The sequence below is a fragment of the Lactuca serriola genome, chromosome 1 (genome assembly GCF_051521515.1).
Source record: "Lactuca serriola cultivar US96UC23 chromosome 1, Lser_US96UC23_V15, whole genome shotgun sequence".
Classification (NCBI taxonomy): Eukaryota; Viridiplantae; Streptophyta; class Magnoliopsida; order Asterales; family Asteraceae; genus Lactuca; species Lactuca serriola.
This window is the reverse complement of record NC_136408.1, coordinates 165,120,068-165,192,156: the sequence shown is the minus strand read 5'-3', so window position 1 is coordinate 165,192,156 and position 72,089 is coordinate 165,120,068. Positions and strand designations below refer to the sequence as shown.

Here is a 72,089-nt window from a genome sequence, read left to right as displayed (position 1 = left end):
GCTCCGATAGCAAAGGCACCGTATCAGTTGGTTCCTCCTAAGATGCAGGAGTTGTCTACGTAGCTGCAGGAGCTATTAGACAGGGGATTCATTAGACCAAGCAGTTCACCCTGGGGAACCCCGATTTTATTTGTGAAGAAGAAGGACGGGTCGCATCGGATGTGTATAGACTATTGGGAGTTGAACAAGGTAACGGTGAAGAAGCGTTACCCACTTCCGAGGATTGATGACCTCTTTGACCAGCTACAGGGAGCATCTTGGTTCTCCAAGATTGATCTGCATTCAGGATATCATCAGATGAGGGTCAGAGAGGAGGATGTACAGAAGACTGCGTTCCGGACACGCTATGGACACTATAAGTTCGTGGTGATGCCTTTCGGGCTCACCAATGCTCCTGTCGTGTTCATGGATCTCATGAACCGCGTGTGCAGACCGATGTTGGATCGGTCTGTGATAGTTTTCATCGATGACATCTTGGTTTATTCCAAGATGCAGGAGCAGCATGAGGAGCATCTGCGAGAGGTTTTGGATACCCTGATGAGGGAGAGCTTGTATGCCAAATTCTCCAAGTGTGAGTTCTGGTTGCGCGAGGTGCATTTTCTTGGGCACCTTGTAATCCAGAACAGCATTATGGCCGACCCGGCCAAGGTGGAGGCCGTGATGAGATGGGAGGTTCTGAAGTCTCCATCTGAGATTCGGAGTTTCCTGGGATTAGTCGGCTACTATCGGAGATTCATCCAGGATTTCTCGAAGATAGTCGTACCCTTGATGCGGCTGACAAAGAAAGTTGTAGTCTTTCGTTGGGGGCCTGAGCAGCAGGCAGCGTTTGAGACACTGAGACAGAGATTGTGCGAGGCGCCGATCTTAGCCCTGCCAGATGGTGTAGAGGATTTTGTTGTGTACTGCGACGCGTCTAGTTCGGGTTTGGGCGCGGTATTGATGCAGAGAGGGCATGTCATCGCCTACGCTTCGAGGCAGCTGAAGCCTCACAAGGCGAACTATCCGACACATGATTTGGAGTTGGGGGCTGTTGTGTTCGCCCTCAAGATTTGGCGTCACTACCTTTATGGGGTCCATTGTACCATTTACATGGACCACAAGAGCCTGAGGTATCTCATGGACCAGCCGAATCTGAACATGAGGCGGCGTCGGTGGTTGGACGTGGTGAAGGATTATGATTGTGAGATCCTTTACCACCCGGGGAAGGCCAATGTGGAGGCCGACGCGCTTAGCTGCAAGGCAGCGTCGATCAGGGATATCTGAATGCAGATGACCATGGTGACTCTGGTACTGGAGCAGATCCGAGAGGCCCAACAGGAGGCTATTAAGGAGGAACATCGGAAGAGTGAGCGTATTGTGGGTCAGGTTTCCTCCTTCGACTATGATAGCCGAGGATTATTGACCCTTCACCATAGGGTGTGGGTCCCCTATCATGGAGGCGTGCGTCATACATTGTTGGAGGAGGCACACAAGTCCAGGTTTTCTATCCATCCCAGGGCGACGAAGATGTATAGGGATCTTCGTCTCGACTATTGGTGGCCCGGCATGAAGCGGGATGTAGCATGGTACGTGGAGCGGTGCTTGACCTGCAGGAAGGTCAAGGCCGAGCATCAGAGACCACACGGCAAGATGCAGCCGTTAGATATTCCCATGTGGAAATGGGAAGACATTACCATGGATTTCATCACCAAACTTCCCAGGACCGCGCGGGGAGTAGATTCCATATGGGTCATTGTGGATCGATTGACCAAGAGTGCTCACTTCATACCGATCCAGGAGAGTATATCGGCTGATAAGCTGGCCGACATCTACATCTGGGAGGTGGTGGCTCGGCATGGAGTGCCAGTCTCCGTGATTTCTGACAGGGATGTACGGTTCACTTCCAGGTTCTGGAAGAAATTCCATGACGAGTTGGGTACTCGTATACACTTTAGCACTGCATTTCACCCGCAGACAGATGGTCAGAGCGAGCGGACCATCCAGACTCTGGAGGATATGTTGTGGGCGTGTGTGTTAGACTTCGGTGGTAGTTGGGATACTTAGCTCCCATTGGTTGAGTTCTCGTACAACAACAGCTACCACGCAAGCGTTGACCGTCCTCTCTTCAAGATGTTATACGGGAGGAAATGCAGGACCCCGATATATTGGGGTGAGGTTGGCCAGAGGGTCATGGGGAGCACCGAAGTGGTGCTCAAGACGACAGAGAGGATTCAACAGGTCCGGATCAGGTTTCAGACTGCTCAGAGTCGGCAGAAAAGTTATGCCGATAAGCGACGATCAGACCTAGGGGGTGTTTGGCTTAGCTTTTCAGGGGGCAAAAGTTCTATTTGGAAAAGTCACAAAAAGTCAGGTTTTCCTGACTTTTCCAAAAAGTTCATTTTTACTTGTATCCAAATCCAAAAGTAGCTTTTAAAATGCATTTGCCAAACATCTTTTGCTTTCTATCTTTTCCTAAAAGGTCTTTTGGCTTCTAAAAAGCTAAGCCAAACACCCCCTAGAGTTCCAGGTCGGGATATGGTTCTCCTGAAGGTGTCGCCATGGAAGGGCGTCATCCGATTCAGGAAACGGGGCAAGTTGGGCCCCTGGTACATTGGACCGTTCAGGGTTTTAGCCCGGGTGGGCAAGGTGGCATACAGGCTGGATCTGCCAGCCGAACTCAGTCAGATCTATAACACTTTCCACGTCTCCCAGCTGTGGAAGTGCCTGGTGGACGACTCAGCAATGGTGCCCTTAGAGGATATTCAGGTCGATGACAGCCTGAATTACATTGAGCGGCCTGTGGCGATCCTTGACCGGAAGTCGAAGGATCTGAGGAACAAGAGAGTCGAGCTGGTGAAGGTCCAATGGCAGCACCGGAAGGGCTCAGAATGGACTTGGGAGCCAGTGGATGAGATGATGGAGCATTACCCAGAACTTTTCCAGGAACGAGCAACAGACTTCAAGGACGAAGTCTAAAATAAGTGGGGGAGATTTGTAGCACCTGGTTCCTGGTATGTATTTTATTTAAGTATTTTGCATTTTTGGCCTGGGAATCGGCGAGTTGAAGGCCCAACTCATCGAGTAGAAGCGGATTTGATGCGGGATTTAAATGACGGACTCGTCGAGTTGGCTTCCAGACTCGACGAGTAGACTCTGACTAGACAAAACCCTAATCTAAGGGTTTGCACCCTATTTAAGCATCTCATCCAGCCACCCTTCGTCCCTATTGCTTCCAGAAACCCCCCATAGCAAACCCTAACCGTTGTGTAAAGAGCTAAGGCAATTGTGGTGCTTTTTGGTCATTTTTTATCACAATGAAGAAGGAAGGGCCTAGAGGGATCAATAGAAGACAAAGGGAGTTCAAGTTTGTGCATCATTTGCAGTTCCCAGAAGGTATAAAGTAAATACCTTGCTTGTTCATTTGCTAGATCCCTTTTTGGGGAGATTTAGGGATTTTATAAGCTATTTTTGGTAACCAGCCATGATTGCAAGCATGGTTGGAGGTTGAGAGTTCAGATCTAGGTCCATGAAGGAGTTACAAGGCAGGAAAGGGTTGCTTTTGCACCCACGGAAGCCCCCATGTAACTTAAGAGTTTCTTTTAGAGCCTTTTGGCTCAAAGTCCCATGCATGCACGTAAAGTTCGTAACTTTACGTGTTAGATCGAGTTTAGGGACCCAGATCTATCATTTGGACAAGAGTTGCACACCATAAGAAATAGACTTGGATAGTATCGACTCGACGAGTCATTCTTGGGACTCGACGAGTCCGAGGTTAGGCTTCCCTTTTTTGTTATGATTCAAAGAGACCCATTTGAGTGTCAGAAAGGTTTTAGAGGGTCCAGGGGAGTGACCCAAACGTATTGGGATAAGCCATAGTCCTGGAGTTCATAGGACTCGGCGAGTTGATGAGCCGACTCGGCGAGTGGATGAGCCGACTCGGCGAGTCCAAGGCAATCTCCCAACTCTTGAAGATGAACTCGACGAGTTGTTCATACAAATCAGCGAGTCGAGGACAGGACTTGTTCATAGGATGGAGATGAACTCGACGAGTTGTTCATACAACTCGGCGAGTCAGATGAAGGTTCATTCGGGGTTGTTTTAGAAGGAGAACTCGTCGAGTCGTTGCCAAACTCGATGAGTAAAGGCGTGAAGAAGGACAGATGAAAGGATAGGGACTCAACGAGTTGGCGGCCCAACTTGGCGAGTCGGGTCAACTGAAAGTTGACTTTGACTTTGACTTGGACTTGGTCAGGGGTAAAATAGTCATTTTACCCTAATAGTAGATATCAGATTCTGACTAAGTGTTTTGTGGGGATTATAGCCGGAGGATTTCCGGAGCAACAGCAGACAGAGATTTTCCTCACAAATTATCAGCAACTACTCGAACGAGGTGAGTTACCTTCCAGTAGCGGTGGGTCTACGGCCATAATGCCGGCCCACCAGTAGGATTTGTATGATAGATGATCGTCTTTGTGATATCATCTAGGTTTGCCACTACCTGATATGTTATATGTTGGCATGATATATTATATGTGATAGTAGTAGAGTTCGGTTGTTAGGACCGAAGGGTAGGTAAGGCACCCCAGATATGTCTGACAGTATGTGATGATATGCTTATATGCTGGCCCGATATGTTATATGTGATAGTGGTAGTAGGAGGGGAATAGTCTCCAAGTTCGGTTGTTAGGACCAAAGGGTAGTTCGGACACCCCAGATATGTCTGATAGTGTGTTTATGTTATGATATATGTGATAGTAGCAGTAGGGGTGGAATAGTCCCCGAGGGTCGGTAGTTAGGACCGACGGGTAGGTCAGCACCCCAGAATGGCTTGACACGGGTAGGTCGGCACCCCAGAATGGTCGTATAGGGTAGGTCGGGCACCCCAGAATTGCCTGGCAGTATGTACGATATATGATTGTATGGTGTGTGGTACGATGGGGGAACTCACTAAGCTTCGTGCTTACGGTTTACAATTTTGGTTTCAGGTACCTCTTCAACGAAGGGGAAGGAGCTGGCGCGGTAACAGCACATCATACACACACGCATTGATGTTCCGCACTTGAGATATTCTAGGATTGTACTCTGACATGTTGCTATTTTATGATTTGGGTTTTCAGACATGATATATTGATTTACGGAATGATATATTTTTACGTAGTTTTCTTATGAATGTTTTTATAATCAGTTAATTAAAATGAAATTTTTGGACTCGAAATTTGGGATGTTACATACAATGTTATAATCAATCAGCTACTTTATTTTTTCCCCCAAATAACAATGCCTTTCTAGAGAAGAATCCAAAATACAATCCAGTAATTAAAAAAATAAAAATATGTAGGATGCTATAATACACGATGCTTGGCATGGTACAACCTTTTTAAGTTGTACCCTTCTTCACATTTCCTTCAAACATATCAGATCAGAAGTAAGTCATGAATCCTTTACTTTGTTCTTTTCTATGTACGTGAATAATACACATTGCATCTGTATAGAGAGGTGTACAGGGCGGTACAAACCGGTTTGAGGTCCCCGACAAAAAAAAAAGAGCCATTTGACAGTAAATTTATTTTTAATAAAAGAAGAAGGCGCCTCTGAAATTTTTTCTATTAATTAAAAAAATATATTACAATAACTGATTCGTTTAAATTATAAAAGCTCAAGTTCGCCTTGATTCGTAGCCCCTCTCACGAGAAAGAGGCAAGGCGGAGGAACGATGGTCTCCCTACCTCCATCATTTTTGTTTGTGTTGAGTAGGTTTGGCCGCCATCGTCACCAATTTTTGCATGTCCAACTAAATCGTCTTCAACTTTAGAAACTCCAACTCCATCTTGTTCTTATCGTTCCCTCCATGTCTATTACTAGAATCACCACCACCTTAGCGACCCCTTTGCAACGATGACGTGTAGTGTTTTTTCAATTCTTGGTTTTGAGATTTAGGGTTTTCCTTTTAGTTTTGGATTGTAAAATCTCTAAAAAAAACCATTTTATTTTGTTTGATTGAGTTCTTGGATATTAAGTTATTTTTGGTTTTGGATATAAGTGACTGACAATGAGTTGGGATCCTATTTTCTAGTCTCAAATACTTGAAAATTTGTTTTTAGATCTACAATTAAACCCAATTTTTTAATCTCTACTCTCAATTGTGATTTTCTTTTTCTTTTTGAAACTTGGCTTTTGATCCACTTTTTGGAAAATCATGATGAGGCTATACGTCAGGAATAATGGTCTCCCTACCTCCATCATTTTTGTTTGTGTTGAGTAGGTTTGGCCGCCATCGTCATCAATTTTTGCATGTCCAACTAAATCGTCTTCAACTTTAGAAACTCCAACTCCATCTTGTTCTTATCTTTCCCTCCATGTCTCCAACTAGAATCACCACCACCTTAGCGACCCCTTTGCAACGATGACGTGTAGTGTTTTTTCAATTCTTGGTTTTGAGATTTAGGGTTTTCCTTTTAGTTTTGGATTGTAAAATCTCTAAAAAAAACATTTTATTTTGTTTGATTGAGTTCTTGGGTAGTATTTGTGTGACAAAAATATTAAGTTATTTTTGGTTTTGGATATAAGTGACTGACAATGAGTTGGGATCCTATTTTCTAGTCTCAAATACTTGAAAATTTGTTTTTAGATCTACAATTAAACCCAATTTTTAATCTCTACTCTCAATTGTGATTTTCTTTTTCTTTTTGAAACTTGGCTTTTGATCCACTTTTTGGAAAATCATGATGAGGCTAGACGTCGGAGGTGGTTTGAGCGTCGTTGGGGTTGGTTTGCGCGGTGGTAGTCGACGCCCAAGAAGAAGAACTGGTTTTATGATTAAAAGTCACAAAAACAAAAATAAGAAAATCAAAAAAGATAAATACATGGGTAAAAGTGTTTTTTTGCATGTATTTAACATCTAAAAGTTAATGGAATAGTATAAAGGATTAACGGTTTTTGAAACAATAAGAACCAACGATTTTCCTTGAATTGAGATTCCTAAAAACCACATTGAATAATTTTGAAATTCCGTCTAATAATATTAACAATAAAGGATTAACGGTTTTTGAAACAATAAGAAAATCAAAAAAGATAAAATACATAGGTAAAAGTGTTTTTTTTGCGTGACCGTTGATGCGTCATGACCGGCAATCATCGCTGTCCGGCAAAATCTATTAATTCCTCAGACTTCCGGTCATAAACCCTACATTTCATAGTTCTTTACCTACGACAACAATGGCTTCCCATTGCCTTCGTACTTGCTGCTCTTGTTCTAGTTTTTGTGACTGCCATTGTCACAGAGAACCACCACCCCACCACCACCGCCACCACCACCGCCGATGACATCAACAAGGATACCTGACACTTCAGTAGCAAGAGACGATGCATATTACTGTAGCATCATTCCCAGAGGATACAGATTCTACCCTACAGATAAGGGGTTTATCATTGATTATCTTTTGAGGAAAATTAACGATTAAGCGCTACTTATCAGGATTTTGGAAACAGATGTCTACTCTGGACATCCGTCATCTGTTACAGGTAATTTCACAGAGTTCTTGACTATTTTATTTAGTTAATATGGATTTTCGAACTCATTTTTGAAAACAGCGAACCATCCTCAAATTGTTGAGGGCGAATGGTTGTTTTTCTCTCCAAGAGACCACCGTCGCTCCCATTATCGGAGGTATAGGAAAAATGGGAATGGAGAATGGAAATTGAAACATAAGCTAACCCTATGTGATGAGGTTGGGGAAATCGGTGTCAAGAACTCATTCTATTATCGTGAAGGCCTACCACCTGCTCCAACGACCAATACCTCATGGCAGATGGCGAAGTATTTACTTAATGGAACCAGAACACAATCTCCAAATCGCTTTGTGCTTTCTATAATCTACAGAAATACCCAAAGAGGACCAAGTAACAATGCGGTGGTTGATTGTAGTGGAGGAGCATCTCAAACTTCTTCTCAATTGCGTATTGGTGAAACGGAAAATCTTGCACAACCTCCACCGTCGGGATCTCAAAGCGAAGGCAGCATGAACCTAAATCAAGTAGGTTTTCAACATCAAGGTGGCAATATCACGCCGGCTCCGGACTGGGAGGAGAAAATGAACGGCAATCGCTTGCAGATCGATGAAACTGAAAATCGTCAACATTTCAATCTGTTGGTACGTCACCTAAATCCGCCAGTTTTTCATATCAACGCCGGCTCTGGACTGGGAGGAGGAAACGACGGCATTGGTCGTGATTTGCAGAGGGGTGAAACTGAATATCATCAACAAATTCCGGCACAGCGTCCACCGTGGGTATTTGAGTCTGAAGGCGTCGGATATCAAGCAGGTTTTCATATCAACGCCGACTCTGGACTGGGAGGATGAAACGACGACATTGGCCGTGATTTGTAGAGGGGTGAAACCGAATATCGTCAACAAATTCCGGCACAGCATCCACTGTGGCTATCTGAGATTGAAGGCATTGGAAATCAAGCAGGTTTTCATATCAAAGTCGGCTCCGGACTGGGAAGAGGAAATGGCAGCAACCAGGACAACGATTATAATTTCCAGGCCGCATTCGACGATGAATGGTATCAGCAACACCTCCTATATGGGTTCGGTTTTCTTACCCCAGACTTCGAGATCGGAGGCCCAAGTGGTGCAAACAAGAGCCCATTTACAAACGGATGAAAAACTTGGCCCAAATTATAGAGAAATTCGTGGCCCAATTAGCACAAGGTTAATACTCTAAAATCTAATGGAGAAGTAATGTTGAACACGACTCGAGGTGGCAAAAATTGACACGACACGAAACCCAACACGAACCCGACACGAAATAAACGGGTTTGGGTAAGATATTTCAACCCATTTAAATAAACGGGTTGACACGACACAACACGAAAATTAAACGGGTAAGGTTAGGGTTGAGAATTTCAACTCGAAAATGACCCGTTTATTTATATGCAAATTTTTTAATTATTTAAATAAACTAGAAAGATACAAAACCAAAACCATAAGTAAACGAAAACCTTCGAATTGAGTCGTTTTGTAATGTTGAAATGACTAGGCTGTCTAGATCAAGACTTAATTTCAGTTTTTCCATTCTCTCCCAAACTACCCAGTCTCTTTCACCACTCTCACATCCTCGCGACCTTTTCATCCGCTTCCCCAACTCCCACCCTTTTAATTTTGTCATCTGAACTTGCTATGACTTCATCTATTCTACCTCCAAACTGTTAGTTTTTCCTCTCCGCCTACCCAACTCCTACTCTTTCAACCTGCTCAAGCTTTTAACCTCACATGATACGACATATTTCAAGGTATATCCCTAACCCGAAACCCGACACGAACTCGACACGAAAATAAACGGGTTGACACGACCCGACACGTTAATTAAATGGGTCGGGTTAGGGTCAAGCACTTTCAACCCGTTTAGTGTTTCGACACGACACGACACGATTGCCACCTCTACTCTGTATGTGGGAAACAACAACAACAATTTTATTAAGACACTTAAGAAGAAATTACACTTTGTGAGACTACTATTACTTTACTTTCTTTGAGGCTTTCTTGGATGGTTTGGAGCAAATGAGCTCCATACATATTTATAGGCTTCTTATGAAAGTTCTACATACTTGTATACACTTATTAGTTACTAGATAACTCTAGAACTATCTAACATACTCTATAAGCTTCCTTATGTTTCTAGAATGTTCTTCCATGTTCTGGAGAGGTCTAGGATGCTCCAGTGTCTTCTAGAATGATCCATAACTTTCCAGGGTCTTACATGTCGTTCTAGAGTATTCTAGACTCTTTCGGTTTATTCCGGAGTCTTCCATAATGTTCTAGAATCTTCTAGAGCATTCTAGAACAAGCTAAAGTCTTCTAGATAATATTTGTTCTATTGGGTTAGTGATGATCTTTAACAAGTAATTCTTTTGTTTTTTTTTGTGATGAAATTCGTGGCCCAATTAGCACAAGGGTAATACTCCAACCTCTAATGGAGAAGTAATTCTTTTGTTTTTTTTTCTGATGAAACGTTCACCATTTTTGCACCCATAGGGTAGGGATATGGTAATTGTAATTGACACGTTTGATTGGAATTTCAATACATTGTTCACATCTCTGTTGGAAGTCATTTTCATTTTTATCTACTAATATTTTGGGGGATTTCCTATCTGGATCTACGCATTAGTATTAACATTATTAACATCAATTTGTTGGTCCAATTTAATATTTTGTTTAGCAATTTCATAATCCAACTGTTCATAAATGTCAACCTATATATCAAAAGAAAATTATTTTTTATTAAAACGTATCATCAAATAACTTTTCTAGTATCACAATGCATCTATCCTTGCTGAGCCTTCCCGATCCTTTGGTGTCACCCTTGAAAACCAATGGACTTCTACATAGGGGTGTTGAACAGGTAATTTTTTCGGGTTTCGGGTAATTCGGGTTTTTCATGTTAGAAAAATTACCCGTTACCCTACCCAAACTAAATTCGGGTAATTCGGGTATCGGGTCGGGTTTGGGTAATTTCGGGTATGACCCGAAATATATGATTTTTTTTTGAATTTCACCTAAAAATAAATTTAATGAAATAAATACGTTGTGCTTTATTAGTCTTGTTTATATAAACAAACGAGACATAAACGAAGTTACTCAAGCTTTGAACATTGAGATTTTCTACTCAATAATACATGAGATATCAAGTAATTTTTTAACGACTTAATCTAATCTAATAAGATGTTAAAAAAACAAGTACCTAAAGATCTTAATTTAAAAGTTTAAAATGTTTAAGATAAATGTAGTCATAAGTTTTGTCATGTTCTAAAGTTTCGTCAAGATAATGAGTTTGTTAGTTGTAATAAAAACTATAATCAAGAAAACAGTTAAAATTTAAAGAACGTGATGATATATAAAAATTACTTTTAATATTGTTAGTGTCGTATTGTCATAATAAATATATTTATGTTTTACAATAATGATAGTTAGTTTAAGGATGATCAAATACCTGTTATATAGTACAAGCTCTACAAAAAAAAAAAAATTAAATAATTTGGGTAATTCGGGTATACCCGAAACCCAAAAAATATACCCTTTACCCGACCCGAAAAAATTTCGGGTAACCCGATTACCTGGAAAAATTTACCCGATTTACCCGACCCGTTTTACCCGATACCCGAAAAAATCGGACGGGTAATTCGGATATCGGGTATTTTCGACAGGGCTACTTCTACATGTGCATGCTATGATTATGATCATTTTTGATCCCTGAATTTGGCACCTTGTTTGCATGTTCCATAAAATATTAATTTTTTGTTTTTGGTGCAAGGGCAAAATGGTCATAAGCAAAATTAAAAGCCAAATAGTTGGATTTTAACAATTTAGGGACTAAAAAAGTTAAGAAACATAAAATTTGCTAACCAATCCTTTTCGGACCAAACCCAAAGAAAAATGCTAAGCTAAAGGACCACAAGTGTAATTTACTCCAACTAACAATCAAATCAATGGAAGTCCCTTGCTTTTAGTGTAATCCACTCTAACAATCAAACCAATAATTTGAAAGGTTGCCGATAAGAATCTTGGTATAGTAGTAGGATGATATTACAAGTCAAACTAAAAGTACATTTCTATAATCGGAAAGTAGTTAAAATGTAGGTTGCTATTAAAGATATATAACTTGAGTAGGTCAACGAAACCGAGCTCAAAATCAATAACCTGCAAACACAACGTCTACTCATCAGTCATCATACTTGCAAAAGAGAGCATAAGCGAGCACTACATGTATTATGCTTTAAAGGTTAAATGAAAGAAATAGCAACGTGTGAATTGTTATAAAAATATACACATACACATATTAATATACCATTTTAATTAAACTGATTTCCACTTATTGCATTAAAATGAAAATTTGAGATTTTTTCTATGTAAATTATTTCTTATAGAAATTCTTTAGAATTTTATCATTTTATATCAAACAAATTTCATAAAGACATCTTATATTAAATACATAGCAAGTGCATGCATACGATCTTATATTAATCGTCCTAATTGTCTTACATAATCAATGATGATTCCAAATGACTTATTGTATTGGCCCTTTTATCATGGCAGTTTCTAATTTTGCATTAGCATTTATATATATCAAATATTAATGAATCTATATCACTATTTGTAAGTTGCAACAAATAGATTATATGTTCTTATAGCTTTTTGACCTTTATACTTTAAATGGAAAATAGTTATCAAACAATCGGCCAATTTTCAGTAAAATGGTCATCGACTGTTATAGTGTTATGTAGCACAAAAAAAGACACTTCCCCCCATTAGACATCGTTTATTTGACTTGGCTGGATTTAGAAAACTCAAAAAAAAAAAAAACCAAAAAAAAAAATCTCTGTGGACCAAGTACAAAATTTCATTTTAATTGTAAAATTATACAAAACTTACATTTAAAGATAATTTATAATTTAGAAAAAAAAATTAATGAATTTGGTGCAAGGGCTAAATGGTCATAAGAAAAATTAAAAGCCGAATAGTTGGATTTTAAGAAATTAGGGACTAAAAAAGTTAAGAATCATAAAATTTGCCAACCGATTCCTTTTCAGACCAAACCCAAAGAAAAATTCTAAGCTAAAGGACCATAAGTGTAAAACTAACAATCAAATCAATGGAAGTACCTTGCCACTTCTTGCATCAACTGCTTTTAATGTGATTTACTCTAACTAATCATGTATGCAAATTGTATATGAAAAGGAAAGGTTTTGTATTATTATTTCTTAAATAACCCGAATAAAAACATTTTTCAGGCTTCTGCCAAATAGGAAGACAATAATTAATTATGTAATTATGTTGCAGGAAATAAGTATGTATTAGCTATTGGAAGCAAACAAGTATGAAACCAAATGAAATGAATTGAATTAAATACCAAAAGATTTGTTAAGATAAGCTTTATGTTATTTGCTAATAAATAATTAGTGACAGCAAGCATGCGGCTAGGATGCATCGGGCACACATTTGGAGAAAACAAAAACCAATTAAGTTTTGCATTTTATTTACTAAAATGTTAAGATTCATTAGCCCTTTTCCGCTTTCTCAGCTTCTATTACAAAATCAGAATAAATCAAATCACTTTTCAGGTAGAGAAAGAACCACTGTAATGGGAAGGAAGACGGAGCTTCCCGTAAAAATTATGTGGTTAACGGCGTAGTTCGGTGCCAGTTGGGGCTGTCGAACACTACAAGAAAGAGAATACACAAATGAACTACTCTTTGAAACAATTACAATGCATCCAACCCAATCGAGAGAGAAAGGAAATGCTTGCTCGAAGAGGAAATTTCTAGTGAGAGAAAAGAGTGGGGGGCATATAGGGGTGCCAAATCGGGTCATCGTGTCGTGTTTTTGTGTGACACGACACGACACGACAAATTTTTATGTAACACGAACACGACACTACACGATGTCGTGTTTTTTTTAACTAACACGAAAACGAATCAATTAAAAAACGACAAACACGACACGACACGACAATGATAACATACTAAAAAAATTAGTTTATTAAATTAATTTTTAATCATACATAACACGAAAAATACGACAAACACGAAAAACACAAAAAATAAATGCAAATCGTGTCAATTTCGTGTCGAATTTTAAACACGACACGACATCGTGTTTTTTACACTTAACACGAACACGAATTCGAATTTCAGTTTCGTCCCAATTTCGTTTCGTGTCGTGTATTTTTGTCGTGTCGTGTCAACAATTGTCACCCCTTACGTGGTATCTGTTATCTCTCGGGTGAAGCAGTGGAGATGAGTATCCAGTATCCACGGCTAGGGGTGTCGACCGGCTAAAATTTTCGGGTTTCGGACAGAACGAGTCGGGTAGAACGGGTATTTTCTTAAGAAAATAATACCCGATACTCGACGTATATTGTAATTCGGATTTTCGGGTTTCGGGTATTCGGGTTTGAGGTCGGGTCGGGTAATTATCGGGTATACCCGAAAATTTCTTAAATGACATTTATTGATAATTTTTTTTTTACATGTTGGTTGGTTTAATAAAGAATCGGATAGAAAAATACTTCATACAATTAACAAGTACATATATAATAATACAAATCATTATAATGTGTTATGTACTTTTTTAATTTCATTCCGTGCGATAGTGAGAAACTGAGAATTGTGATGACGGTTCAGGACTTCAGCTTCAACGTCGTATTCCCTTTGCAAGTTTGCGTCGAGTGTCGAGCCGTCGTTCATAAGAAGGAAACGAAGGGTTTTGTTTTATTTGAAGTGTGTGTATGTGACTGCATTGTATATTTTGTATTATTTAAAAATCGAATTCGGGTATTCGAGTATACCCGAAAATAAATATTCATACCTACAACCCGACCTATATTATTATCGGGTTAACCTATTACTCGAATGTTCATACCAGTTACCCGTTCTACCCGACCCATTCTACCTGAATTCGAAACGAGTTGGGTGGGTAGAACGGGTTTCAGATTTTTTCGACAGGCCTATCCACGGCTTCTTCAGCCAAATCAAGTTTTGGCCGAACAGGTTTATATTTACAAATTTTGGGCTAAACAACTCTATCCGCTTAAAACTTACACACCAACGCTAAAATAACATATAACTAAAAATAACATTTTTTATTAGTGGTATTGAACTTAGTCATTTCATATAATTTTTTCTAAACTTTATTTATATATGAATAAAATAAAACGCCATGATGATGTCATTACTAGTAGGAATGGAAATTTAGTGACATCATCAAAAAAATTTGTCGTAATGAAGTTTAGTCTCAGAATTTAACGAAATTCGCATATTTGATGTAAAATGATGCGATTTACAAAACTCACTGTTTCGCCGTGACACATAGTGTTTTTCGGCAATTCGGGACTGTTTATGGCTTAAAAATGACGTTTTTTATATATATAATTTTCCGGAAAAAAAATATTATTTATTCACAAATTAATATAACATTAATAAAAAAAAATATGGTTATATGATTTTTTTATTAACCATAAAAAGATTAGTTGTATGTGAATATATATATATATATATATATATATATATATATATATATATATATACACACACACACACACACTAGTAGGGTACACGTGCGATGCGGCGGCGCCAGATAGTCCTTTCGGCAAATAGTTTTCATGCGGCGATTAGTTTCCTTTTCGTGTCAAATAGTTCGTTTGGTCGGATAGCTCATTTCGACGAATAGTTTCTAGTCAGATACCTAGATACGGGGTGAAATAGCTTTCTATACTCTCTCATCTATTGCACTGGTTTTATTATATGATTATTTAGTAGGGATACAAAAAGTGAAAATGAAAAAAGTATCGAAAAAATAATCTGTTCATTTATCATTCTGGTTTTTATTGTGTGATTATTTTATAGGGAAGCACAAAGTATATCACTTGCTTAAAAGAGTACATTGATAACACAAATCTCCTTAATTTCGGTGGGTTGAATGCCAATTTGGCGGAGAAAAATAAAATGGATGATAAATCTTACTTTCAACAAATAAGTTGCTTAATAGAAAAAAAATATGTTTTTGTTTTGAGTCTACACTTGGTCTTTCATGTTTAATCAACCAAGAAAGATTATGAAATTAAGTAACAATAATAGTAATTCTTTTAAATTTTGAACGATTTCATTTTTATAAATATTTCTCGTATTTATCAATTACATGAACAAATTAATATTATAATTAAGCATTAGCATTCTTTATAACTTTACATGTATGTTTTGTAAGATCTTCTAATTTCATTTTCTATATCTTCAATTTTATCCAAAATTTATTTTTTATTTGATTTAAAAAATAAACAATATTCAAATATTATTCATATATTGAGCAAAATTTTAAAATATTGAAATAGTTATCATAAGTATTTTAAAATATTGAAATATTGAGTTAACATGTCTATAACTATATATTTAATATATTATAGCTTCATATTTAATATATTATAATTAATATATACTTCAAATCATTAAAAAATAATTAAATAATATATGGTAAGAATTTCATTATTTGTTTCAAATAAAATGTTATGAAACATACTGATAAATAATGTATACAACTATAACACTCTCAATTTAGAAAAAGAAAATATGGATAGTACTAATCATATTACCACTTCCTAAGATACTAAATACATACAAATGTCAAACTCCTTATGCATAGCTTGCAAATTTTCAAAGCAATATTCACTAAATTCGGTGTTTATAGACTAATCATAGTATAAGGTCCCGTTTGATAGTTGTTGACTAGGAAAAATATGTCTGGGTAAGAAATCCTGATTGAGTTAGAAATTATGTTGTTTGATTGTCAATCTAACTGCATATGCTTACTGGTGAAAATGACCATTTTACCCTTTCACCAATAATAAGCAAATGGATGAATTCATCAAGAACATAATCAGGAAAATCAATAAACATATAAACAACAAACATGAACTGAACAACAACCAAATCAATTGCAAATGCTTAACATTTATCAATCTCAACAACGAAAGTCAAAAGTTCAAGAAAAAAAACTTTCAACAATAATAGAACCTCATAAAACCTCACTTTTGCAACCATATTTCAATCATCAATAATTTTTCACCCTAGATTACAACTTTGTTCATGATTTCCAAAAAGGGCAATATTGTCGATATCTATCACCATTGAATTCCAGACAACTCCAGGGAAGCATTGTACATAGCAATGCATTTTGTAATGAAATCCTTGAATTCATTTTAATGTGAGTTTACCTAATCTATTACAAACTTCACAGCAACAGTTGCAACTATGATGTTGAACCTAATAATAGCAACAAATATTCAAACAGCCCCTAACAGGAAAAAACGTTCAATTCTCTATACCAAACAGCCCCTAACAGGAAAATTCTTTCAACAACAATGAAACATTCAACAAAAATTGAAACAACAACAATCTAAACAACAAAAATCGATACAAATATCCGAAATAATGGCAGAAATTGATGCGAAAATCGGGAATAATGGATGAAATCGATGCAGAAATCGGGAATAATAGATTAAATAGATGTAGAAATCGAGACAACAACAATCGTCCATGGTAGAAATCAAAACTATTATCAGATGAGGAGGGAGAAATCGATGTTTACCTGTTAAGAGGAGTAGGAACTTTGATCGGTGCTTGCTGGAGGATTCTTGTTGGTTGCGAGAGAAAGGAGACGTTGTGTTAGGACAAGGGTAACATGATGGAAACGTTTCTTGCTTTCCTCAGTCAGCTGGTATTGAATCCCTTTCCCGGTCCCGGTCATATGCTTATTTCTGAGTCAGATGGGTCAAGTTCTTATATCAAACAAATATTGCTGACCGAGTCAGCCCAATAGGTCTGATGGTCAGGTGAAAAACAAACAGGGCCTAAGAAAAGGAAAAACATCAAAAACATGTAATCACCATTTCTCGGTTGGACCACTCCCATTTTATTTTTTTATTAATATTGCTACTAGAGAACGTTCAAAAGAAAAACAACTTTTGCTGGAAAAAAAAAAAAAAAAAACTACCCACAGATTTCTTTTATGGTGTTTAGGGTTTACTAGTATACAAAACTTCTTCCATTTCATTTACACTTTTTTTCCACAAGGTAAAACCATCGGTGAATTCATCTTCCAACCCAACGATGACATCTTCATCAAACCTTAATTTACTTTCACTAACTCCATTTTTTGTATGTCATACATTTCCATAAGATGCCCGGTACTAGAGTAGAGAATGTTCGAACAGGAACAATTGTCAAGTACGTTGAGGGTTTCTCTGGGGATTGCACAACAGTAGCAGACAACGAAACAGTTGTGTGAGAAGTTAACTACGGTTTTAACCATTCGCATTATGTTGGTAGCTTTTATCCCTATTCTAATAAAAGAATAGTTTTATTCTCCTTTTGACATGTGTCACCATATTAAGCCTCATAATTAATGCAAATTTTATTTTTCTTTTGTCATGTGTCACCTTATTATGTCTCATAATTAACATTTGTCAACATATTGATTCTCCATTTTAAATTTCAAAATTTAAATTTCCCAATAAATTAACAACATTAGAATAAAAATTAAAATAAAATTAATACAAATTATAAAGTGATATAATTTTACATATTTATTTAAATCAATTATTATAATTTTATATAACTAAAAAACCTCTTAATTAATAATTTATTTAAAATAAGTTATTAATAATTTTAAATTTTAACTATTAAAGTTTAATTAATTTTATAACCATGGTTCCTACATATTATAAATTAGTTATGTTATAAATCGATTAGTATGAGTTAATAATAAAAAGAGTTTTTTTGTTATAAAAAATTGAGTTTCTTTGTTCAATGCGGATTTTTCTAGAAAATATAATACATATTCTTGGTGAAGGGTCCGCTTTTTTCTCCATGTCTAAATATCCAAAAAGAAAGGTACATGCATGATGCATCCCTCATTTCCATATATATTTTATTTCGAATCGAAATAGAATAACGTCCATCGATTTCAATCCTTGATTTGTGTTTGGTACAAAAATCAAATAATAAAGAGTTTCGATTTTAAATATCTTTACAGGAATCCAAAAACAAAATACAAAGTGACGTAATGTCTCATTTACAAAAATCAAATATCATTTGGTATTTTACGTATGTGCATACATCAGAAAGTTTGTTGCAAAATAAATTTACAATGATACATAATAAAGCACAAGATTGAACACTTAGCCGTAATTCCAAATTACAAATATCATATTTTTTTTTATTTTGATACTACATGCTAAACAGCTAAACTATGCTATTTATGACACAAAAAAAAATGGTGGAAACATTAGAAGCTGAATTTACATAAGATTTGCACAAAATGTGCAAAATCATAGATTTAGGATGGTATCCATTTTCTAAGACCCATCAAGATCTACTTGTTTGGTATGAGAGGCATTACAAACTTTTAGAGAGAGATGAAAAAAAATAATAAGATTATTTGTTTATGGGAATGACTTTATTTATATTTGTTAGAATGTATCGTGATTGGTTAATTTTTATTGACAAATATCACTAATCTTATTGAACGGTTTAGATTGTTATAAGATCAAATCAATGGATCTTTTGTTTTAGACAAAACTTCAAAAATGGTCCCTGTGGTTTTCAAAAATATCAAGTTTAGTCTTTAAGTTCAGAAAACCTCACAGATCATCCTTGTGGTTTCAAAACTTTTAACATTTGGTCCTTCCGGTTCACTTTGTTACCATTTAGCCGTTAAGTCAGGGGCATTTTTGTCATTTCATTACCCACGGACCATTTATGAGGTTTTCTATTACTTTTAAAAATAAATAAATAAATAAATAAAATATAATATGCAAGGGGTCCCATCCCAATAAATGATCATCTCTCTCTCTCTCTCTCTCTCTCTCTCCAATACATGATCAAGTGCTAGATCATGTTAAGCCCGATAATTACATCCCCATTATTCGCTAATAATCAACAACCCTTGAAAAATGAAAATAAACACAGAAGAAATCAAGTTCCTTTCTTTATTCACTTGTAGCTAGATGTCTGTATGATGATGTTCTTGTTGCTTTTTGGTGCTAGTTTCAATGGATCTGCAGAAATTATGAGAAGTGTATACTCCTCAGTGAATAATTCCAATCTCGCCTCCAATTTCCCACTGTAACATGTTGAATTTCATCTTTTCCAACTCTTGTAATTTCATTACATTCAAGAAGAAATCAATCATGACAGTTTCATAAGAAGGCAATCTCTCGTAACCAGGGAAGTAATTCATATCAATCACGAGATACCCATCTCCTTCACCATCTCTAATCATATCGAAATTAAACAGGTACAATCCAAGATCCTTTCTCAGGCCCTTCGCTTCCTCAACGAGCAATTCAAGCGCCGACATCTTTAACTCCTCACCAGAGTTATTATCACTCCTTCTGTCGTCACCAGCGATTACAACACTTGATATCCGAGAGAAACTTATAGTGCCTGGGAGAAGACGATTTGGAATCGATTTTCAAGGGTTGGATCGATGAGACTACTAATCCTGGAACTCGTCTTGTTGTTGCTGTCAAAAAGCTTAATCAAGAAAGGGGAGAAGAGAGTAGAAGTAAAAGGGGAAGCCGACAGTCACAAAACAGAGATGGGTTTGATTTGGAGAGAGAGAGAGAGAGAGAGAGAGAGACCTTGGATATTAGAGAGAGAGAGAGAGAGATGGGGTGGGACCCCTTGCATATTAAATTTTATTTATTTATTTTTATTTTTTTTAAGTAATAGAAAACCTCATAAATGGTCCATGTGTAATGAAATGACAAAAATGTCCCTGACTTAACGGCTAAATTGTAACGGAGTGAGCCGGAAGGACCAAATGTTAAAAGTTTTGAAACCACAAGGACGATCTGTAAGGTTTTTTGAACTTAGGGACTAAACTTGATATTTTCAAAAACCACAAGGACCATTTCTGAAGTTTTGTCTTTATTTTAAAAGGTTCCGATTTGACATACAAAGGAAGTGGGCGGGAGAATTGACAAATGAAATTGCATTGAACGAATCAATGTTTTAAAACCCGGGTTTTTAGTTGACCCGGTGTGAAGACCGGTTCACGGGTCAACCGGTTCAACCGCCGGGTCAACCCGGTTTATGGCATTTTTTTTATTTTCATATATTTTTGCTTTCCTCCATACTACATAGACATATAATACCAATAATTTGATGTCAACAAAGTTTAATCTAAACACAAAAAACAATCTTAACACAACAAACAACCACATAGAGTATTAATAATATGTTATAGATCAATCTTAACACAACAAACAACATAAAGTATAAATAACAAAAGAAAACATAGTTCTAGACAAATCCAAACACGTTACGACCAAACCAAATCATGGATCTTGAGAAATTGGAGTATTATAAGCATCGATCTCGCGGTCACTTAGTAACTGAAATTCACTATCAACTTCATGATCAACATGGTCACCTTGTGATTCAGAAGCCGGTTCATGCTCTTGCTCATCAAGCATATTTTCCAAATCATCATAATTAAGTTCTCCTTCCCGCTCTTCTTCAACCACCCAAAATCCCGTCTTATCAATATTTTCATAGTCAACAGGATCGTAAGACCTCATATCAACCTTCAATCTACAAAAACATTCAAAAAAATCTCAAATATAACTTGGTCATTTTATAGCATAGTATATCTTAGCAAGTTACCATACCTATTTTGTAAACGCAAGTTGTAATGAACAAACACAAGATCATTTAGCCTTTGATGTTCCAATCTATTCCTCCGTTTCGTGTGAATCCTTTCAAATACACTCCAGTTACGTTCGCAACCGGAAGAAGATGTCGTTTGACTTAATATTCTAATAGCAAACTTTTGCAAAACCGGAATATCTCCGCCAAATAACTTCCACCACTCATCTACAAATGATATAGTCAGCAAAAAAAATATATTATAAAATACAATATTTTATATATAATAATGACACATTAAGTTTAAATCATACATGGACGAGTAAGATTACGAGAAGCAACGACACTAGATCTACCAAAGTTACCTTCAGCATCACGAAACCTCCCTAAATTCAAGGTAATATTTAACACGTCATCACCTTTAAAAGTCTTCTCAACCATTTCAAGAACGCCTTGAAACACCTCATTCTTCTTACAAAGATTTGCATGATCATATTGGAAAACAGGATTCAACCAATAAGCCGCACAATAAATACTTTTTCTTAACATCCTATCCCAACGGCTATCAATTATGTTAGTGTAAGGCCTATATAATTCCTTCTTCTTCTTAAATAATTCCTTAATCCCTCTTCTTGCCCGACGCATTCCCTCGTAAACATAACCAATTGCAGGTTTTTCATCCGAATCACACAACCGCAAAAGCTTTAACAAAGGAGTCATTACTTTCACTGTAATCAAACAATTCTTCCAAAAGATTTCATTCAAGACAATCTGTTTACATTCAACCGCATTTCCCACTTTCAACATCTTCTTAAACTCATTAGATATGACCATTGCTTGTAAATCTTCTTTATGGTCATACAAACTTTGCAATGCTATGAACACGGTACCAAACCGAGTAGCACCTGGACGGATAATTTCTTTCCAACCGGGTCTTTTTCTTAACCAATTCAACGGCCACTTATGATTATAAACAAAAATAGTAACCCTCGATGCAAGATTGACCAAACTTTTCACATTATCCAATTCTGAAAGATCCTTTAATACAAGATTAAGACAATGCGCTGCACATGGAGACCAAGTAATAGAAGGATATCTTTCACATAACTTAGTACCAGCAAGCTTGTAATTAGCAGCATTATCAGTTACCATTTGAACCACATTTTTTTCTCCTACCATTTCAACAATCTCAGCAAACAAATTACACAAATTTGTAGCATTGCTCTCTATGTCAGATGCATCAACAGATTTAAGAAATGATATCCCTTTCGGACAATAAACCAAGAAATTAATCAAATGTCGTTGTGAAACATCCCTCCACCCATCACTCATAATTGTGCAACCTGTATCAACCCATTGACTTCTTAACGAATCAATTATCAATGAAACTGACTTTTTTGCATCTGTCAATAAGTTAACCCTCAGAGCATGATAATTAGGTGCTTTGTACCCATAACCAATACTTGCTATTTTATCTACCATAAGTTGAAAAAAAGGAGAGTTGCAAGCATTCATAGGTATACATGCATCATAAAACCACATAGCAATAGCTAAATCCACATCATGTATTTTTGCCTTACTTTGCATTGCAGATTTAATAGTGGGTTGGGAAGGATCATTTATACCTTTTGTAAAAAATGGATGCAAGTTTGAAGTAGATTTCCTTTTACCCTTTTTCACAGTTGACATTTCTATTTCCTCCATCTCTTCATCATCATCCAAGATAGTAACACTAGTGGTGCATTTTTCTTTTTCTTTTTGGGCAGTCTCTTTCAACTTTCCTTGCATTGTAAACCGCACTTCTGGACTAACTTTTGGACATGCTGCTACCTCACCTTTAATACCAGCAAGATGTTTCTTAACCCTGTTTATTCCACCACCACCTATAACTTTTTGACAAAAGTTACATATCCATGCCTTTTTCCCCTTCTCATCAACGACTTGAGTAACATGTTCCCATGCTATATCCGTCTTTGTTCGTACATTTGATTGAACCGAAGAATGGGATTGAGCTTGAGATTGTGCTTGCGATGGTTGTTCTTCCCTTGATTCCATATCTAACTGCATTGAAAAGTAATTTTATAATCAATAAACATATGTCAATTGGATCCTAATTTCATAATCTACATAATCAAAACCTTGAAACAATGACCAATTAACAATAAATGAAAAGTAAATAACCAAATTTGTCACAAAATCTTGAAACAATGATAATTAACAATATATGAACTGTAATTGATTTCACATGTAATTGATAATTAAGAATAAATAAACTAACAAAATCTATCACCTGCAATTGATAATTAACAATAAATGAATTGTAAGTTCACCTGATTTCAAAGTCAATTAGAGAAGAAAATAAAACAAATCTAGCAATTGATTTCTAGTTTCTACAGCTAATCAAAAAAAAAAAGTCACTGCATTGGGTTAGCAATTGATTAGCAATAGCTAATCAATTAGAGAAGGATTGAAACACCAGTCGATGTAGCAGCAAAAAAAAAAGAAAAAAGAACAGAAAGGAAATCGGAAGTCGATTTAGCAGCAAAAAGAAAAAAGAAAAGAAAGGAATCGGAAACTCACCTGGAGGCGGCTGGAGAAGATTGCAAGTCGCCGGGGAATGAAGTCGATCGAGAATGAAGTCGCCGGAGAATGGAGGCGACTTGCTGCGTCGCCGGAGAATGGAGGCGACTTGCTGCGTCGCCGGTGAATGGAGGCGACTTGCTATTTTGTTTGCGACGTGCTATTTTGTTTCCCAGAGAAGAACGAAAACGGAAGTCTATTTTGTGGCCTGGAGGCTGGAGCGATACAAGATAGTCAAATAATTAAGCAAGCCCTAATAAACCGGTCCAACCCGGTTTTTACCGGTTCACAATACCCGGTTCAACCGCGGGTCATGGTAAACCCGGCCGGTTCGATCCGGTCGGTATTTTTACAAAAACCCAGTCTCGGTTAACCCGTCTTCTATCCCGGGTCACGGTTCAACCGGCCGGGTCGACCCGGGTTTTAAAACATTGGAACGAATATCCAGATTAGTTAGTTGTACATCAAGTTTTGGTACTTATCTTTTAAGACTTTTTTTTTAAGACATGCATTACTTTATTGTACATGTAGCTTTATAATTTGAATTTAAGACAATAAATATGTATGTATTATAATATAGTACTGGTAGTGATGGATAATATTTTTTTTCGGCGAGTTGTTTTGTTTCGGCGATTACGTTTTTTCGTCAATGATGTTCTTTTGAGCTGTTAGTTTTATATCGGAGATTATGTTCTTTTCGGCGCATTATTTTGTTTCAGAGATTACGTTTTTTTCGTCGATTATGTTCTTTCGGAACGTTGTTTCGTTTCCATAGAAGAAATCGTATTTAAATAAATATCTAGATAATCTTTTATATTTAAAACAACATAAGTAGTACGTGATAAGAAAATAAAACAATAAGTTAATAGATTTAAAAAAAATCCTTAATGAATTTTTTTATTTACTTCATCCTTTAAAAAAACTTAATGTCAAGTGTGAATATTGACAAGGTTTGTTTTTTCAACAACTTACCACGTCAATGGTTGACACCAACTACCCCATGTTTGCTTGTATCGGCACAATGCAACGACAACAAATCATTTCTCAGTATTTTTTTTTTACTTTGTAACGAATTTTTGTTTTATTGGATCATTGTAATACTTAGGGTGAAAAAGTAAAAGCTTTGTAAATTTATTATTATTTTTTTTTTTTGTAAGCTTTGATTTAATGATAAATTGCTATTAAAGTTGACAAAAATAATAAAAAAAAAATTAAAAAAGGCAAATTTTTTACTTTCAACAACAAAAAAGCCTCAATGGACAAAATCGACTAATCGACAATGTTTTCCTAAACTTGAAGACGTTTTGTCAAGATCCTTTTTGTAATATTTAGCTTTTATCTTTTAATGTTTTATTTTAGAACTTTTTCGTTTAAATGTATATTATTTCTTTTAACTTATAAGATATGAGAATCTATAATTAAAAAATAAATATATTACAATATGTATCACTTCCCATAAATTAAAAAATAGATATATATTAGATGCATATCATATTACCATAAATATTTAAATTGGATTGTAAATTAAAATGGATTATAAGTCGATTTTTTCTATATAAATTATTTCTTATAGAAATTCTTTAGAATTTTATCATTTTATATCAAACAAATTTCATAAAGACATCTTATATTAAATACATAGCAAGTGCATGCATATGATATAATTTTGAATTTCTAAAATCGTCATAATTGTCTTACATAATCAATGATGATTCCAAATGACTTATTGTATTGGCCCTTTTTATCATGGCAGTTTCTAACTTTGCATTAGTATTTATACTAGATTATAGCCCGCGTTAAATGCGAGAAACGCATAAAAAAACATATAATCGTTTATAGATATTGTATAATGATTATAAAAAAATATATGGTTATTGGTGTTATTGAAATGTGTAGAAAATACATTGAAAAAGATAAATATATATAATCATTAAAAGATCTCTTTGTAGACATCATTTTTTGTTTTATTAGTTGAACAACTTTCCTCGTCTCATATAGTTATGATATTTATATATTTATAAGCATTTTAATTAGACGTTCCTTGCATAATAATGTTACCTAATTTAAACATATATTGACAACCAATATACCGTTTTTTCTATTGCATTAAATATTGACAACTATTTCATTTATTCAAATAAAGTGATGTAATATAATTTATAAAATGTTAAATGTTATATAGATTTAATTTTAGTATATCATCAATGTAGATTCTTTTCTAAATCATGATTGGTTTATTTTAAATTGATTGATTATAAATATAAATGCTAGCTTTTATTTTGTTCTTATTTATTTGGTGTTCGCAAAAACTTTACATTAGTTTTTGGCGCAACTTTGAATAATTTTAGTATATCATCAATGTAATTTGATATATCTTTCAATTATATGAAATATCAAATAATGACATTTCATTACTATTGCGATAATTTAGTTTATATATTGTATTTTCACTAATCTTAACGGTCTTATTTTTTCTAATAACCGTAACGCTTTTACTAAATGTACTTTTTACAAATCTCCTAATATCTTATAATTTTTATCTTAATTTTTCATAACTATGTTATTTTCAAGATTGACTGCTTTAATAGTGTTTTTTTTTTCAGTCTATTCAATTTTATATTTCATTGTACAACATCATCGTTTGTATGTATTCTGAAATTTCACTTTAAAAATGCTTAATGTTTACACCTTGATATTAATTTTTTTAATAAACTCATGTAATAATTATGAAATATATATCTCATTTTAATTAACATTCATTTCCTTTATTATATCAAATTCCTCATTAAACGGATATACTTTTGGAAAATAATAATTATAATAGGGCAACATTATCTAAGACGTAAATGTTTGATATACTTTTGGAGAAAAAAATCAGGATCATTAAAAAAAATTTATATAAAGAAAATACAAATTTAAATTTGTTGAAATTATGGATGAAATTACTGGCGAAAATTTATTTTGGAGGGAGTTGTATTTTGTAAGGTATAATAATATTACAAAATTTGAAATATCTATATTTGTTGTATAAATTAATAAATTTTATTGTAACTATACAAAGATAAAAAAAAAAAAAAAAGTAGGTTGATATGATATACAAAAACATAATAATTTCAATGATATTTTAAAATCATGCGAAAATTAACCGGATTCTTATGACATAAAAAACATAAAAATTAAAAAAAAATCATAATCATCTCTAATATATAAAAGTAACATTTTCGTAATTAATGTCAGTTCCCAAGATAATTAATTTTTGTTTTGTTAAAGGTACCTAATATCTTTTCATGTTTATTTGAAAAGTTTCAGAAAAGTAGTTAACTGATTTCATTTAATTTGTGACAAAGAAAATCGAAATATATAAATACATACATTTGATATAGGAACAAAAAATAATTTAAAAAACTATAAAAAGCGAAAGAAGGTACTGACCTTCTAGCGCACAAGAGCGAATGTTTATAGCAGAGAATGATGATGGAAGTTATAAGCAATATTAACGATGTTGTAGGAGAAGATTTAAAGAACGAAACGATTGAAAATAAATGTGAGTCGCGGATTCAATGATTAATCGTATATGTATGTGATAATTTGAATATGATTTTTCGGTATTAATAATTTCCTAATAAAAAAAGATTTTATATTAATGGTTTACTAATATAAACGGATTTATCTTAATGGTTGATATTAAGGCCTTGATTGAAATGATTTGTTAGTAATATGTTTTTAAAATTGACCATATTAAAATCTTCATAACTGAAAATTCAAGATGTAAAATATGGAAAGCTTTTATTGGAATTAAATATATTACATTTCAACGAATGTAAGTTATTGATTGATGATTAGAAAGCATTTATTGGAATTAAATACATTCCATATGGGGAAGATGATGTCAGCAATTTGATCTAAGGGTGGAAAAAATAAGATTGAAATACAATCAATGGTCCAGATTATTTAAGATGATGTCATAAGGTTTCTCTTTTAGTAATATTTAAGATATATCTATATCACTATTTGTAAGTTGTAACAAATAGATTATATATTCTTATAGCTTTTTGACCTTTATACTTTAAATGGAAAATAGTTACCAAACAATCGGCCAATTTTCAGTAAAATGATCATCGACTGATATAATGTTATGTAGCAAAAAAAAAAAGACACTTCCCCCCATTAGACATCGTTTATTGGACTTGGGTGGATTTCTATAATATATCTATATGCTCCTATCTTGCATATTATATTGTGTCTGCAGCAACAATAAAAAGGAAACAAATTTACTAAGAGAAAAACCACAGGAACATAAAGCATTTTTAATATATGAATGACCACATGAAAAGATATTACTACGAGTATTCAAGATAGCAAGCTTCAACTTTTTCCCTCCAAATGTAACATTTTTCAATTTAAAATCCATCCCTGCACAACAAGTGAGATAATGATGAGTGAAGAATCTCCTGCTCATAGGGCCGCGTGTTTGGCGAAACTAGCAGGTAGCTTTTGATTTTGGAGCGTTTTGTTTATGCTAAAAGCTAAACGTTCATGTCGCCGAACGAGGCTTTTTCTTTCCTATTAGCATTTTTTTAAAAGCTAAAAGTCAGAAGCTCTGAAAAGTTGTGTGCCGAACACGCTTATAATCTACCTTATACTCCTTAAAACTATCCTACAACCCAAAGAAGCTATTTACGGACCTAAAACCTACTGAATGAAATGGTTTGTTTCTCAATGAGCTACATTTTTTTGTATCCAATGGTCTTCTAAATTGGGCTGAATTTTGGTTGATATTGGACTCTTTTTGTTTGATACAATTTTCCTTTGTGCCGAATTTTGCTACTCATAGGAGCAGTACGTATTAGGATGACATTTTACCTTGAACCATTCAAGTAAAAAATTTACAGCCTTGAGATAAGTTACCAGGGAAATCTTCAAGTGTAGATTCCACTTGGAACCCTTCCTTGGCTCCTTTTTTTTTGAACAACTCTAAAAACGAAAGTCAAGATCGGTAATTACGAAAACATGCTCTCTTTGATAAAATAAGAGAAAATGATAAAATTAGCCAAAATCATTAATAATTTTACAAATTTAGCCAAAAAATAGAAATTACAATTTTGGCCACGTAAATCGCAGATGGGAATGGTCCATCTGCGATTTTGACATCCCATCTGCGAATGTACAAGTGGCTAAAGCACAGTTGTGCTTTAGCCACTTGTACATTCACAGATGGTTTTTTTTTTGCATATATATAGTGTTTTAGCAAGCTTAAATCGCAGATGAACACTGTCCATCTGCGATTTCCTCTGCATTTCATCTACGAATTTGTGTTTTTTTTTATTTTGACTATGAAATCAATTGGTTTGACTATGAAATAACCTTACTATATATAAAATTTTGTAGAAACTTATCAGTTTAGTTGTTTTTTTTAGGAAATTTATTTAAAATCTCTCTAAAAAATGATTGAATATATGGTTTGTCTTGTAACCGGTGGGAGATGGCAAGTTATTGAAACAAATCTGGAATACGTATGTCCACAGGGAGGTATTTTTGAATTCGTATTGATATTTTCTGAGTATATTAGTTATAGTGAATTTGTATCTTTGGTAAGAAGGAAAATTGGTTTGTTAGACAAATATAGAATTAGTCTTCGTTTCCATCATCCTGAATTGAAATATTATATAGCTATAGTTGGAGATATGGATGTTAGAATGTTGATAAATGTAATCAAATGTAGCGAAGGAAAGGCTGGTGAAAGTGCTTGTTGTGGTTGATGAAGGAGATTCGGTTAATGAGGCTGGTGATAGTGGAAATCAGCCGGTTGGTAATGTATGTAGTTATAAAGGGAGCAACGATCTGATAGGTACTTTCAATACTCCCAGTGTACCTCAATTTCATAGTGTTGCTGAAAATGTTAATGTTAGTTATTCACCTATTAACTATGTTGATCCTGAGAATTACAAATATGTTGGTGATGATGATGTTGGTACATATCTTAATGACGTGGGTGGTCGTTGTGTTGATGTTCCCGAACAAGAAGTTAAAGTTTTGAATAAGCATGTAGTAGATAAAAGTAAAAAGAAAAAAATTATGCGTCAAAAAGATGAAAAAAAACATGTTTACGGGGATTATGTTGATGTTGCTAATGTATGTTTAGACATAACCGACTTAAAAAGCAATTCAGATGGAGATGAGTTGGGTGATGAGGTCAAAGCTAAGTTTCCCGATAACCTTTTCTATGGTATGCCCCCTCTACCAGAATGTCCAGTTGATATTAATGAAGAAATCCCAACACAGATGGTAGACATCAATCTTCAAAATATTCAATGTGAGAGTATTTTTAAGATCAAAGAACTTTTAAAGCAGTGTATTGGTAAAAAATGTCTTCGAGAAGGCTTTTAGACGAGGACAAGTAGATCCACCAAATCAAGGTATGAGGTTGTATGTGTTTCGAAAAATTGTTCTTGGTTACTAAAAGCAAAAGCAATTAAAAATTCTGATGGACTTTTCCAAGTGAATAAATTTGTTGATGTACACACTTGTTCTTCAACAATTTTGCAACCTAATCATCGACAGGCAAACAAATATGTTTTGGGTGAATATCTAGCTGATGTTTTGGCTGAATATTATAGTAGAGTTTATCGGGGGAAAAGATATTGTTAATGATATGAATGCTCAATTGAATATCAATATCTCATACCATCAGGCATGGCATGCGAAGCAATATGCATTGTTGTCGTTAAGGGGTACGAAAGATGATTCTTTTACCAAACTTCCGGCTTATTTCCACAACTTGGCCAAACATAATCCGAGTACTGTGACACATATTAAAACATATGGTGATGATCGCTTTGAGTTTTTGTACGTCGCACTTGGTTGTTCGGCTAGTATTTTAATATTTTATTATTTTTTCCAGATATTTTTATTGTATTTTAATAGATATATATGGTTTGTCTTGTAACCGGTGGGAGATGGCAAGTTATTGAAACAAATCTGGAATACGTATGTCCACAGGGAGGTATTTTTGAATTCGTATTGATATTTTCTGAGTATATTAGTTATAGTGAATTTGTATCTTTGGTAAGAAGGAAAATTGGTTTGTTAGACAAATATAGAATTAGTCTTCGTTTCCATCATCCTGAATTGAAATATTATATAGCTATAGTTGGAGATATGGATGTTAGAATGTTGATAAATGTAATCAAATGTAGCGAAGGAAAGGCTGGTGAAAGTGCTTGTTGTGGTTGATGAAGGAGATTCGGTTAATGAGGCTGGTGATAGTGGAAATCAGCCGGTTGGTAATGTATGTAGTTATAAAGGGAGCAACGATCTGATAGGTACTTTCAATACTCCCAGTGTACCTCAATTTCATAGTGTTGCTGAAAATGTTAATGTTAGTTATTCACCTATTAACTATGTTGATCCTGAGAATTACAAATATGTTGGTGATGATGATGTTGGTACATATCTTAATGACGTGGGTGGTCGTTGTGTTGATGTTCCCGAACAAGAAGTTAAAGTTTTGAATAAGCATGTAGTAGATAAAAGTAAAAAGAAAAAAATTATGCGTCAAAAAGATGAAAAAAAACATGTTTACGGGGATTATGTTGATGTTGCTAATGTATGTTTAGACATAACCGACTTAAAAAGCAATTCAGATGGAGATGAGTTGGGTGATGAGGTCAAAGCTAAGTTTCCCGATAACCTTTTCTATGGTATGCCCCCTCTACCAGAATGTCCAGTTGATATTAATGAAGAAATCCCAACACAGATGGTAGACATCAATCTTCAAAATATTCAATGTGAGAGTATTTTTAAGATCAAAGAACTTTTAAAGCGGTGTATTGGTAAAAAATGTCTTCGAGAAGGCTTTTAGACGAGGACAAGTAGATCCACCAAATCAAGGTATGAGGTTGTATGTGTTTCGAAAAATTGTTCTTGGTTACTAAAAGCAAAAGCAATTAAAAATTCTGATGGACTTTTCCAAGTGAATAAATTTGTTGATGTACACACTTGTTCTTCAACAATTTTGCAACCTAATCATCGACAGGCAAACAAATATGTTTTGGGTGAATATCTAGCTGATGTTTTGGCTGAATATTATAGTAGAGTTTATCGGGGGAAAAGATATTGTTAATGATATGAATGCTCAATTGAATATCAATATCTCATACCATCAGGCATGGCATGCGAAGCAATATGCATTGTTGTCGTTAAGGGGTACGAAAGATGATTCTTTTACCAAACTTCCGGCTTATTTCCACAACTTGGCCAAACATAATCCGAGTACTGTGACACATATTAAAACATATGGTGATGATCGCTTTGAGTTTTTGTACGTCGCACTTGGTTGTTCGGCTAGTATTTTAATATTTTATTATTTTTTCCAGATATTTTTATTGTATTTTAATAGATATATATGGTTTGTCTTGTAACCGGTGGGAGATGGCAAGTTATTGAAACAAATCTGGAATACGTATGTCCACAGGGAGGTATTTTTGAATTCGTATTGATATTTTCTGAGTATATTAGTTATAGTGAATTTGTATCTTTGGTAAGAAGGAAAATTGGTTTGTTAGACAAATATAGAATTAGTCTTCGTTTCCATCATCCTGAATTGAAATATTATATAGCTATAGTTGGAGATATGGATGTTAGAATGTTGATAAATGTAATCAAATGTAGCGAAGGAAAGGCTGGTGAAAGTGCTTGTTGTGGTTGATGAAGGAGATTCGGTTAATGAGGCTGGTGATAGTGGAAATCAGCCGGTTGGTAATGTATGTAGTTATAAAGGGAGCAACGATCTGATAGGTACTTTCAATACTCCCAGTGTACCTCAATTTCATAGTGTTGCTGAAAATGTTAATGTTAGTTATTCACCTATTAACTATGTTGATCCTGAGAATTACAAATATGTTGGTGATGATGATGTTGGTACATATCTTAATGACGTGGGTGGTCGTTGTGTTGATGTTCCCGAACAAGAAGTTAAAGTTTTGAATAAGCATGTAGTAGATAAAAGTAAAAAGAAAAAAATTATGCGTCAAAAAGATGAAAAAAAACATGTTTACGGGGATTATGTTGATGTTGCTAATGTATGTTTAGACATAACCGACTTAAAAAGCAATTCAGATGGAGATGAGTTGGGTGATGAGGTCAAAGCTAAGTTTCCCGATAACCTTTTCTATGGTATGCCCCCTCTACCAGAATGTCCAGTTGATATTAATGAAGAAATCCCAACACAGATGGTAGACATCAATCTTCAAAATATTCAATGTGAGAGTATTTTTAAGATCAAAGAACTTTTAAAGCGGTGTATTGGTAAAAAATGTCTTCGAGAAGGCTTTTAGACGAGGACAAGTAGATCCACCAAATCAAGGTATGAGGTTGTATGTGTTTCGAAAAATTGTTCTTGGTTACTAAAAGCAAAAGCAATTAAAAATTCTGATGGACTTTTCCAAGTGAATAAATTTGTTGATGTACACACTTGTTCTTCAACAATTTTGCAACCTAATCATCGACAGGCAAACAAATATGTTTTGGGTGAATATCTAGCTGATGTTTTGGCTGAATATTATAGTAGAGTTTATCGGGGGAAAAGATATTGTTAATGATATGAATGCTCAATTGAATATCAATATCTCATACCATCAGGCATGGCATGCGAAGCAATATGCATTGTTGTCGTTAAGGGGTACGAAAGATGATTCTTTTACCAAACTTCCGGCTTATTTCCACAACTTGGCCAAACATAATCCGAGTACTGTGACACATATTAAAACATATGGTGATGATCGCTTTGAGTTTTTGTACGTCGCACTTGGTTGTTCGGCTAGTATTTTAATATTTTATTATTTTTTCCAGATATTTTTATTGTATTTTAATAGATATATATGGTTTGTCTTGTAACCGGTGGGAGATGGCAAGTTATTGAAACAAATCTGGAATACGTATGTCCACAGGGAGGTATTTTTGAATTCGTATTGATATTTTCTGAGTATATTAGTTATAGTGAATTTGTATCTTTGGTAAGAAGGAAAATTGGTTTGTTAGACAAATATAGAATTAGTCTTCGTTTCCATCATCCTGAATTGAAATATTATATAGCTATAGTTGGAGATATGGATGTTAGAATGTTGATAAATGTAATCAAATGTAGCGAAGGAAAGGCTGGTGAAAGTGCTTGTTGTGGTTGATGAAGGAGATTCGGTTAATGAGGCTGGTGATAGTGGAAATCAGCCGGTTGGTAATGTATGTAGTTATAAAGGGAGCAACGATCTGATAGGTACTTTCAATACTCCCAGTGTACCTCAATTTCATAGTGTTGCTGAAAATGTTAATGTTAGTTATTCACCTATTAACTATGTTGATCCTGAGAATTACAAATATGTTGGTGATGATGATGTTGGTACATATCTTAATGACGTGGGTGGTCGTTGTGTTGATGTTCCCGAACAAGAAGTTAAAGTTTTGAATAAGCATGTAGTAGATAAAAGTAAAAAGAAAAAAATTATGCGTCAAAAAGATGAAAAAAAACATGTTTACGGGGATTATGTTGATGTTGCTAATGTATGTTTAGACATAACCGACTTAAAAAGCAATTCAGATGGAGATGAGTTGGGTGATGAGGTCAAAGCTAAGTTTCCCGATAACCTTTTCTATGGTATGCCCCCTCTACCAGAATGTCCAGTTGATATTAATGAAGAAATCCCAACACAGATGGTAGACATCAATCTTCAAAATATTCAATGTGAGAGTATTTTTAAGATCAAAGAACTTTTAAAGCGGTGTATTGGTAAAAAATGTCTTCGAGAAGGCTTTTAGACGAGGACAAGTAGATCCACCAAATCAAGGTATGAGGTTGTATGTGTTTCGAAAAATTGTTCTTGGTTACTAAAAGCAAAAGCAATTAAAAATTCTGATGGACTTTTCCAAGTGAATAAATTTGTTGATGTACACACTTGTTCTTCAACAATTTTGCAACCTAATCATCGACAGGCAAACAAATATGTTTTGGGTGAATATCTAGCTGATGTTTTGGCTGAATATTATAGTAGAGTTTATCGGGGGAAAAGATATTGTTAATGATATGAATGCTCAATTGAATATCAATATCTCATACCATCAGGCATGGCATGCGAAGCAATATGCATTGTTGTCGTTAAGGGGTACGAAAGATGATTCTTTTACCAAACTTCCGGCTTATTTCCACAACTTGGCCAAACATAATCCGAGTACTGTGACACATATTAAAACATATGGTGATGATCGCTTTGAGTTTTTGTACGTCGCACTTGGTTGTTCGGCTAGTATTTTAATATTTTATTATTTTTTCCAGATATTTTTATTGTATTTTAATAGATATATATGGTTTGTCTTGTAACCGGTGGGAGATGGCAAGTTATTGAAACAAATCTGGAATACGTATGTCCACAGGGAGGTATTTTTGAATTCGTATTGATATTTTCTGAGTATATTAGTTATAGTGAATTTGTATCTTTGGTAAGAAGGAAAATTGGTTTGTTAGACAAATATAGAATTAGTCTTCGTTTCCATCATCCTGAATTGAAATATTATATAGCTATAGTTGGAGATATGGATGTTAGAATGTTGATAAATGTAATCAAATGTAGCGAAGGAAAGGCTGGTGAAAGTGCTTGTTGTGGTTGATGAAGGAGATTCGGTTAATGAGGCTGGTGATAGTGGAAATCAGCCGGTTGGTAATGTATGTAGTTATAAAGGGAGCAACGATCTGATAGGTACTTTCAATACTCCCAGTGTACCTCAATTTCATAGTGTTGCTGAAAATGTTAATGTTAGTTATTCACCTATTAACTATGTTGATCCTGAGAATTACAAATATGTTGGTGATGATGATGTTGGTACATATCTTAATGACGTGGGTGGTCGTTGTGTTGATGTTCCCGAACAAGAAGTTAAAGTTTTGAATAAGCATGTAGTAGATAAAAGTAAAAAGAAAAAAATTATGCGTCAAAAAGATGAAAAAAAACATGTTTACGGGGATTATGTTGATGTTGCTAATGTATGTTTAGACATAACCGACTTAAAAAGCAATTCAGATGGAGATGAGTTGGGTGATGAGGTCAAAGCTAAGTTTCCCGATAACCTTTTCTATGGTATGCCCCCTCTACCAGAATGTCCAGTTGATATTAATGAAGAAATCCCAACACAGATGGTAGACATCAATCTTCAAAATATTCAATGTGAGAGTATTTTTAAGATCAAAGAACTTTTAAAGCGGTGTATTGGTAAAAAATGTCTTCGAGAAGGCTTTTAGACGAGGACAAGTAGATCCACCAAATCAAGGTATGAGGTTGTATGTGTTTCGAAAAATTGTTCTTGGTTACTAAAAGCAAAAGCAATTAAAAATTCTGATGGACTTTTCCAAGTGAATAAATTTGTTGATGTACACACTTGTTCTTCAACAATTTTGCAACCTAATCATCGACAGGCAAACAAATATGTTTTGGGTGAATATCTAGCTGATGTTTTGGCTGAATATTATAGTAGAGTTTATCGGGGGAAAAGATATTGTTAATGATATGAATGCTCAATTGAATATCAATATCTCATACCATCAGGCATGGCATGCGAAGCAATATGCATTGTTGTCGTTAAGGGGTACGAAAGATGATTCTTTTACCAAACTTCCGGCTTATTTCCACAACTTGGCCAAACATAATCCGAGTACTGTGACACATATTAAAACATATGGTGATGATCGCTTTGAGTTTTTGTACGTCGCACTTGGTTGTTCGGCTAGTATTTTAATATTTTATTATTTTTTCCAGATATTTTTATTGTATTTTAATAGATATATATGGTTTGTCTTGTAACCGGTGGGAGATGGCAAGTTATTGAAACAAATCTGGAATACGTATGTCCACAGGGAGGTATTTTTGAATTCGTATTGATATTTTCTGAGTATATTAGTTATAGTGAATTTGTATCTTTGGTAAGAAGGAAAATTGGTTTGTTAGACAAATATAGAATTAGTCTTCGTTTCCATCATCCTGAATTGAAATATTATATAGCTATAGTTGGAGATATGGATGTTAGAATGTTGATAAATGTAATCAAATGTAGCGAAGGAAAGGCTGGTGAAAGTGCTTGTTGTGGTTGATGAAGGAGATTCGGTTAATGAGGCTGGTGATAGTGGAAATCAGCCGGTTGGTAATGTATGTAGTTATAAAGGGAGCAACGATCTGATAGGTACTTTCAATACTCCCAGTGTACCTCAATTTCATAGTGTTGCTGAAAATGTTAATGTTAGTTATTCACCTATTAACTATGTTGATCCTGAGAATTACAAATATGTTGGTGATGATGATGTTGGTACATATCTTAATGACGTGGGTGGTCGTTGTGTTGATGTTCCCGAACAAGAAGTTAAAGTTTTGAATAAGCATGTAGTAGATAAAAGTAAAAAGAAAAAAATTATGCGTCAAAAAGATGAAAAAAAACATGTTTACGGGGATTATGTTGATGTTGCTAATGTATGTTTAGACATAACCGACTTAAAAAGCAATTCAGATGGAGATGAGTTGGGTGATGAGGTCAAAGCTAAGTTTCCCGATAACCTTTTCTATGGTATGCCCCCTCTACCAGAATGTCCAGTTGATATTAATGAAGAAATCCCAACACAGATGGTAGACATCAATCTTCAAAATATTCAATGTGAGAGTATTTTTAAGATCAAAGAACTTTTAAAGCGGTGTATTGGTAAAAAATGTCTTCGAGAAGGCTTTTAGACGAGGACAAGTAGATCCACCAAATCAAGGTATGAGGTTGTATGTGTTTCGAAAAATTGTTCTTGGTTACTAAAAGCAAAAGCAATTAAAAATTCTGATGGACTTTTCCAAGTGAATAAATTTGTTGATGTACACACTTGTTCTTCAACAATTTTGCAACCTAATCATCGACAGGCAAACAAATATGTTTTGGGTGAATATCTAGCTGATGTTTTGGCTGAATATTATAGTAGAGTTTATCGGGGGAAAAGATATTGTTAATGATATGAATGCTCAATTGAATATCAATATCTCATACCATCAGGCATGGCATGCGAAGCAATATGCATTGTTGTCGTTAAGGGGTACGAAAGATGATTCTTTTACCAAACTTCCGGCTTATTTCCACAACTTGGCCAAACATAATCCGAGTACTGTGACACATATTAAAACATATGGTGATGATCGCTTTGAGTTTTTGTACGTCGCACTTGGTTGTTCGGCTAGTATTTTAATATTTTATTATTTTTTCCAGATATTTTTATTGTATTTTAATAGATATATATGGTTTGTCTTGTAACCGGTGGGAGATGGCAAGTTATTGAAACAAATCTGGAATACGTATGTCCACAGGGAGGTATTTTTGAATTCGTATTGATATTTTCTGAGTATATTAGTTATAGTGAATTTGTATCTTTGGTAAGAAGGAAAATTGGTTTGTTAGACAAATATAGAATTAGTCTTCGTTTCCATCATCCTGAATTGAAATATTATATAGCTATAGTTGGAGATATGGATGTTAGAATGTTGATAAATGTAATCAAATGTAGCGAAGGAAAGGCTGGTGAAAGTGCTTGTTGTGGTTGATGAAGGAGATTCGGTTAATGAGGCTGGTGATAGTGGAAATCAGCCGGTTGGTAATGTATGTAGTTATAAAGGGAGCAACGATCTGATAGGTACTTTCAATACTCCCAGTGTACCTCAATTTCATAGTGTTGCTGAAAATGTTAATGTTAGTTATTCACCTATTAACTATGTTGATCCTGAGAATTACAAATATGTTGGTGATGATGATGTTGGTACATATCTTAATGACGTGGGTGGTCGTTGTGTTGATGTTCCCGAACAAGAAGTTAAAGTTTTGAATAAGCATGTAGTAGATAAAAGTAAAAAGAAAAAAATTATGCGTCAAAAAGATGAAAAAAAACATGTTTACGGGGATTATGTTGATGTTGCTAATGTATGTTTAGACATAACCGACTTAAAAAGCAATTCAGATGGAGATGAGTTGGGTGATGAGGTCAAAGCTAAGTTTCCCGATAACCTTTTCTATGGTATGCCCCCTCTACCAGAATGTCCAGTTGATATTAATGAAGAAATCCCAACACAGATGGTAGACATCAATCTTCAAAATATTCAATGTGAGAGTATTTTTAAGATCAAAGAACTTTTAAAGCGGTGTATTGGTAAAAAATGTCTTCGAGAAGGCTTTTAGACGAGGACAAGTAGATCCACCAAATCAAGGTATGAGGTTGTATGTGTTTCGAAAAATTGTTCTTGGTTACTAAAAGCAAAAGCAATTAAAAATTCTGATGGACTTTTCCAAGTGAATAAATTTGTTGATGTACACACTTGTTCTTCAACAATTTTGCAACCTAATCATCGACAGGCAAACAAATATGTTTTGGGTGAATATCTAGCTGATGTTTTGGCTGAATATTATAGTAGAGTTTATCGGGGGAAAAGATATTGTTAATGATATGAATGCTCAATTGAATATCAATATCTCATACCATCAGGCATGGCATGCGAAGCAATATGCATTGTTGTCGTTAAGGGGTACGAAAGATGATTCTTTTACCAAACTTCCGGCTTATTTCCACAACTTGGCCAAACATAATCCGAGTACTGTGACACATATTAAAACATATGGTGATGATCGCTTTGAGTTTTTGTACGTCGCACTTGGTTGTTCGGCTAGTATTTTAATATTTTATTATTTTTTCCAGATATTTTTATTGTATTTTAATAGATATATATGGTTTGTCTTGTAACCGGTGGGAGATGGCAAGTTATTGAAACAAATCTGGAATACGTATGTCCACAGGGAGGTATTTTTGAATTCGTATTGATATTTTCTGAGTATATTAGTTATAGTGAATTTGTATCTTTGGTAAGAAGGAAAATTGGTTTGTTAGACAAATATAGAATTAGTCTTCGTTTCCATCATCCTGAATTGAAATATTATATAGCTATAGTTGGAGATATGGATGTTAGAATGTTGATAAATGTAATCAAATGTAGCGAAGGAAAGGCTGGTGAAAGTGCTTGTTGTGGTTGATGAAGGAGATTCGGTTAATGAGGCTGGTGATAGTGGAAATCAGCCGGTTGGTAATGTATGTAGTTATAAAGGGAGCAACGATCTGATAGGTACTTTCAATACTCCCAGTGTACCTCAATTTCATAGTGTTGCTGAAAATGTTAATGTTAGTTATTCACCTATTAACTATGTTGATCCTGAGAATTACAAATATGTTGGTGATGATGATGTTGGTACATATCTTAATGACGTGGGTGGTCGTTGTGTTGATGTTCCCGAACAAGAAGTTAAAGTTTTGAATAAGCATGTAGTAGATAAAAGTAAAAAGAAAAAAATTATGCGTCAAAAAGATGAAAAAAAACATGTTTACGGGGATTATGTTGATGTTGCTAATGTATGTTTAGACATAACCGACTTAAAAAGCAATTCAGATGGAGATGAGTTGGGTGATGAGGTCAAAGCTAAGTTTCCCGATAACCTTTTCTATGGTATGCCCCCTCTACCAGAATGTCCAGTTGATATTAATGAAGAAATCCCAACACAGATGGTAGACATCAATCTTCAAAATATTCAATGTGAGAGTATTTTTAAGATCAAAGAACTTTTAAAGCGGTGTATTGGTAAAAAATGTCTTCGAGAAGGCTTTTAGACGAGGACAAGTAGATCCACCAAATCAAGGTATGAGGTTGTATGTGTTTCGAAAAATTGTTCTTGGTTACTAAAAGCAAAAGCAATTAAAAATTCTGATGGACTTTTCCAAGTGAATAAATTTGTTGATGTACACACTTGTTCTTCAACAATTTTGCAACCTAATCATCGACAGGCAAACAAATATGTTTTGGGTGAATATCTAGCTGATGTTTTGGCTGAATATTATAGTAGAGTTTATCGGGGGAAAAGATATTGTTAATGATATGAATGCTCAATTGAATATCAATATCTCATACCATCAGGCATGGCATGCGAAGCAATATGCATTGTTGTCGTTAAGGGGTACGAAAGATGATTCTTTTACCAAACTTCCGGCTTATTTCCACAACTTGGCCAAACATAATCCGAGTACTGTGACACATATTAAAACATATGGTGATGATCGCTTTGAGTTTTTGTACGTCGCACTTGGTTGTTCGGCTAGTATTTTAATATTTTATTATTTTTTCCAGATATTTTTATTGTATTTTAATAGATATATATGGTTTGTCTTGTAACCGGTGGGAGATGGCAAGTTATTGAAACAAATCTGGAATACGTATGTCCACAGGGAGGTATTTTTGAATTCGTATTGATATTTTCTGAGTATATTAGTTATAGTGAATTTGTATCTTTGGTAAGAAGGAAAATTGGTTTGTTAGACAAATATAGAATTAGTCTTCGTTTCCATCATCCTGAATTGAAATATTATATAGCTATAGTTGGAGATATGGATGTTAGAATGTTGATAAATGTAATCAAATGTAGCGAAGGAAAGGCTGGTGAAAGTGCTTGTTGTGGTTGATGAAGGAGATTCGGTTAATGAGGCTGGTGATAGTGGAAATCAGCCGGTTGGTAATGTATGTAGTTATAAAGGGAGCAACGATCTGATAGGTACTTTCAATACTCCCAGTGTACCTCAATTTCATAGTGTTGCTGAAAATGTTAATGTTAGTTATTCACCTATTAACTATGTTGATCCTGAGAATTACAAATATGTTGGTGATGATGATGTTGGTACATATCTTAATGACGTGGGTGGTCGTTGTGTTGATGTTCCCGAACAAGAAGTTAAAGTTTTGAATAAGCATGTAGTAGATAAAAGTAAAAAGAAAAAAATTATGCGTCAAAAAGATGAAAAAAAACATGTTTACGGGGATTATGTTGATGTTGCTAATGTATGTTTAGACATAACCGACTTAAAAAGCAATTCAGATGGAGATGAGTTGGGTGATGAGGTCAAAGCTAAGTTTCCCGATAACCTTTTCTATGGTATGCCCCCTCTACCAGAATGTCCAGTTGATATTAATGAAGAAATCCCAACACAGATGGTAGACATCAATCTTCAAAATATTCAATGTGAGAGTATTTTTAAGATCAAAGAACTTTTAAAGCGGTGTATTGGTAAAAAATGTCTTCGAGAAGGCTTTTAGACGAGGACAAGTAGATCCACCAAATCAAGGTATGAGGTTGTATGTGTTTCGAAAAATTGTTCTTGGTTACTAAAAGCAAAAGCAATTAAAAATTCTGATGGACTTTTCCAAGTGAATAAATTTGTTGATGTACACACTTGTTCTTCAACAATTTTGCAACCTAATCATCGACAGGCAAACAAATATGTTTTGGGTGAATATCTAGCTGATGTTTTGGCTGAATATTATAGTAGAGTTTATCGGGGGAAAAGATATTGTTAATGATATGAATGCTCAATTGAATATCAATATCTCATACCATCAGGCATGGCATGCGAAGCAATATGCATTGTTGTCGTTAAGGGGTACGAAAGATGATTCTTTTACCAAACTTCCGGCTTATTTCCACAACTTGGCCAAACATAATCCGAGTACTGTGACACATATTAAAACATATGGTGATGATCGCTTTGAGTTTTTGTACGTCGCACTTGGTTGTTCGGCTAGTATTTTAATATTTTATTATTTTTTCCAGATATTTTTATTGTATTTTAATAGATATATATGGTTTGTCTTGTAACCGGTGGGAGATGGCAAGTTATTGAAACAAATCTGGAATACGTATGTCCACAGGGAGGTATTTTTGAATTCGTATTGATATTTTCTGAGTATATTAGTTATAGTGAATTTGTATCTTTGGTAAGAAGGAAAATTGGTTTGTTAGACAAATATAGAATTAGTCTTCGTTTCCATCATCCTGAATTGAAATATTATATAGCTATAGTTGGAGATATGGATGTTAGAATGTTGATAAATGTAATCAAATGTAGCGAAGGAAAGGCTGGTGAAAGTGCTTGTTGTGGTTGATGAAGGAGATTCGGTTAATGAGGCTGGTGATAGTGGAAATCAGCCGGTTGGTAATGTATGTAGTTATAAAGGGAGCAACGATCTGATAGGTACTTTCAATACTCCCAGTGTACCTCAATTTCATAGTGTTGCTGAAAATGTTAATGTTAGTTATTCACCTATTAACTATGTTGATCCTGAGAATTACAAATATGTTGGTGATGATGATGTTGGTACATATCTTAATGACGTGGGTGGTCGTTGTGTTGATGTTCCCGAACAAGAAGTTAAAGTTTTGAATAAGCATGTAGTAGATAAAAGTAAAAAGAAAAAAATTATGCGTCAAAAAGATGAAAAAAAACATGTTTACGGGGATTATGTTGATGTTGCTAATGTATGTTTAGACATAACCGACTTAAAAAGCAATTCAGATGGAGATGAGTTGGGTGATGAGGTCAAAGCTAAGTTTCCCGATAACCTTTTCTATGGTATGCCCCCTCTACCAGAATGTCCAGTTGATATTAATGAAGAAATCCCAACACAGATGGTAGACATCAATCTTCAAAATATTCAATGTGAGAGTATTTTTAAGATCAAAGAACTTTTAAAGCGGTGTATTGGTAAAAAATGTCTTCGAGAAGGCTTTTAGACGAGGACAAGTAGATCCACCAAATCAAGGTATGAGGTTGTATGTGTTTCGAAAAATTGTTCTTGGTTACTAAAAGCAAAAGCAATTAAAAATTCTGATGGACTTTTCCAAGTGAATAAATTTGTTGATGTACACACTTGTTCTTCAACAATTTTGCAACCTAATCATCGACAGGCAAACAAATATGTTTTGGGTGAATATCTAGCTGATGTTTTGGCTGAATATTATAGTAGAGTTTATCGGGGGAAAAGATATTGTTAATGATATGAATGCTCAATTGAATATCAATATCTCATACCATCAGGCATGGCATGCGAAGCAATATGCATTGTTGTCGTTAAGGGGTACGAAAGATGATTCTTTTACCAAACTTCCGGCTTATTTCCACAACTTGGCCAAACATAATCCGAGTACTGTGACACATATTAAAACATATGGTGATGATCGCTTTGAGTTTTTGTACGTCGCACTTGGTTGTTCGGCTAGTATTTTAATATTTTATTATTTTTTCCAGATATTTTTATTGTATTTTAATAGATATATATGGTTTGTCTTGTAACCGGTGGGAGATGGCAAGTTATTGAAACAAATCTGGAATACGTATGTCCACAGGGAGGTATTTTTGAATTCGTATTGATATTTTCTGAGTATATTAGTTATAGTGAATTTGTATCTTTGGTAAGAAGGAAAATTGGTTTGTTAGACAAATATAGAATTAGTCTTCGTTTCCATCATCCTGAATTGAAATATTATATAGCTATAGTTGGAGATATGGATGTTAGAATGTTGATAAATGTAATCAAATGTAGCGAAGGAAAGGCTGGTGAAAGTGCTTGTTGTGGTTGATGAAGGAGATTCGGTTAATGAGGCTGGTGATAGTGGAAATCAGCCGGTTGGTAATGTATGTAGTTATAAAGGGAGCAACGATCTGATAGGTACTTTCAATACTCCCAGTGTACCTCAATTTCATAGTGTTGCTGAAAATGTTAATGTTAGTTATTCACCTATTAACTATGTTGATCCTGAGAATTACAAATATGTTGGTGATGATGATGTTGGTACATATCTTAATGACGTGGGTGGTCGTTGTGTTGATGTTCCCGAACAAGAAGTTAAAGTTTTGAATAAGCATGTAGTAGATAAAAGTAAAAAGAAAAAAATTATGCGTCAAAAAGATGAAAAAAAACATGTTTACGGGGATTATGTTGATGTTGCTAATGTATGTTTAGACATAACCGACTTAAAAAGCAATTCAGATGGAGATGAGTTGGGTGATGAGGTCAAAGCTAAGTTTCCCGATAACCTTTTCTATGGTATGCCCCCTCTACCAGAATGTCCAGTTGATATTAATGAAGAAATCCCAACACAGATGGTAGACATCAATCTTCAAAATATTCAATGTGAGAGTATTTTTAAGATCAAAGAACTTTTAAAGCGGTGTATTGGTAAAAAATGTCTTCGAGAAGGCTTTTAGACGAGGACAAGTAGATCCACCAAATCAAGGTATGAGGTTGTATGTGTTTCGAAAAATTGTTCTTGGTTACTAAAAGCAAAAGCAATTAAAAATTCTGATGGACTTTTCCAAGTGAATAAATTTGTTGATGTACACACTTGTTCTTCAACAATTTTGCAACCTAATCATCGACAGGCAAACAAATATGTTTTGGGTGAATATCTAGCTGATGTTTTGGCTGAATATTATAGTAGAGTTTATCGGGGGAAAAGATATTGTTAATGATATGAATGCTCAATTGAATATCAATATCTCATACCATCAGGCATGGCATGCGAAGCAATATGCATTGTTGTCGTTAAGGGGTACGAAAGATGATTCTTTTACCAAACTTCCGGCTTATTTCCACAACTTGGCCAAACATAATCCGAGTACTGTGACACATATTAAAACATATGGTGATGATCGCTTTGAGTTTTTGTACGTCGCACTTGGTTGTTCGGCTAGTATTTTAATATTTTATTATTTTTTCCAGATATTTTTATTGTATTTTAATAGATATACAATGTATTGTAGGTACGCGCTTTTGTCAATTTCTGTAAACCAACCCTTGTAGTAGATGGAGCCCACCTAAAGGGCGAGTTCAAAGGAACCATGTTACTTGCAGTTACTAAGGACGGACAAAACCAAATATTACCGGTTGCATATGGTATCTGCAAAAATAAGTGTACAGATTCTTGGACATGGTTTTTTCAAAAACTACGTGATTGCATAGCAATATGCAGGAGCTTACAATTATATCTGATAGGTCTTCATCAATAGCAACATCCGTTGCCAACATTTTTCCTCACGCTCATCACGGAATATGTGGTGTCCATTTGTATTTCAACATAGTATCTATATTCGGGAAGAGTAACACAGTTAAAGGAATTTTTTGGGAGGCTTGTAGGGCATACACAATTGATGATTTTGACGCTGTCATGGAAGTTATGAGAATGACAAAACAACCAGTATGGGAGTACTTAAGAATTATAAATCCAGAAACTTGGTCTAGGGCACATTTTAGAGGGAATCGATACAATCTTATGTCGTCCAACAGTGCAGAGTCTATAAATGCATTATCTAGACACGCACGTAAGGTGCCGATACTTATGTTGATCGATTTTTTTCGTGCAACAATGCAACAGTGGTGGTTTCAAAAACGTAACTTTGCAAGTATTAAGTTAAATTTTAATTTTTAATATTAATGTTTTAATAAATCTTATTGATCTTAACTTCTTTATTTTGTATCTTTTTTAAGCGGAAGCAACAACAACACTTACCCCTTGGGCCGATGAAATTGTTAAAGAAAACAAAAAAACATTTAGTAAATGGGATGTTCGCATGATCTCAAATACGAAATGCGAGGTCAAAAAGGGGGCACAAAACGTGATAGTTGATTTCCAGCAAATGACATGTACATGTAGGCATTGGCAACTTGATGGAATACCTTGTAGTCATGTCATAAGATGTTTAACAATCAACAATTACCAAGACTGCTCGAGGTATGCATTAAATGCTTACTTTACCGAAGCACTGAGGAAAACATATGAGGAATCAATAAACCCTCTGCCAAAGCCATCCGAATGGGAGATCCCCGATGATTTGATGATTGTTAAGCCACCTATAATGGATAAACGTCAGCCATGCAGGCCAAGAAACACAGACCGCAATCCATCCTAAGGCGAGCGTCCAATTAGAAAAGAGTGTTCTACATGTGGTCAAGTAGGACACACGAGAAACAATTGTACTGGAGGGTGTCCGGTAGTGGAACACGTCGCACGACAATTTCTACTATAGAAATGACATTTAATATTGGTGGTTCAGCGAGTTGCTCACAAACCTATGAAGCTGATTTTTATATAAAACAACCTTGAAATGAAAAGTTGTTAACTTTTTATGTATTGTAATTTTTTTTATTAAATCTTACAAGACATTGTTATGCTTTCATATTTTAGTTTAGTTTGTATATTGTAACAATTAATTAAGCATTTATATTATAATATTTAGTTTGCGGATTATAATAAGAAATGTTATTTAAAAGAAACAACAAATTGAACTGAAGTCATGATAATGTTACAACATTTTTGTAACTAATTATTAAACCTAGGGAACTGCAATGGATACTTCTCTTTCTCATTTGTTATATAGTCATCCCTAATTCTAATTTTATCTTCCAAACGATCCTTTTGCTCCATTAGGTGTATGATCTGCTCGTCCTTCTCAGCAATCCATTTTTCGGTCGTTTTGATTGTCTTCTTAGTTTTTTTTATCCATTCTTCATGCTCTTTGATTTCTTTTTTTTAGGTCTATCCATTCCTGAGCTTGTTTTCATTCCCATGCAATTTCATTACCATGTTGAGTGAGAAGTCAGGATGACTCTTTTGTAACGTCCCAAAATTCAAGACTAAAAATTTCTTTTAATAAAACATTACTTTAAGCAAGGTCATCAATCCAAAACATAAACAGGGTATTAATTTCCAAAACACATGTTCGTTATCAAAGTAAATATTCCCAGGCTGTCTAATCTATGGTGTGTGCCATGTGATCACCCTGAGCTCTTCCCTCTGCTACCAGAAGTACCTGAAACCAAAATTAAAAATCGTAAGCACGAAGCTTAGTGAGTTCCCCACCCTACCATATACCATGAATAACCACATACTGCACATACTGGGCCATGCCCGCTATCCTGGGCTCACCCCCTACCTCGGGCCTCGCCCGCTACAACGGCCCCGCCTGGCTTCGAGCCTCACTCGGATACAGATCTGTTTCAATTAGGCCTTGCCTGTCACAGGGCCTCGCCCGCCAACAAATAATAACACATAAACATATCATAACACATAAGCTAAATACATATGAACTGATCCTGTCCTAAGGCCTCGCCTAGCCTGAGCCTCGCCCCTGCCCTGCTACTGATGAGTCATGGAACCCCGTCCATGCTCCTACTGATTGTGAGATACGGGCCAGCCCACACTCACTCTTTTCCTAACTCGAGCCTCGCCCCTGATCGGCTGCTAATGAGATGTGGAACACCATCCACACTCTATTGTTGGTGAGTTACGGGACCTCGCCCACACTCACCTCCCTACCAGGCACATACAAGCATCACACAGACAACAAGTATAAACTATCACATAACCCATTCCTTAGGCACCCGCCCGCTACCACTGGACCTCGTCCTGAATATCATACTAGCATATTGTGCCTAGGGCTAACCCTCGGGTCTTCTACTCATAACTACATTGGGCCGGCATTATGGCCTTAGACCCATTCACACAAAGGGAAACTCACCTGCACTGGCTGAACTTGCTGATGATCCCACTAGCCGCTGCCCGGCGACTCTCTGAACTCCTGCTCCACCCGCTCCCCGAGCTACCAATATCAATGCAACACTGAGTCTAATTGACCCCGACAGACAACCAAGTCAACTTTGGTCAAAGTCAAAGTCCTGGTCAAAGTCAACCTTCCAGGTTAACCCTACTCACCAAGTCACCCTACTAACTCGCCGAGTTCATATGCTCAAAGTCCTTCCATTCGCGACTCGACTCGCCGAGTCAGTCCATGACTCGCCGAGGCTACCGATTTCCGAGTCCTGACCTGTCCAACTCACCGAGTCTCCACTTGACTCACTGATTCGAGTCTCAACTTGAAGGGTTTGTGGGTTTTGCAACCTGACTCACCGAGTCCAAGAACAGACTCACCGAGTCCAAGACATCCTTCAACAGACTCGCCGAGTTGTTCTTCTAACTCGCCGAGTTCCTGCCCAACTTCATCCAACTCGACGAGCTGTTCATCCACTCGTTTAGTTCCTCCAAATCTACATGCTACTCGCTGAGTCCACTCCAAGGACTCGCCGAGTCCATTCAGATCTTCATACATGCAGAGGAATTTTGAGTCATGCATGGACTCCAAACTGTAGATCTACCCTTCCCAAGCCTATTCCTCACGTAAAGTTGCAAACTTTACGTGTAGAGAAGGAGATCTAGGCAAAATACACCATAAACTAGGGTTTAAGGCAAAGAGGCTTCATAATCAACTCAAGGGCAGATACTTCATCTCAAGACCATAATATGCTTAGATCCGAAGTAGCAACTTCAGATCTGGCTTCTAACTCAAATGGATACCATCATGGCTAAAAAGCCCCAAAACTCACACATAGATCTAGGTGCAAAAGAGTACAAGAACTAGTTTATTACCTCCAAACGTTCAGAAATATCTTCCCAATCCCAGATCTATAGCCCCTTCTTGCACCTCCAAGATCCTTCTTCCTTCTCCAAGCTTTAATGCACTCTTCAAGGCAACAAATGGCTCAATCAATGGATATGGCAGCTAGGTTTGGTGTCCTGGGTTAGAGAGGCAGTAAAGGAACCCTAGGGAAGAGAATGAGGCACTTAAATAGGCTCCAAGTCCTGAATTTAGGGTTTTCCTCGCACAGACCAGACTCGCCGAGTCGGTCACTTACTCCTTGACCCGGATCCCGCTCGAACTCGCCGAGTTCCTCCTTGGACTCGCCGAGTCGTCCCTTAAAATTAGGGTTTCTTTCCTTTCTTGGTCTTCCTGACTTGGGTGTTACAACTCTCCCCCACTTAAACTAAACTTAGTCCTCGAAGTTTGCTATGGCCCATCGCCTGCGATCTGCGCCCAATACCCCACCAATTATTCGAACACCAGCTGCCTACCTTCGCTGGTCTTCCACCCGGTCATTCCGACTAACATTAATCCTTGCGGATAATCATCTCGGGTCAACCCTGACCCTGAACATTCTGGAAAACGCCACTTACTCCACTGACAATCCTTCTGGTACTCATCGAGTACTGCAGTGAACCCATAGGGGTTCACCCCTTGTTTCCTTGCGCGATTCCCTTGCCTCCCCAAGGCAATGCTCCATAACCAACTATTTCCTCTGTCACTGTGAAGATCCTATCTTCACCAATCCATTACTCCCGCTACCTCCAGTACGGGTCATTATCGCTAGTATCCACTGGGCAATTCTTTCTACTATAATTTGGTGTCGAGCACCCCACGATCAACTAACTGAATTCCACCATACGCTGCATACCCGCACTGCTACTGACTGGAAATCCTGCTATTCCTCATCTGACTTCCGGATGAACTGAGACCACCCTGGTCCCTACCAACCTATCAATATCTGGATTACCGGCTCCCACCGATCGCTGTCCCAACACAACTACTAGTCGCTCCCAGCGACTTTCGAAGAAACTTCGACCACCTAATTACTGCTCAATCTATTCTGCCATACAGGCACTACAATTCCTGGGATCCCTGATCCCCTATCTTGACACTAGGGTCCCTACCAGGTCCCACCTGTGCTGCTAAAACTCACGGGCCTCGCCCACGGGTCTCACCCGCCTCTATCCCTCTAGTCCTACTTATCTAGCCAATCTCGCTCGGGCCTCGCCCACGGGTCTCACCCAACCATACTACTGAGCAACCCTACTCTCAGGTCTCACCTATACTGCTATTCTCATACGGGCCTTGCCCACGAGTCTCACCCAACTATATCCTGGAACGGCCTCTCCCAAGGTCTCACCTCTCTAGGTCTATACAGGCAAACTCTCTATCATTCTCATCCATTACCCATTCCTGATCCCTATCTGATTACTAGGAGATAAGGGCCTCGCCCCAACTCCGCCAACGAAGCTACTACGGAATGCTACGGCTTGCCCGCAGTCTTACATCACCTTCTATCACCATCTGCTAGTGAATGCTATGGCTGCACCGTAGTCTGACAACACTTCCCACCACTGACTGCTAAAGCGAAAGCACTCCATGCTATCAGTTCTCAAGATCTTCCTTCCGACTCACTCGAGCCCTACAGGCGATCCCCCATCCTGAATTTCCAACCACATACTAACCATCACCAGTACACGCACTGGCTGAGGGGGAGTTTCTCAAGCTCCCAACCCTGGACTTCTCAATCCATCAATACTGTACCACTTGAGAAATCGCTCCAAGTCATCGCGTCCAACGCGGCATCATCCCCCAGAGCATGACCAATCTCTTCCCACCAATCCTTCGCTCTGTCCTTCAGAAGACGGGAAGTGAGTCTGACCTTGTCCTCCTCAGGACATCGGCACGTACGGAACGCGTTGGCAACATCAGCCAACCATCTGCTGCTAGCGATGGGGTCCCTAGCCCCATGATAATCGGGTGCCCCGCAAGCCCTGAACTCTCGAAATGTCAAGGTACGCGCTCCCATCAAAGCCATCATCTCGGTACGGAAGGCTCCCAGCCTCTCATCCAAATTCTCCAATATACCCTCCTTGACCGTGCCAAAGATCACAGGAGTCTGATCTAGAATACTGCGCGTAACCTCGGCGGATATCAACTCCCTCATTCGCTCCTCGAGCTGCTCGGCCCCTAAACCCGAGCCTGATCCCTCTCCGGCACTTGATCTGCCCGCTGGTCTCTCTCGCAACGTCACCATGCTGAAAATATACCACAACCACTATCAGAATACTGATCACTGATGCGAGACCAAACACACCCTACCAGGTTCTCGATCTTGTCTCGGCCTTTCCCGAATCGAGTACGGATCCTCTGCTTTCAGTAGTACGGGCCCATACTACCTTCCACATCTATCCGTACTTTCCTTAGGAATTGCTTCGACTCCACCAGGTCCCTTATCCACTACTACTGCTCCCAGCACTATCTCATCCTAGGCTTACCCTAGGGAAACCTCTGACTCAAACCAAACCAGTCCTTAGCCGCTGAAGGCCTCCTTGTGATGCCAATTAGCCATCACCTGGATACCATCACATGTGACGAGGCTGAGATAATCCTTCAAGTAAAAGACTCGTCCTTACAACGGTTGGACTCATTCAAGAGTTGCGCAATAGGACCAAATCCAACACTCTGAGATTATTCAACCCTGATCACATGTGACGTGTCGTATCCACCTAATGGCTAACTCCCATCACTCAGAATCCCACAATGCACAAAGCAAGCAGCATTCAGACAGGGGAAAATCTAACCATAACATACTCAAGCAATCATATCCACATAGCAAGAATCTAAACTAGCATGCAACACAAACTCATAGACTCACACAAACTCATAAACTCAGGCATAACCTAAACAGTCTATCCTACTACTGTCTAATCAGCACTATCATGCAACTCAAAAGCACATATAACAGGCACATAAGGCATCATAAGGCATCATCCCTAGATCCTTAGTCCTAATCTAGCATAATGTTCTATTATCTGATAATCATAACATAAACTTGTATGGGTATTTTGGGGTACTTACTTGAGCTCGTTTGATTGCATGCACCACACCCCTTTTCTCTTTTCAAAGTTCTTTTCTTTCTGAATTCTTTTTGCTTTTCTAAAACTATTTTTCGTTCTCAAAATTCTTTTTACAAAACTGGCCTTTCATTTTTGAAAACTTTTTATCCGACCCCTTAGTTTGAGTTAAGGCACACCCGAGAGTATACCCGAATCCCTCAAACCAAGGCTCTGATACCAACTTGTAACGTCCCAAAATTCAAGACTAAAAATTTCTTTTAATAAAACATTACTTTAAGCAAGGTCATCAATCCAAAACATAAACAGGGTATTAATTTCCAAAACACGTGTTCGTTATCAGAGTAAACATTCCCAGGCTGTCTAATCTATGGTGTGTGTCATGCGATCACCCTCAGCTCTTCCCTCTGCTACCAGAAGTACATGAAACCAAAACTGAAAACCGTAAGCACGAAGCTTAGTGAGTTCCCCACCCTACCATATACCATGCATAACCACATACTGCACATACTGGGCCATGCCCGCTATCCTGGGCTCGCCCCCTACCTCGTGCCTCGCCCGCTACAATGGCCCCGCCGCTCCAGGCCCCGCTCGGATACAGATCTGTTTTAATTAAGACTCGCCTGTCACAGGGCCTCGCCTGCCAACAAATAATAACACATAAACATATCACAACACATAAGAACTGATCCTGTCCTAAGGCCTCGCCTAGCCTGGGCCTCGCCCCTGCCCTGCTACTGATGAGTCACGGAACCCCGTCCATGCTCCTACTGATTGTGAGATACAGGCCAACCCACACTCACTCTTTTCCTAACTCGGGCCTTGCCCCTGATCTGTTGCTAATGAGATGTGGAACACCATCCACACTCTGTTGTTGGTGAGTTACGGGACCTCGCCCGCACTCACCTCCCTACCAGGCACATACAAGCATCACACAGACAACAAGTGTAAACTATCACATAACCCATTCCTTGGGCAACCGCCCGCTACCACTGGACCTCGTCCTGAATATCATACTAGCATACTGTGCCTAGGGCTAACCCCCGGGTCTTCTACTCATAACTACATGGGCCGACATTGTGGCCTTAGACCCATTCACACAAAGGGAAACTCACCTGCACCGGCTGAACTTGCTGATGATCCCACCATCCGCTGCCCGGTGACTCTCTGAACTCCTTCTCCACTCGCTCCCCGAGCTACCAATATCAATGCAACACTGAGTCTAACTGACCCCCCACAGACAACCAAGTCAACTCTAGTCAAAGTCAAAGTCCTGGTCAAAGTCAACCTTCTAGGTCAACCCTACTCGCCGAGTCACCCTACTGACTCGTCGAGTTCATATGTTCAGAGTCCTTCCATTCGCGACTCGACTCGTCGAGTCTACCGATTTCCGAGTCCTGACCTGTCCAACTCACCGAGTCTCCACTCGACTCACTGATTCAAGTCTCAACTCGATGAATTTGGGGGTTTCGCGACCTGACTCGCCGAGTCCAAGAACAGACTCGCCGAGTCCAAGACATCCTTCAACAGACTCACCGAGTCGTCCCTTAAAATTAGGGTTTCTTTCCTTTCTCGGTCTTCCTGACTTTGGGTGTTACACCTTTGTCCTATTCTTGTTGTTCTTCAACCTTTTTCAATTCTTCAAAAATTTTATCAGACATATATGGGCCTGATGAAGACGGTGTAAAAAAGGGTCGACCGAATCACAGTAGTAACAATCTACTTCGTTGCATGAGCAAATTTCAAAAAAATTTGGCGAACTCATAATAAAGTCACAATTATAATAAAGTGGTGCTATAATTGGTATTTATACATACTACTCCATCTGCAAATCATATTCTAAATGCAACCATTTCGTAGTCAAAGTTGTAATTCATAGTCAAACTTTGAAATGACTACACATTAAAGACAAGTCTCTGTATTAACCTGCAAATCTGTAACACCCTGTTTATTTATTAAATGAATAAAAACAATTAATGAATGAATAGTAGCCCTAAAATAAATAATTATATATGCAGGGTGTTGGGTTCGAGGAGTTAATTGCCACATTTTTAGAAGTCTGGGGTTAAAAGTGTGAGTTCGGGACTCATTTTATAAATATTCATGAAGATAGGGGCTCCGTGGTAATTATTTGGATTTAATTTAAAAAAGATGAGGTAGAAGGGCTGATTATGTCATAATTAAGATATTGGGGGTTGCTTGGTAAACTTTGGACCTAATTTGTAAAGGGTTTTAGATGGTGGGGTTCAAATGGTAAATTATGTCCTAATATTGAAAGGAACTCAGATGGGAAGGACCTATCTTGTCATTATGGAAAACTCTTGAGGGAACTCGGGTATAAAGGTTTAAGCAAACCCTAACCCTAAAGACATGTGCAACCGTCACCCCCCCTTTCCACCCTTATACCTCCCGCTGCCTTCCAGCCACAGGAGCCAACCCAATTACGTTGGAGGGTGCTGTTGTGGATCGCCGTTGTTGTTCATCGGGATACTTTGACCGCCATTTCCATCTCTTCAGTTTCCAGCACCGCCAAACCCATCCACCGTTGTGTGGATGAGCCTGCTGCCACCGCTCCTTCGCCATTGACGTCGTTGGGGTTTTTCGACGCCGCCGCTTTCTAGCCGGTATCGAAGTCACAACCACCGTTTCCCTTTTTGTATTCCAACCGGACAAATTCCAAGCGACGCCAAAATGGTTGAAGACGACGTCGAGGCTAGGTGCTGCCCTTCTTGGACTTGATGTCGCCACCTTTCTCCTTCTCGGTTCCTTGGTGCAACGTCTCAACCACGACTGCCTTTGTGCTTCGGTTGCCGCCTGCCACCCGAAGTGGCTGAGGTAGGTGATTGCTTAGTGGTGAACTCGTGGGTGTAGGATGCCATCTCATATTCATTGTTTTCGCCGCCGGGAGCCACTAAGTGGGTGGTTGGTCTGTGAACTACTTTCCAAAAAGTGTGTTGTGTGTGTTTGTCAAGTCGGAAAGCCGAGAACCGCCACTGCCATCACCGTGAGGTGGTGGCTGCCGCCATGTGTCGCTTGTGTGTGTTCATTAGTGTGTGTTTATTTTGAGCTTAGCATTGTAATGTGTAAATTGCAAATTGGAATAATAAAGGAAATTGAAAACCACCACCTTAGGGAGGTGGCTGCCGCCTCCTGCCGCCATCGGCCGCCGTGTCGGGTGGCGGTGTGCTTTGTCTCGTGGTGTTGATTCGTTTGGGGTGCTTGAAAGCCTAATGGGCCCAAAGAAGCTCAAATGGGCCCAATGAAGCTTAATGGACTCTAATGGACCTAATAAAACCCTAATGGGCTTAATAATATTTTAGTGGGCTTAATAGGCCCAATAAAGCCCTAATTGATCTAAAAGCCCAACAAATTAATAAATGGGCTAGTATTTGGGTTGGAAATCCTAATTAGGGTTTGGAAAACCCTAATGCCATCAAAACCCTAATTTTGGGGAATTAATCGAGACACACGGTGTAACAACGCAAATTTTCAAACAAATTTTTCATTTTAAAAATAGAGTATTTCCATTCAAAACAAGGCATAAATAGTTTAAGTATTATGTCAAATATAAATAGTCTAAATCCCAAGATCATAAAGACATTCTTCAGTGTGTATCGATCACGCCGGCACCTTCCCACGGTCCTCGCTAGTACCTGAAACACATACAGAACAACTGTAAGCATAAATGCTTAATGAGTTCCCCAATATACAACTTACGCACATACGCCTCTCCAGGCCCTGACCTATCGGTCCATGTGTCTCAGGGGACTTCCGTCCCTGCTGGGTAAACCTTCCGGTCCTACCCACGCCGACCTTCCGGTCCATCACACAACGTATTGCCTTCCGGCCCATAACATATTGCCTTCCGGCCCATAATATATTGCCTTCCGGCCCATAATATATTGCCTTCCGGCCCATAATATAATCGCGTTCCGGCCCATAACATACATAACAAACAGAATACCACATATAGCATACATATCACATATCATATCTGACCTTCCGGTCACACAGTCAAACCCTTCCGGGTACAGTATAGTGAGAAGACTCACCTCGTGAATATCGAAAGCTAGCAAATCTCGAAATCACTCGTGCTCGATCCGCCGAGCTACAAACTCCCTATAATACCATATGCCCCTTATTAATACTCTTATCATTCAAGGCAACCGACCCTAAGAAATTACATGCAGGTCAACTCTGGTCAACGGTCAACGGTCAACTTGACCGGACTCGACGAGTGCAAAGGCGACTCGGCGAGTCTAGACGTCCTCCCCAACTTTCCCTGATGTTCTCTTTCTACTCGTCGAGTATCCCTCTTGGCTCGACGAGATCCTCGTGGAAGAATCGCGGGGCCACCCCGACTCCACTCGCCGAGTCTGAAGAACAGCTCGACGAGTCCTAGTTAATCTCCAAGCTACTCGCCGAGTCTGTTCATTGGACTCGGCGAGTCCATGACATGCAGTCGATCAAACTGCTTCCTGATATAAGTATGGTTCCGAAACACAAGCATGGGACCTTCTGGACCTCTAAAGGTCCTAATACAGGGTTATATTTGTTTGGGTAACAAGGTAATAATCCATCTAATCACCAAATGGGTTCCATAAACCCTAAATCCATGCACACATCAATATAACAGAAATGATCCGAAATATTACCTGAATAACGCACTCTCTGTGGCCCCAAACCTCAGAACTCGATTCCCTTGCAGTTCTTTTAGCCAAGACTCTTCTCCTCCTTGCACAACAATTTCTTCAAGTCACCAATGGCCTTCAATCTTGCTCTAGATGCCCACAGCCGCTTAGGGTTCTTCTCAGTCGACTAAAAGACGGACAATGACGGCATATAATGCGTTATATACGTCCCAAACCTGAACGGTTAGGGTTTTCGCTAAACAGCGTAGACTCGCCGAGTCCATATCCGGACTCGTCGAGTCCAGTCGCGAACCCGCGACCAAGTCTGCGATCCTACTCGGCGAGTCTAGGCTCCAACTCGCCGAGTCCCCCCTTAAATCACCCCAAAAACATAATTTAACAATACCTGAGATTCCGGGCTGTTACAACTCTCCCCCACTTGGATTAGACTTCACCCTCGAAGTCTCACTCTGAAAATAGTTCCGGATGTTGCTCCCGCATCTCACGTTCCGGCTCCCAAGTCATTTCCGACCCCTTACGGTGTTGCCACTGAACCAACACCAGAGGTACTTCCTTGTTCCTCAGAACCTTGATCTTCCGATCCCTGATGGCCACTGGTCTCTCGGCATAATTCAGGCTCGCATCCACCTGAATATCCTCCAATGGAACCACTGCCGACTCATCGGCTATGCACTTCCTCAATTGTGACACATGAAAAGTGTCGTGGATCTGTCCCAACTCCGCTGGCAACTCCAACCGATAGGCTACCCGGCCTACCCTTGCAATCACACGAAATGGCCCAATATACCGGGGCCCCAACTTGCCCCTCTTCCTGAATCGAATCACTCCTTTCCAAGGAGAGACCTTCAGGAGAACGAAGTCGCCGACCTGAAAGTCAAGCTCGGATCGGCGTCTGTCTGCATAACTCTTCTGTCGGCTCTGGGCAGTCAATAACCTCTGTCTAACTTGCTGAATCTGCTCTGTCGTCTGAAGCACAATCTCTGTGCTGCCCATCACTCTCTGTCCCACCTCTCCCCAGCAAATGGGGGTCCGACACCTCCTACCATACAACAGCTCAAAAGGTGGCATACCAATGCTCGAATGATGGCTGTTGTTGTAGGAAAACTCTGCTAAGGGTAAATATGCATCCCAGCTACCCCCGAAATCTAACACACACGCTCGAAGCATGTCCTCCAGCGTCTGAATCGTCCGCTCGCTCTGACCGTCTGTCTGGGGATGGTATGCGGTACTAAAATGCAATTTAGTACCCAGCTCCTCATGAAATTTCTTCCAGAACCTGGAAGTGAAACGCACATCACGGTCTGAAACAATCGAGATCGGTACCCCATGCCGAGATACCACCTCTCTCACATATATCTCCGCCAACTTCTCCGCTGAAGAACTCTCACTGATAGCTAGGAAGTGTGCACTCTTCGTCAACCTATCCACAATCACCCAAATTGCATCAACTCCCCTGGCAGTCCTCGGCAATTTGGTGATGAAATCCATAGTGATTTGTTCCCACTTCCACTCGGGGATCTCCAATGGCTGTAACTTGCCATGCGGTCTCTGGTGCTCGGCCTTAACCCTATGGCAGGTCAGGCACCTCTCAACGAACCATGCGACGTCCCTCTTCATACAGGGCCACCAATACTCCTTCCTCAAATCCAAATACATCTTCGTAGCACCGGGATGGATCGAGAATTTCGATCTATGAGCCTCTTCCATCAAAGTAATACGCGTACCGCCCACAAACGGTACCCAAATCCGACCCTGAAACGTCATAAGTCCTCGCCCATCCTTAACGAACTCTGAAATTAACCCCACAACCCGCTCTTTCTTCTGCATTTCTGGTCGCACAGCCTCGGCCTGTGCCCCACGAATAGCATCCAATACTGGAGTCATCACAGTCAGTCTCAAGCATACATCTCGCAATGGAGTGCTCTCCGCCTTGCGGCTCAACGCGTCGGCTACCACATTAGCCTTACCTGGGTGGTACAGGATCTCACAATCATAATCCTTGACCACATCCAACCACCTCCTCTGACGCATATTTAGGTTGGGCTGATCCATCAAATACTTCAAGCTCTTATGGTCCGTATATATCGTACATCGAACCCCATACAGGTAGTGACGCCAAATCTTGAGAGCGAATACTACTGCCCCCAACTCTAAATCATGCGTGGGATATCTCGCCTCATGAGGCTTCAGCTGCCTCGACGCATACGCTATCACATGACCCCTCTGCATCAACACTGCACCCAGTCCCGAAATCGATGCGTCGCAATATACTACAAAATCTTCCATCCCTTCCGGGAGGGCTAATACCGGGGCTTCGCACAACCTCTGGCAAAGTGTCTCAAAGGAGGTTTGCTGCTCGGGCCCCCAAGAGAATGCAACACCCTTCCGGGTCAATCTGGTGAGCGGCACTGCGATCTTGGAGAAATCCTTAATGAATCTCCGATAATACCCTGCCAACCCAAGGAAGCTCCTGATCTCAGAAGGTGACTTCGGCACCTCCCAACTCATCACCGCCTCAACCTTGGCCGGATCGACCAATATCCCTTTCTGATTAACAACATGTCCTAGAAATTGGACCTCCCGCAACCAGAAGTCACATTTGGAGAACTTTGCATAAAGCTTCTCCGACCTCAATACCTCGAGGACCTCCCTCAAATGCTCCTCATGCTGCTCTCTAGATCTAGAATACACCAGAATGTCGTCGATAAATACAATCACTGACCGATCCAACATCGGTCTGCATACCCTGTTCATGAGATCCATGAACACAGCCGGGGCATTGGTGAGCCCAAAAGGCATCACCACAAACTCATAATGCCCATATCGCGTCCTAAACGCTGTCTTCTGGACATCCTCATCCCGCACTCTCACCTGATGGTACCTTGACCTCAGATCGATCTTGGAAAACCAAGACGCTCCCTGCAACTGATCGAATAAATCATCGATCCTCGGTAACGGGTAACGGTTCTTGACCGTCAACTTGTTCAACTCCTGGTAATCAATGCACATCCGGTGTGAACCATCCTTCTTCTTGACGAACAGAATAGGTGCTCCCACGGCGAGCTGCTCGGCCGAATGAATCCCTTCCCCAGCAACTCCTGGAGCTGCGAGGACAACTCTTGCATCTCTGGAGGTGCAAGACGATAAGGCGCCTTAGCAATAGGCGCGGCCCCCGGAACCAGATCGATACCAAACTCTACTTGCCTCTCAGGAGGTACTCCCGGCAACTCCTCGGGGAAAACATCTGGAAACTCACGCACCACAGGGACCTCCTCAACTGACTTCGGTCTCTCGGAAACCTCCCGCGTATCCATCACATACGCCACAAAACCCTTACAGCCCTGCTGTAGACACTGCCTCGCCCTAGCGGCCGAACAAAAAGTTGATCCCGAACGGGTACCCTCGCCGTACACCGAAAGAACTCCCCCACTATGGTCTCATATAGTCACCAGCTGACGCTCACAGTCGATGACAGCGCCGAATCGGCTCAACCAGTCCATGCCCACGATGACACAGACATCACCCATCGCAATAGGAATCAGGTCAATCGGGAATTCGACCCCGAAAATCTCTAACACGCATCCTCGGAGAACCTCCGTGGCACAAATCACTCTCTCGTCAGCTATAGAAACCCTCAGAGGTCGGCTCAACGACTCGCGACTAACGCTGATATGCTGACTAAAGGCTAAAGATACAAAGGACCTACTCGCACCCGAGTCAAATAACACTAAGGCAGGCACAGAGTTCACAAGGAAAGTACCTACGCATATAATAACATAAGCATAACATTTCGACATTAAAATAAATACATGAATTACAGTATACCTGCCACAACATCGGGCGCAGCGCGGACCTCCTCCGCAGTCAGCTGAAAGGCTCTCCCCCGAGCCCTCGGGGCCTCGGCCTTCACCGGTCGAGTCGCAGTAGCTCTGGCAGCAGGTGCAGATCCCTGAAGAAGCTGAGGGCACTCGGCCTTCCTATGGCCTGTCTGGTTGCAATGAAAGCAAACCGTAAATCCCTTGGGACACTCCCTAGCAATGTGCCCCTCCTTGCCACACTTGTAGCAAGCACCAGATCGACACGCCCCCTCATGACCCTTGCCGCACTTTCCGCAAGTGCGGCCCTTCGAACCTCCTTTGCTCGCATCGGCGGACTTTATCCGCTTGGCTGTCGGCTGGAACTGAGCCGGTCGCCGGTCCACCCGCTGAGACTCGGCCTCCTCCCTGGCCTGGGTCTCCAACTCGATCTCGCGCTTCCTGGCATTCGCCTGAAGCTCAGCAAAAGTATGATAGGTGGAGTTCGATACAAACTCCCGGATATCCCTCCTCAAAACTCCCAAGTACCGGCTCATCCGAGCCTGATCAGTGGACACCAGCTCAGGGCAGAACATCGCCCTCTCATGAAACTTCCGTGTGATCACCGCAACAGAATCAGTACCCTGCTTGAGGGTTAAGAACTCCTGAACCAATCGTTCCCTCTCCACCGGGGGAACGTACTCATCCTTGAACATGGCAGTAAACCCCTCCCATGTCACCGCTGTAGTCTCTGCCAAAGTGAAGTTCGCCGTCACGAACTTCCACCAGTCCTTCGCTCCCAGACGGAGTTGGTTCAAAGCGAACCGTACCCTCAGGTGCTCCGGGCATGAACAAGTGTAGAAGCACCCCTCTATATCCGCGATCCACCTCATCGCAGCAATCGGATCCTGCGTCCCATCGAACTCTGGTGGCTTCGTGTTGCTGAACTCTCGGAACAGCAACGAGTCACCCCCATGTGGCCTAGCAGCGGCCACAGCTGCGGTAGCTGCAGCGGTTGCAGCCTCAGTCAATGCGGCGTACCGCTCATCAAACGTCTCCATCAGGGTGGTCTTAATAGACCCAAACATCTCCGGGATCTCAGCCCGGATCGCCGCAGCTACCTCCTCGTGAATCATCTGACGAATCTCCTCGTCACTCACACCGCTCGAACTCGCTCCGTGGCTTGGTCTAACCATGATGTCTCTGAAATACAACATAAAACTATCAGAGACTCCATCGAGTATAATCACACTCGATAACGCAATCCTACTCCGTCCCCGATATCCAGGGATTCTTACTTGGGTCTCCCACTGACCTGGTGTCTTCGGTAGTACGGGCCCAATACTACCGACCACACCGCATCAGCATTCATCCCAAGTCTTCCTCCCCAAACCCCGGATAGTGAGTACTCTACTTCTGATATGCACTATCTACCCGCACACTAGCAAAGCATCTCATATCGGCAAACTTCCCTAGAGTAAGGCATCACAAATCAGGCCACTCTAGTCCTATCATGAATACCTAGTCTTCTAGCATGCATAACAATTTATATCATATAACATTGTAAGGTATTTTGGGGATCTTTACCGTTCGGGCGCTGACTGATCGTACACACTGCTTCTTTCTTGCTTACCACAAAACCATTTACAAAAGTTTATGCCTTTATTTAAAAAGTTTTCCTCAAATCCTCGGTTTGAGTTCAGTTACTCCCGAAGGTGCACCCGAATCCCTCAAACCAAGGCTCTGATACCAATTGTAACAACGCAAATTTTCAAACAAATTTTTCATTTTAAAAATAGAGTATTTCCATTCAAAACAAGGCATAAATAGTTTAAGTATTATGTCAAATACAAATAGTCTAAATCCCATGATCATAAAGACATTCTTCAGTGTGTATCGATCACGCCGGCGCCTTCCCACGGTCCTCGCTAGTACCTGAAACACATTCAGAACAACTGTAAGCATAAATGCTTAGTGAGTTCCCCAATATACAACTTACGCACATACGCCTCTCCAGGCCCTGACCTATCGGTCCATGTGTCTCAGGGGACTTCCGTCCCTGCTGGGTAAACCTTCCGGTCCTACCCACGCCGACCTTCCGGTCCATCACACAACGTATTGCCTTCCGGCCCATAACATATTGCCTTCCGGCCCATAATATATTGCCTTCCGACCCATAATATATTGCCTTCCGGCCCATAATATAATCGCCTTCCGGCCCATAACATACATAACAAACATAATACCACATATAGCATACATATCACATATCATATCTGACCTTCCGGTCACACAGTCAAACCCTTCCGGGTACAGTATAGTGAGAAGACTCACCTCGTGAATATCGAAAGCTAGCAAATCTCGAAATCACTCGTGCTCGATCCGCCGAGCTACAGACTCCCTATAATACCATATGCCCCTTATTAATACTCTTATCATTCAAGGCAACTGACCCTAAGAAATTAGATGCAGGTCAACTCTGGTCAACGGTCAACGGTCAACTTGACCGGACTCGACGAGTGCAAAGGCGACTCGGCGAGTCTAGACGTCCTCCCCAACTTTCCCTGATGTTCTCTTTCTACTCGTCGAGTATCCCTCTTGGCTCGACGAGATCCTCGTGGAAGAATCGCGGGGCCACCCCGACTCCACTCGCCGAGTCTGAAGAACAGCTCGACGGGTCCTAGTTAATCTCCAAGCTACTCGCCGAGTCTGTTCATTGGACTCGGCGAGTCCATGACATGCAGTCGATCAAACTGCTTCCTGATATAAGTATGGTTCCGAAACACAAGCATGGGACCTTCTGGACCTCTAAAGGTCCTAATACAGGGTTATATTCGTTTGGGTAACAAGGTAATAATCCATCTAATCACCAAATGGGTTCCATAAACCCTAAATCCATGCACACATCAACATAACAGAAATGATCCGAAATATTACCTGAATAACGCACTCTCTGTGTCCCCAAACCTCAGAACTCGATTCCCTTGCAGTTCTTTTAGCCAAGACTCTTCTCCTCCTTGCACAACAATTTCTTCAAGTCACCAATGGCCTTCAATCTTGCTCTAGATGCCCACAGCCGCTTAGGGTTCTTCTCAGTCGACTAAAAGACGGACAATGACAGCATATAGTGCGTTATATACGTCCCAAACCTGAACGGTTAGGGTTTTCGCTAAACAGCGTAGACTCGCCGAGTCCATATCCGGACTCGTCGAGTCCAGTCGCGAACCCGCGACCAAGTCTGCGATCCTACTCGGCGAGTCTAGGCTCCAACTCGCCGAGTCCCCCCCTTAAATCACCCCAAAAACATAATTTAACAATACCTGAGATTCCGGGCTGTTACACACGGGACTTATTAATAACTTGGAATATTAAATAATAATCATTGGCGGAAATTAATCTAAGCAATATTAAGTCCTTAATGGATTAAGTCCTTAATGAGTTAAGTAGGAAACTTAACCCTAATCATCATTTTATGTGAAACCCTAATTTCACTTGGGTTTATTGTTGAGCCTATCTATTGGGCCTTGATGATTGGGTTATTAAATGGGTTATCCAAGATCAAGCAATGGTCTAGAGTAATTTAATGGGCCTAGGGTAAGGCCCATGTAAGGGGCTTGGGCCCAATTTGGATAATTGGGCCATAGATCGGCCATAGTTTGGGCCCTAATGATTATATGATGTTGGGTCTTAGAATGAGACCATGTATATGCCTAGGCCCAATTTGGAAAATTGGGCCATGTGTTGGGCTTTGATTCCTAATTGACTTTGGGCCTACGGATTGGGCCTTGGGCTTGAATAAGCCAAGCTAGGGGTAATGTAGTAATTACTCAAAGAATGTACGTATGATTATGTATTGGGACCCAATTATTAATTGGGTGTTATTTTGGTGTTAACAGTTCGGGAATCTGTTAGCCAACAGCTGGGGTCGAGTCTGCGGGACTTCAGCAAGTGTGGGATTGTGTCTTCGGGACTTCAGCAGTGTGAAGTGAGTTGCCTTCCAGTAGCGGTGGGTCTACGACCACAATGTCGGCCCACCAGTAGGAGTTGTATGTTAGATGATTGTCTTTGTGATATCATCTAGGTTTGCTACTACCTGATATGTTATATGGTGGCATGATATGTTATATGTGATAGTAGTAGAGTTCGGTTGTTAGGACCGAAGGGTAGGCCAGACACCCCAGATATGTTTGACAGTATGAGATGATATGTTTATATGCTGGCATAATATGTTATATGTGATAGCGGTAGTAGGAGGGGAATATTCCCCAAGTTCGGTTGTTAGGACCGAAGGGTAGTTCGGACACCCCAGATATGTCTGATAGTATGTTTATGTTATGATATATGTGATAGTAGCAGTGGGGGTGGGGGTGGAATAATTGTAACAGCCCGGATTCCCAGGTATTATTCATTTATTTATTTTTGGTAATTTGTGAGGAGACTCGGCGAGTTGGAGCTTAGACTCGCCGAGTATGATCGCGGATTTGGACGCGGGTTCGCGTCCGGACTCGGCGAGTCCATGCTGTTTAATGAAACCCTAATTTCCCGACTCTGAGCCCTATTTAAATGACCTTAGAGCCCTTCATTGCGGCTACCTTCGGCCTTGAGAGCACCAGAGCATCTGAGAGTCCTTGTGAGAGAGAAAATAGGCCATTGTTCACCATCCTTGTGTGTGTTAGCAAGAAGGGAAGAGGAAGGCCAAGCTAGGAGAGTTAGGGAGCTTGGATCTACTTTCATTTCGGCAGAGGAAGCTATTTGAGGTAATATTCAGAGCTTATTCTCGTGTTTTTATTGATATAGTCAAATCTAGGGTTTCTTCATGCCTTGTTTACCTTGTAATTGGAGTGTGAGAGGTCCCATGGGGAATTGGTACCTAGATCTGGACCTTAGTAGGTCCATAGAGTCCCAAATGCTCTGCTTTATGCCTTTCCTTTTGAGTTGTGGACTTAGGTTACCATTTTAGATGTCATTTCACCAAAAGAATCCTTGTAGGCGTCGCATGGTAGCCAAGATAGTGACTTTACGTGATGAATGAACTTCGAAGGACTGGATCTATGAGTCATGTGGGCCCCTCGATGATTTGATGATGACAAATGGAAGTGCTCGGCCGGGCCAGGACTGATTTGATTTGTTCAATTAGTCAGTCGTCATAAATCGGAAATCGGGAAACAACAAATGGACAGAGAGAATGATTATAATCCATGTCTCAGTCCATATGATATCTAGAATGGAGGAATATATGATCCCTTATCTAATGGACAAGTCACTGACAAAGGTCAGAGTTCATTTACAAGGTCAGAGTTCGACAGAAGCTTTTGAGAGCTACGATTGCCAGTTGGTTCCTGAAGTCATACGCAATAATAGTTTTAGACTTATCCAAGTGGGAGACTGTTGGATTAATGTCTAAGTCCATAACTATAATTGGTAAGACTTGACCCGACCCGGCATGGTCCATTTGGGTTGCATACCATCATGCACTTGGATAGACTATAATGAGAGGAATAAGACACTTATGGTTATTAATATATTATAAGTTATAGTATATTAATAATAAGAATAATAAGATTATTTAATTAGTATTGATCAAGAATTAATCTAGGATTAATTAAGTGATCAAAAGAAGACTAATTAAATATATGGGTTGATTGTGTAAATCATCCATACTTGTATAGTGGGCTAATGCTCCATGGATAATCAAGTTGGGCTAAAACCCATAGGATGGTCCATGGATGCTCCATGGTGTATTTGTACCCATGGATCCAAGGAAATGGAAAGCCATGACAATTAAGAGTTTACCCTAATTGTGTAACTATATAAGCATCTTATTATTGAGGAAAAATCGGCCACTAGAGATAGTGAAGAAAGGGCTAGCCGATTTTGAAGAGTGTAGAATTCTCTCAAATCATTCCAAGTGTTTTGATGATTGTGATTCCATTTGAGGTGTCACACTTGGGGCACTAGGCACTCAAGCTTCATGAAGACTTTCTACATCAAGAGGTATGTATTCTATCTTGTTACATTCATTGTTTTGTATGCTAGATTAGGATAATACCTTGGAAGTTCTTATTTGCATGTATAATAGAGAAAACATAGATCCAAGGTATTTAGGGTTGCATGTACACTTAGGAGTGTTAGAATGCTCAAAACCCAACAGTGGTATCAGAGCCACGGGTTGTTTTCTGTTATATTGATGCAAATATTTTATTTTCAAAGTTGAAAAAAAAAAGAAAAAAAAACATGAAGTTCGTCAAATTTTAAGATAATTACTTGTTCTTGTGAAAAACTAATTATTTGTAAAATTTGAATAATTTGCTTTATGAGTTGAATTAGGTCAAATTTAATAAAAGATAAAATAATATGATTATTTTATTAGTTTTAAAAGTTTGATCTAAAGAGTTTTATTTTTTGAAACCTCCATAAGTTATGGATATGAAAAGGTTTTAAAAAAAAATTGATTAAAAGTTTTTATGGAGTTACAAAATTTGGTGTTAATGTTTTAAAGGATTCCATAACTTAAGAATAAGTTATGGATCACCAAAAGTTTTTTGTGTTACCTTGTTTTATGAGTGAATTTAGATTAATGAATAAAATTATGTGATAGTTGGTTTTAATCCAAATTAATCTAAGAATTGATTCTAAAATGTGTTTTTGTAACTTGTCCTCAAGTTATATGAAAAGTCACATTTAAGAATCATAAAACTCATAAAAATTGGCAAAGGTTACAAAAATGAAGAGTCTAGTTCTAATTAAATGGTTTTATGACTCCATAACTTGTCCTCAAGTTATGGAGGACCAAGAGTCTCTTCATTTAATAAAATAAAATAAAAAAAAAAGGTGTAACCTTAATTAATTCCATAAGTTATAAAATAAAGAAAAGTTAATTCTTTTATTAGTTTAAAGTCTTCCATAACTTGTCCTCAAGTTATGGAACTTGAAGAGTTTTTGGATTAAAACTACTTTAAACACATAAGTTATGGAATTAATTAGTTTTGAATAGTTTCAAAACTTGCCCTCAAGTTTTGGAATTTGTAAAGTTTTCACTTATGAATACTTTAATTCCAAGTTAGCCCTTAGAATTTTAAAAGTTAAAATTCAACCCTTATACTTTATAATATTATAAGTTAATAATATATATATGTATAAGAGTAAAGTCAGTCTTACCGCTAGTACGCCTCATTCACGAAGCCGGTCTATAAGGTGGGTATAAGGTTGTTGCCTATAAAATGGCAACTTAATGGGTGTCCACTCTCACCCACCGCTTGCTTGACTGGTGGAGGGTCGTTAGCCGAACGGGTTTGACAGGACTAGAATTCTCCCTTCATTAAAAGTATTAATGATAATACTAAGTAACTAAACTCTTAATAATACCCAATCTTAGTTACTTAGGAAAAATGTGAATAAGGTGCTAATCCATGAAATTACACTTTACACTTTGTCTAAGTCGTTAGTGGAGCGTGTGTGGTTAACCGGCACACTAACTTGGACTTAACAAGGTAGGTAAAGGGTGACTTAATATTTATCATAGTATCGATGGAGCGTGTGTGGTTAACCGGCACATCGATTGAGGGGTAATTTATTAAGGGTACCAAGTGATTTGCATGGTTACTTCACACCTTGTTTTGTGATCCTCGGCATCCCAGTCACAAAACCTGAAGGGCACACTCGAGATTGAAACATGCCTTTGAAAAGTTCAATGAATCTCAAAGATCTAGGAGTTTCAAAACCAATTAAAACCTAATAATACATTTCGTTTATCTTGGTGGAAATTGGTGAATCGTCATTCACCTACCTTCAAATATTTTATAGCTTGGATTACGGCATACCTCTTCTAAGTTATAAAATAGTTTGTTGGGTCCTAGCCTTAATATTTCATATTGGGTATCATATTAAGGACTTTAAATCAACTATCTTGAATATCTCCCAAAAGATGTCTGTAATAGACACCTATGATCTTCCCAAATCTAGTGAAACAAGGTTTCCTAATGAAGATGATGTCCCATGGATATCATACTTCTTCACCTTTTCAAATTATTCTCCCTAACCCACAAGTTCTTGAAAAGTTTAAGGTCACTCAGGCCCTATTGGCAAGGCAAGGTCTAGGTGTGGTCACATCTTGGAGATGTAGTCACATATTGACAAGCCGGGAGAGTTGGGTGTCAAAGTCTTGAGAAAGTTGGTGGTTCAACTACTTTCTAAGTCACATAGTGAGTTCTTTTGGAACACCTATGAAAAAGACTATGACAAGACCCTTAATGATCTTATCTATTTGTTAAGATCAACTTCCTAAAACTTTATGGACATTGACAATGATGACATTGGATATCCAGTAAAGCATTCTCTTCCCAATGGAAAGGGATCGGCTATAGTCAACTCGGTTGACCAAATGGTAAAGAGAAAAGCTAAGTCTGTGATAGTCCTGTGTACCATTATCAAAGGGTCCATATGTTTGTATTGCCAAAGAAAGGGCATTGGTTGCGAAGCTGCCAAATTTACCTAAGGATGTTAAAGTCAATAAGTTTGACTCTACTTCAGGTAAAATCCACTATCTAACTCTGTTAAGTTTCTATTCTGAGATTCTTGATACATGATGTGACCGGGTCGCATGGTGATGGTTTAAGAATCAAAGGAAAGTGAAGAAACTTAAAGGAAGAATATGCTGAATCTGATCGCATAGATGGATTTCTATCGCATAGTTTGAAAAATCGGATTCTTGAGCTACTTCTAAGGAGTTATGAGATATTGCTTAGGAATAGATAACAACAAGTTTTCATATGGATTGTAAGGATAGTTTTTCCGCAAAGTTTTAAAATAAAAGAAAATTTTTGATTTTATTTATTTTAAAATATCCTTACAATGGCATTTGGAAAGAAAATTGTTGCTTATAAGATTCCATTAACAGCAAGAGTGGAAACATGAAATTGATTCTTTCATTTGTGGTAATGTCTAAATTTACCAAATAAGGAAAGATTCTCATCACCCAAGTTTCAAGTGGACCGGAACTTGGAATCATGCAAGTTGTATAGCATGATGAATGAGAACTTTCAAGTTTTGGAAAAATTAAGACTAATTACTTGTTCACATGGATGTGTGAGTCAAGTAAAGGACTAAGGGATCGAGTACACATTCTTGTGCACTGATTAAGTCCACCACAAAAGATCGATAAGAAGAATCAAATTAGGCAGAAACCATATCACAATTAGTTCTCTAAGGAAATCTTAGTGCATTCTTATGACTAAGAAGAGGAACTTGAATTGTTGAAGTGGTTAAATCAAGAAGATGAGTCATACTTCGTTCTAATACAAGTATTAGAGTCATACTCCAAGATTGTAACTTGAGTGACATGTCTCAAAAGAAGGTTAAAACACTTGTCAAATGTAAGAGTAAAAGTTTTCTACTCTTGTACATTTGAAATTGGTAAGTTGTGATGTTTTGGATAAAACAAAGACCAACTTAGGCCAATTGTGTGAAGTGTTTTTCTTGATTAGAATCTGCACTATCTCTTGGATGTTTGACAAGGGAGTCTTATATGTCAAGAGGACAGTGGGAGTCTTAAGAACTAATCAAGAGTAAAACCTGAAGTTCTTCACTAGCACACGACTTGAGGTTTATAACCTATCGTGTTGACATATCTGTGCCCATTCCAGTTAAAGTTGGCTTTGCATATGAGTTCTTAGAGTTCTCAATTTGTTGCACAACAACTTGGAAGCAATGGTAGGCCCTTGAGCTGCCAGGTGGCAAGAAGTTAAGATTGAGTTCAATCCATATGGTTTTGGATTTGTCATTATCTTTGTCTTATGATTATGATTTTGACAGTTCATATGGGTAGGAACTCATACACCATTAAATCTAAGTGTCATAAGGTTTCTCTCTGATTCATGAAAATGATGGTGAGGAAACACTTTCACTAAGTAGATTTTAGCTAGATAGCAATTGTGATATTTGCATTCTCAAAGTCGTTAGTGGAGCGCGTGTGGTTAACCAGCACACTAATATGGACTTGTGAGAAGTGGCAAAAAAGGTCTAGCCATTATGATTATGGCATACCTCTTCATAATTGTTTAGACCCACAAGTGTGCTATCTAAGGGAAGGTGTATGATTTTGATAAAGTCTTATCAAAACAATCTAGTATCAGAAATCTGAACTTTGGTAAGAAAGTCAATGAAGTATTGATTTCTAGAAGTCTAGCTGATTTCTGGGTACATGTCAAAGCTAGTGGGAGCATAAGTGTTATGCTAATAATCATCATGTTAGTGGGAGCATGATAATTATGATAAGTATTGCAAGTTAGCAATGTTAATTATAGAAAACAAAAAATTTCAATTGGGGAAAAGTTGTTTTGCTATAATTAAGGGAGAGGAAATTATACTTCATATCAAATCTATAAGGTTTAGATCTGAGGTTTTAATCATTTAGTCAAGGATATATATATGAATTTCATGTTGGAATGGCTCAACATAAGGAAATTCTGTATATGGGTCCATTATTTGCGTTCTAAAATTCGATTATGATTACGGCATCCCTTTTCATAATCTGAATTATGAGAACTTGGCAAATAGAAATGGACATATTATAGCAAAAGACTGGTTTAGTCTTTATGTGAGACATCATGAATCGTGTCCCATATGCTTCGGATATAGGATCGATTACATGTGCTATAATCATCCGTTCTAAAATTTTCCAAATGCCCAAGGCATTAAGAAGGGAAAAAGGTTTAGAACTGGATATGACTAAAAGGATTAAACAATTGTCGAGGACAATCTAAGGTTTACCAAAGATTGGTTACTCAAGGATAATTGGAAGTATAGTGATAATTCTGGAAGGACCATATTGACATAGTCTGTAAGGAGGCAACTCTTGTTCAGAAGTGATAGTCAAAATGGAATCTGGAAATGTTTCAAAGTTAGAATTTTTCAATCTGTGTAAGATTAAGGAAACTTAATGCAAGAAGGATATTTCCAAGGAACTGATCTCCTTTGGAATGCTCTGTAATGTTTGTTGTCAAGTCTTTATGACTTTGTGCATAATAATTACAAGAGGATCAATGCATATAAGTTTAGAATCTAACAGATTTCAGTAAATGGCATGAATTTGGAATTCTTGCATTTGCAGTAAGCATTTGGGAGTGTGAAAAGAGAATCATTTGAAGTAATGTTCAATTGATCTAGTTCACAAAGTAAAGATCATAGACAAACATAGTATGCATACTTGGTGTATGGCATGACTAGTGTTAAGAAAACATAGTGTACATGCTTGGAGCATGGGACAACTATTGGTTTTAAATTCAAGAATAAAGTTGATAGCTGAAACAGTATACAATGAATAATGTGTAATCATATGGTGATAAATAAAAGGTGTTTTATTTATGTTCAAAGGGTTGATACCATATTGGATTCTATTATTATTGTGTTTCACTTTGCATGTTTTGACTTCCCGAATAAACTGGGTTATTCTTCCGGAATGACTAAGTTATT

The 72,089-nt window shown here is 38.1% G+C and overlaps 1 protein-coding gene across 1 annotated transcript; it reads right to left on the bottom strand.

Annotated features, from left to right (window-relative positions):
* Positions 1-20,871: 20,871 nt before the first annotated feature.
* On the bottom strand, positions 20,872-23,236 carry LOC145063746 (uncharacterized). Its single transcript, XM_079011336.1, has 3 exons — positions 21,547-23,236; positions 21,205-21,409; positions 20,872-21,127 (listed from the first exon to the last, which is right to left on the bottom strand). Exons 1-3 carry the CDS (start codon positions 23,234-23,236, stop codon positions 20,872-20,874), a joined length of 2,151 nt encoding a protein of 716 aa, XP_078867462.1.
* Between the last annotated feature and the right edge of the window lie 48,853 nt (positions 23,237-72,089).

Coding starts and splice junctions, on each gene's coding strand:
- LOC145063746 (XM_079011336.1), bottom strand. CDS start 23,236: ATGGAATCAAGGGAAGAACAACCATCGCAAGCACAATCTCAAGCTCAA. Junction 21,410..21,546: donor GAGGTTTCGTGATGCTGAAG/GTAACTTTGGTA, acceptor TATCATTTGTAG/ATGAGTGGTGGAAGTTATTT. Junction 21,128..21,204: donor AACTTGCGTTTACAAAATAG/GTATGGTAACTT, acceptor ATGTTTTTGTAG/ATTGAAGGTTGATATGAGGT.